Here is a 50,885-nt window from a genome sequence, read left to right as displayed (position 1 = left end):
AAGTTGTCAATACTGTACGTCAGCAGCTCGTCCTTGAGACGATATCAGTGGATTTTGTTTCGTACAGAGCGGGAAAGGGCTCCCAGTGTGTCGGTGCTGGGAGAGCGGAGATGCTCCAGGATACTGGAGTACATCGAGTCATGCTCGTAAGCAGCTCGGATCTCGTCGCGAAGTGGCATTACCGGGGAAACGCTCATCAGGTTGACTCCTGACGCCTCGCACCTGGCACACTCGTCTACATCGTCTTCATCCAGCGAGGCTTGTCGACCCAATGCGCCGCGTGGGTCGTAGTCGGGACGCCGAGACAAAGCGTCGGCGAGAATGTTGTTCTTGCCGGGCTTGTAATGGACAACGAAGTTGTACTCAGAGAAGAACGAAAGCCAGCGGGCCATCCGCTGGGAGAGATGAGGACTCTTCATCGCTGTCCTCAGCGATGCATGGTCGGTGTATACCGCGAAGGTATCCTCACCCACCAAGTACACTCTGAACTTGATCAGAGCGTAGCGCATCGCAAGAAGCTCCTTGTCGTGAACAGGGTAGTTGCGCTCCGCCGGCTTCATCTGCCTGGACTGGTAGCTTACGACACGCTCTCGACCTTCTTCATCGAATTGCATCAGCGCACAGCCGATGGCAAAATCGCTCGCGTCGCAGACGACGTGAAAAGGCTTCGACTCATCCGGGAGCGCGAGGATTGGGGCCTCGGCGAGACTCTTCTTCACCGCGTCGAAGGCGGCTTGATGTGCGGAAGTCCACGACCACGACACATCTTTCTCCAACAACGAAGAGAGCGGCTGGATCAATCCGGCGTAATTCTTCGTGTACTTGTGGAGATAATTTGCGGGACCCAGCCACTGACGCAGTTCAGTGGGATTCTGTGGCGTAGGCCACGCACATATCGACAACACTTTCTCGGGGTCGGCGCGGACGCCTTTCTTGCTCACAAAGCAGCCAAGCACCGGAATCTCCGGCGCGCAGAATATACACTTCTTCAAGTTGGCATACAGCTTGTTTTCGCGCATCACTTGGAAGACTTGCCTCAGATGCTCCAAGTGGACTTCAAGCGCGCTGAGGCCTCCCTCAGCGCGACTGTGTACGAAGATGTCATCGAAATAACTCGGTGCGAAATCGCGGAGCGGGCGCAGCACATGGGATATCATGCGATTGAACGTGGCGGGAGCATTCTTCAAGCCTCGTGGCATAACAAGCCACTCCCAGAGCATACCACTGGGAGTGCTTACCGCTGTGAGCGGTATGTCGCTCAGCCTCATGAGGATTTGGTAGAACCCATCGGTCAAGTCGATGGCACTGAAGACCTCACTACCCGACATTGCGTCGTCACCATGTCCTTTTGAAAAATCGGCGTCTGGGCAGGGATGGTAGCGTCGTTCAGCTTGTTGAAGGCATGGACGATGCGCCATCCGCCCGTGGCTTTCTTCACACAGAAGGTCGGACTGGAGTGCGGCGATGTGCTCTCACGCACATGACCCGCCTTGCGGCGGCTCTCGAAGAAGTCATCGATAGCTTGGACCTGATCTCGCGGGAGCGGCCACTGCCGCGTCACACAATACTTCGAGCCGGGCACGAGATCAATCTCGTGGCGAATTCCTCGGTCAGCTGGTAGCTCAGCTGGGATCTTATCCGGAAAGACATCTTCATATTCGCGGGCGGACTCGTAGACTGGATTGCCGGATTCGCGTAGCGCTTCCCAAGATTGCGCTGCGAAGCGCTCCTCGCTGGCCGACTTTGGCTCAGCGCTCTTTGGGCGCGAGGGAGCGTCGCCGTCACCGACTGCATTCACTTCGAGCGACGCCGAATCGGCGTCGGTGATCAGACAAACCTGTTCGATTTCATCGTCCTTGAGGCTGCTAAGGAAGTTCTTCCAGGAAAGACCTGGAAGTCGCGTGATCGATCCTGCCTCGCTAGGTGGGTTTGCAAGCTCGAGTGTTCGTCGGCGACCGGGAGTACCTTTCACGTACTCAAGCACGCAGACCGACTCCGTCGGTGAGCTGTCACTCGGCACGGGCTCTCGGCGAGGTTTCAGCCGGCTCCGCTTCGACTTCCACCGCCTCGAGTGCGAACTCGAGGATGATGACTCGCTCTCGCTGGACGAGAGGTCACCCCCCTCTAGCGGGAGCCCCTACTCGACCGCGGTAGTGTTCAGCGGGAGCGCCAACTGCTCGACCACCGGCTCAATTGACGGGAGCCCCTGCTCGACCGCCATCTCGTTCGTTTGCGGGAGCCCCTGCTCGACCGCCATCTCGTTCGTTTGCGGGAGCCCCTGCTCGACCGCGATCTCGTTCGTCTGCGGGAGCCCCTGCTCGACCGCCATCTCATTCGTCTGCGGGAGCCCCTGCTCGACCGCCATCTCGTTCGTCTGCGGGAGCCCCTGCTCGACCGCCAGTTGGTCTTCATCCCCGCGTCGCCGCGGTGACTCGTCAGTTAACAGCACTGCGCAAGCCGTGCAGAGAGGGCCATCGCTCACTCTGTGCACAGCGTGCGTCGTGGATGACCGGTTCACGGCGGTGACGTGAGGCCAATCCTTCTGGGCGACCAGGAGGTGCGTGAACACCTCGCTCACATCATAATCACTGCGACGCTTGACCGACCGGGCCAACCAGTCAATCTCTGGTTGATAGCGCGTCAAACACGGCATACCCAGGATGCAGTCAAGCGCGTAATTCATCTCAATGACGAGGAAGTCGTCGTTGCTTCGGAAACCGTCGAGCGTGTACGGAAGTGTAATCTCGCGCCGCACGACGCGGCGTGATTTCCCATCGGCCAACTTGACAGCGACCTCCCCTCTACCTTTGCGGACAGTGATGTCCGACGGGAGTGCCGACAAGCACGACGCGCGGAAGAAGTTGTTGGTCGCTCCTGAATCAAGGAGCGCTCGCAGTGGTCGCCGGGCACCGGCGACATGAAGACTGACAATGATCAATCTTGAATCGCTCGGCGTGGTGGTGGCATGAAAGTGTGCATGCAGCACAGGAGGGCTAGAAGGTTGGGTTGCCACCGGGGGACCCGGACCTCCATTCCAGCCAGTAGGGCGCCCCGCACCTACTGACCCTGATTGTTTTTTGGCTGGTCAGAACTCACGGGCTCGGCATCGACATGCGCAAGCACTGGAGCTGGCGCGCGGCACTCCTCCGCGCGATGCTCGACCTTCCGACAGCGGAAGCAGGTGAGAGAACGATTGTTCCGAGCACCGCTCCAACGCGCTACATGACGCTGACGATTGCTCGTCGCATCGATAGCGTCGATGTCCATGGGCTCAAGCGCAGAATCCCGAGCTGAAGCAGGAAGCGCGTGAGCGTATGACGCCGCAACCACGTAGTCCTCGCGTAGGGCGAGGGCGAATGCCTCTTCGAGCGTAGAGAGGTCCGATCTTGTGAGGCAGTAGCGCGTCATGCCTTCGCGCATACCGAACACGAATACATGAACCTGAAAGGCCATATCGATCGGCTTAGACACGATGCACGACGCGAGGTGTCGTGTCTTCTGGACGTAGTCGCGCATGGTCATCGTGCCTTGCCGAAGGGCGAAGAAGTCTGCCCGAATTCGGGATTCATCTTTCGGCGGCTCGAACGCGAGCCGAAGGTCACTCTGGAGGGTATCCAGAGTGAAAAAGACGTTGGGATCGACAACCAACTTGCCGAGAGCCCATTCTTTGGCTTTCCCAGACAGCCGCGAGAGGAGGAAATGGACCTTCGCGGAAGACGCCTCGATCAACCTCGAGGCGATGGCGATGTCGATCTCTCGAAACCAGTGATTCAGCGGAAGTCGATCTTCTCCGGCACCGGAGCAGGTGGACGTCTCTAGCTTCACGACGTCATTCGTGGAGATACGCGAGGGAGTTGACACTCGCGTTCCATGAATTCTTGTGCCGCAACGCGCTGCTCGTCGGGCGTCGCTAAACGCAGCAGCGACGTGACGACGGCTTCTCTGGACACCGCCGCGAGGCGGTGGAGAGCTTCCCACTCGATCCGAATGAGATGGAGAAAGGCAGCGTGGTCGAGGTCTTAGCTCATGTCGAACTTGGTCGTTGGAAGGACTACGAAGTGCTACCAGGTGTAACAGGCCAGATATTTACTCCGTTACTTGCTTACACTATAGTGTTGAGGAAGCTCGCAATAGGACGACTGAGTCTTAGGTTTAAGGAAAAATCAACTCTGATTTTATTTTAGGACCAAGGCCACAGCCCTGGCCACTCAAATACACGTCATAGTCCAATTGGCTAATAATGGGTCTGGCTCCCCATATATCAGCCAATGGCATGAAAGCATTTCAGCACACGCTAGTCGTGTGCTGATGCACCTACTTATGAAAAGAAATCTACCTACTTATGTAATGGAGGGGCCCATTACATAAGCGCTTATAAAAAATAATCTATGCATAATAACAAAATTGCTGGGAAGTTCATTATCAGTTAGGCAAATCCTCGGAAATCCAACTGACTCCTATCATTTAACTATGCTTGCAGACAATAAACGGACGAACAAATGCGTAAAAATCAATCCAATCATCTGCTGACTCAACAGGCTTACCGTCTTCCAAATCATAGATAAGCCGGTCCTTGCCTTGGGCTGTGAGAACAAAAGCATGCTCAACGTTTTGATGGTTGTAAGCAGCAACAACGTAGACACCATTCTTGAGCATGATTTTGTTGAGCACACAGACACCACGCCGACCAGGAACCGCGCAGTTATCCAGCGAAAGGGCTCTGTAAATGAAGCTACGGCCTGCATCACGTAGGCGACGCAAGAAGACGAGAGTAACCTTCCACGACGTCCCCTTCGTTAAGTCCTCCCCACGTGAAGTCCTCTGATGCTCAAAAAAGTCGTCAATATCCTTCTTTGTTACGATATCCGGACGACCGGATAATTCCTCTGCACATTTTAACGTGTGGGAAATGCAGAGTCCTTCCGTGCCCACACCGATTGCATTCTTACCAAACTCATCGGTTGGCCAGAATGGAGCGAAGGTCTTGACTTCAGAAGATTTTAAACCTGTCCACCAGCTCAATCTCTTTCCGGAAATTATCGGCAAGCAGCTGAGCACGGGGTATCCACGTCCTCTAATAGTACCGTCGTTTCTTGATGAAACGGCTAACCTACAGCACTTGGTATTTGAATTCCAGTAGCGTGTCACCACGCCTGTCATTAATTCGAGAGACCTGCCACGTCTCTTTGGTTGATACGTAGTTTGCGGTGACAGTCAAATTTAACTGCTCGTAATTCCTGCCATAGATACACCAGTACATCTCACAGTCGCGGTCACTTTCAGCGTTTGTCAATTTTATAGTATCAGTGTGACAAATGGAATCATCATTATATCCCCCACTTTAGTGATATCTGGTGGAGTGGTGGCCACGTGTGCTCGAGAAGCCTCCCCCTCCTCCAGCGTGGCGATGAGAACTGGCGCAAGCCGTAGTGCTGTCCGTCACGCCCGCTTCTTCTTCTCCCTCATAGAAGCGCCCTTTGCATATGGAAAGGGCTCTGTGTCCACCGAAACAGCCTCTGCCGATGCTAAAATAGCGATTGAATCTTCTGGTACAGCTTCAGAAGCTGTTCGCCCAGTCTCATAGATTGCTTCAGCCTCTGGAATGGCCTGCGAAGTTGTAGTGCACGATGCGAGCGTCGCAGTGTGCGAAGCAGCAGCTCGAGCAGCCGCGCGTGCCTTCTTTGAGCACGCAGTCGCTTTGCTGTTTTGTTTTTCTTCTTTCTCTTCTTCATGCGCGAGGGAGCCTGCTTCGTAGCAGCGGCAGGTACAGACGGCACGTGGAATCCATCCTTGAGTTCCTACCAGGCGTGTCGCTTATTGTCCTTCTTCCCTAGCAGCAAACTGCAGGGTAAAGTCGGATCGGCTTGTCTAAGCGACTTCCTTGGCGGCGTTTCAAGGACTGAGGAACTGAGGAAATATCCTTTAAAGAAAGTTTTACCTCTGTTATAAAAAAGAATTGTCAGTTTGATAAAATATGTTCAGAGACAGGGAGGCTGTTGAAGTAGCCTCTAAACAGTATGATTACCTTGAAAACATGGGATTTTACTGCTTGTTAAGTCGATATGTATCAATCAGTGGAAAATATCATTAAATCATTGGAAGAAGCACGATATCGACCAATGGGGTCATTGTAACATTCTTTATGTAATACACACAAACCGAAATCCCTATAAATTGGTGGGACAGAGAAGTACCTATTTTCTGTTTTAAAACATGTGAATAATATTAATATGTTGGTTTGTATTTATACTACTTAACCATCCAATCCATCCAATTGCGGTGTGTTCGGCGCTCAATCCAGAATTTTATCGTCCTACTCACAACTGGCGTAATTTCGGTCATACCACCGTACTCGCTCGCGTCAATTCTTTGTCATACCACATCATTTGTATTGTAGTTGAGCTGAGGTGCGGACAGCGGCTCGTCACCTGATTGATGCTACTGACGTCGTGCCTTTCAAAAAATCCACCCAGTTGGCAGTGAACCTCTTGTAATAGCTTTGGGGTTCTATGTATTGAGCTTGGATCCGAAACGTAAAACAATGTATCGACAATGCTCGCACCGCAAGAGAGTGGAGAAGCATATCGCGTCAGCTGACCTTCATAAAGAAAATTTTAATGAATGACAAGAGAAGGCCCAAGCTGGACAAGATGAGAAATCCGCCAAGCTTGAAAAGTTGGATACGGAATTTAAGGGTGAAGTCATACTGAAAAGTACGAGCTCGTACCAAAGCCTACGATTTGTTTATGTCTTCCAGCTTGCCGAGAGGTAGAGTACTCAGACAGATTTTCTGCAGGCCGATACTTGTAAATGTGCTTGTTGCGGCTCTTTCAAATGAAAAAAAGCTAGCATCAATATTGTCATCGACATAGTCGAGCCAGAAGTCTATGCAGTACCTGTTGTAGTAGCTGCGGAACCTAGAAAGGTGCTCCTTCCATCGCGACGGGCCACGTTTTCGAAGGGCTGTCGCGACAAACCGTAAGTCCTCATTCAACAGCTTAGCCACCCTGAGCCAGCCCCTCGCGATCACAGCTGCCGCCCTGACAACGTTGACATATGTTTGAAAAGGTGCAGGGAATCGTCTGGAACCCATCACATTAAGCATCGATGAGCCCAGTCTGTTACCAATGGAATTTCTTATATATTTGCACTTATGCAACAGGGTGAGCTACGCTTTGGAGCTGAAAGGGCATCAGTGGAGTGACGATGTTTTTCCAACACTACGTTTTGATTGCGAGTTCGTCCTTGGACAGATGATGCAGTTTATACACACCGGTTTTTCAATTGAAAAGGAATTTAGCAAAGAAAGTACAGTATTTTGTTTAAGGCTGTAATGTTGTTTACCTTTTACGACATGCGCCGTATTAACGAGGTGTTGACCCTCAAGTCAAAGGAAGTGCCGCCGCGCTGTTTCCGTCCGCGCGTCGCTTTATCGGATAAAGTCGTCGAGTATGAAACATTTGCTCGGGGGAATCAACGTCAACAAAAAAAACGTAATATAGGGCTAAACTTATTTCCATAAAAAAACTAAAAGGAACTACTGTACGAGTGTTGTTTCAGACAGAGTAAGCTCTACTTACATATTAGCAGCATTTTGACATGGAATGCAGAAATACAATAAAAGTGGCTATTTTGCCCGATCCGGCTACACATTGTATACCGCCGAGTTTGCATAAGACGGGCTTTGCCGACCGTCTTTGGCACTAGTGGTTCTCACAGATCTTTAAAGAATCATTCTACACAAAATGGCACGACCTCATTGGTTCAAATATTGCCAATCTTGCAGAATCAAAATTCGCCCTCGCATTTCGCATTTCGCGAGGTGCGTAATGGGAAGGTGGTTGCAGAATGGGTTTGATTGGTTGCTAGCAAAAATTTCGTCTGAAATAAATTTGTACAACTTTGGAATGATCTGTGAAGTATCACGTCTTTGTTACGCGGTAGGCCCGAACTATCATGGTTGCTGATTGGCCCCTCCCCTTATTTAGGAATGTCCTGCAAAAGCTCCGTGAGAACCACTACCATCTTGGGATTATTATCTAATCCCAGCCTCAGCACTTTGCCGAGTCTAGGCCTTAAAGGCTGGGGTAGGGCGTGCCGCGAACCGGCGACCTCCGAGCGCTGCTCAGCAAGTGAATGGAGGGGCGGGCCCACGACTATACATTTTATAATAAGTCCACAGGTGACCTATCTTTTCTTCCTTTTACAGTAACCGGGGTATGCATACGTCTCTTTGCGTGGCATACGCTCGGCGACAGGTAAGATCGACCACTGACGTTCGTGGCCGTCACTTGGGAGTGTGGGCCAATCCCAGCAACGACAGAGTGTATCTGTGTCTAAAAAGGGTACCACCACCAACGGAATACAAAGGACCATCCACACAGATAACATACCTTCGAATAAACAAAAAGGGTAGGCCCACCAATTAAAACTGCACGATCGCCGAAATATACCCTCAACATGCTGCAGTTTTGCGTTTATAATTGGTAACATTGGCCACCTACGCGTAGAAAGCAGATCAAGCAACCATTTATTAATTGGCAGCTAGACACGATGAGTACACAGGCAGACAGTGATTCCGATAGGTATTTTACTGCTGGAGGAAGGCGATTCTAATAGTAACGACAACAACGAGGCGGGACGGGTCCCTCCGTGGACATGTATTTGGCGCCCACAGAGGCTGATGTTTTGGCTGTGTTCCGTGCAAGTCTACCGTTACACTTTGTCGACAAAAGTAATCAAATTGGCTGTACAATGGACAATCTATTTAATATTGTCTATGCTTTACGTCGCTGTGGTCACTCGATGCGTTTCCTACTAGTCCCATGTCGCTCAAAACGCTGTAAATTTCAGCAAATGGGACTTGGCAATGACGAAACTGGACCACCCCTTCTCTGTTCTTGTCAATAAAAGTTCAGGATGTGCCTGTCGTCAAGTTTGTGCGAGGTCTTTCACATCATGAACATAAGCAATCCTTCAACTGCCTTTGAACGCAAGCTCACTCGTGAAATGAAGAGCTATTTTTTAGAAAGTCTAAGTGCCAGAGAAAACTACAGCAGCTAGGTCGTACACACTGATTTGCACTTAGAAGACGAGAACGAGATGACTGGTCCTGCCCTAAGAACACACAAGTTTCCGACTTTGTGAAGAATTGGCGTCGGAAAGCCCCAAGGATTCCATGGCACCACTAATCGATCTTTGCGGTGGTCGCCTATATGACCAGCTACACATCTAAACGTTATCAGACAAACCAATGATGATCTCTGTGATTCCCAACCGAACTCCAATCCCGACGAGACAGGGCGCGTTTCACATCTCAAGGATGGCTTAAAACCTGTCCACTTCTGCTGCAACTGATCCCACTGAGAGGTTTTATGCACCGTAAGACAATCTATACTGTTCATAAGTTGAAAAAGCTCCATCAAGCGCACCGATGCAGGTGCAGCCGCAACAAAGTCCATGTGACTGTTGAGTATAGCCAAACGAGCCCCATCCAGGTTCCTTAACAGCTCACTGGGATAAGCAAGTCCACCTGGATACTGTTTCTTTACCAATCTATGATATTGATCCAGTGAATTGCTTAACGCAGCATACCCACTAGGCGTCGAAATGCTTGTCAGCGCGCGAATCTGTGTGAATTTACCCACATTTGCAGATATGGTCGATAAGTTTACGAGCCGGGGACCCAGGCGGAAAGTTTTTTCCACTTTGTAGCAACACGCTCTTTTACAGCATCAGATTCCTCTTGAGTTGCGTAATGCATGTCGTACAGACCAGCAAACACACTCCTGTTCCCGTCCTGATTTGTTTCTCGCGAGTGCTTTCAAATATATTTAGTTACATGAAATCAGCACATTAGAGCTGTAGCGTGACGCCTAGGGATGACATGCTTAAGGATCGCTGGAAAGTACGTCGATGTGCAAAACAACCCCAGCTACAGGACAACTCTTCACATTGACAGTACCCACAATATGGCAAATAATGGGTATGTCGTGTTTGCATTCGGATATTCGGATCGCGGTGGGCACTACTACCCAATGGTGTGCTTTTGCACATCGCAAAAGCGCGCGATAGACGCTGCATGGTGCATTCGCTACATAAAGCGAGTATGTATCGATGTGTACGGAATCGAGTTTGCTCAAACGTTTGTGATGATGGACGCTGATAAAGCGCATTTCAATGCGTGTGTCACGGAATTGCCACTTTACAAAGTGATTCAGTCGCCTTTGAGACTCTCAGCAGCTGATAAAAAGATGACAGCCAACTCTATACGCCCTGTATATTCAAGGAGGACACCGGCAGATGGTTTGCCGGTTGGCGGGTGGGTGGTAGACAAAAGGCGTAAGTCTTGCTCCTGCGCATACTGCAGAAAGCACGCATGGTAAGGCCATGTTGTCGTTGCATGTATTTGCGGTGGCGTTGCCTGTCCAGGTGTTAGTATGAGAGCCCGTCGGTTCGTGCGTGTTAACCATGTTTATGAAGAAGCAAAAGATTCATCGGCATCGGAAGGAGATCCTTCTGATCACGATTTTGTGTATACATGTGCAGAGCACGTTCGTAACGCAGAGAAGCCTACTCAACAAGACGAAGGATGTGAGGAAACGCTCCTTTTATTCCTACCCATGGCCCAGCTGAATCTTCCGTATGGGAGGATGCAAATTCTGAGCAAGTCACTTATGGCAGCTCTGCTTTATCCACTGCTAGTGCAACTTCGACAGACACTATCATTCTGGAAGATGCAGAGGAAGTGAAGGGTGACCGGCAACGAGAAGTTCCAGTGACAATTAAATCGGACTCAAGTCAGGAAATCTTACCAGGCATTGGCGAGAACGAAGGAGGTGATCCCGGAACCAGCAAGCCATCAGCGCTCTAACAAAGCCGAATACTATCGAGCCGTCGGTCTTCAAGTCCCAGGAAGCTTACTAAATGAGCTGTTGAATCCTGTCAACAAAGCAGAAAACGCAGAAGATGCTGGCACTCGAGCCCTGGTAGGTACTCATCTAATGTACACTTATTCACAAATATCTTATTTTGTTTAATGGTTGAAAGATCTCGTCATCTTTATCGTTCGGTGGCGAGGCAGCATCATAATTACCATATATGTGCGATGTTACCAATGCTACTCTGGTTGTGGTTCCGGAGCCTGGTCGCGCGACGCGTCCAAAGATTGAGTTATTTGTTGCCCCTAATGACATATGTGGCCTTCGTTGTGGTACCCTCGTGATAAATATCCACCCTCCTGCTCTGTCGGTAACAAATGGACTTTCAGCCTTTATACACACCGCAACGATCCATCAAGCGCCTTAACGACTGGATTCCTCCTGTATTCGATATTGCTACTTTTGTGGCCAATCCGCGCTCACATAGGTTCGGCATTATTAAAAACAATGTAATTGCGCGTGCAACATATCTAAACAGCAATATCTAACGTTATAAATTGGCAGCCACCAACGTCGGTGGCTGTCTCCGAGTGCCAAACGCAATACAGTTCGCACCCCGTTTTCGCGGGGGTGGACCATATAGGATTTGCAAATAAGTCAGATTTAGCTTACAATCAATAGCTCATTTGGATTCAAGTATCATCCTTTATCAAAGGTCCAAACGGGGTGCAGTACTGGACTTGTATCATGTAAAATTAACGAAATTTTGACGTCGAACTTGACCGGAAAGTTGATGGTTCGAAACTCCGTCAACGTCTCGAATAATTAGACATACTGATTGGTTGAAATGCAGCTATGTCTTCCACATCGCGCATACGTCAGCTCCGACAGTAAACGGACCACACACATTCTCGCTCTGATTATGAGCGTACGCGTGGACATGGAACGCCGCCGAGCTCCGTTGTCTCCGCCTCGCTCGCCCGAGACGGACCCAGACCTAGACCTGCAGCTAGACCAAGACCTCGACGACGCCGAGTTCGATCGCCTTGTAGCCTCCCGCACGCCGCCCAAAGCCTCCAAACGCATGAGACTTCTGCAAAAACCACAGAAGGCGGCGGCGCTGCAAATGATGGCGAATGCGCGACGCAATTGCGCAACAGTCTTTCTCAAAGTGTGCAGTGCGTGGATACTCTTTGGTCTTTTGTGGATCCGCTGGCCAATTTACGACCGCGACGTGTTTCCATCCCTGGAAGCCAGAATCGGTGACAAACTGGACGTGGAGCCTTTCGTGGTTTCTGCTGCATTAGTGTTGCCATTCCTTTTGGCAGGGGCGATTTTCTATTGGAAGCACGACTCTGTCGGTTCATTGGCCAACTGGGGCCAGCAACTGAAGGTGGTGCAGTGGGTGAAGTCTCGGCCAAGCATCGGCAAACGTTTCGGGTTCGATGCAGTCGACGTGGTGCTAATCAGTGGTTTCCTGCTGCTGCAACTTAACCTCGTGGTGGGGAAATTGCTGATCGACAAGGAGAACGGCAAACTGGCAAAATCGGGCATTTTAGTCCGGACAGCTCGCGCCTTTGGCATGAACGGACTGTACGCGATGGTATTGTCTGTGGTTTTAGTGGCTAGACAATCATTTTTGCACAAGTTTTTCGGATTATCAGGCGAGCGGGCCGCGCGGTATCATGTTTTGTGCGGTCAGTTTGGGTTCATCATGCTGATGTTGCATGGCGTGTTGTACACTTTGGTATGGTACACTCAAGGCAAAGTGGAACAAATGTTGGTCCCGTGTTTGGCTGAGAGTTGTACGCCGAAACAACGCTACGGATCTACACGTAACTTTTTCGGTACAGTGGCAATGTTACCGCTATTGATTGTTGCAGCGTCATCGATGGAGTGGGTCCGTCGTCGGTTTTTCCGACGTTTCATTACGTTGCATTGCTTGAGTGCAGGTTTCGTTGTTTTTACGGCTTTACATTACTACGCCGCGTCGTTTTGGCTGGTACCGGCCACGATTTTGTATGGAATTTACCGTACCGTTTCAGCTTTTGGACGTGGGAAAGCAAACGTCATGTCGGCAACCGCAATGAGCAATAAAGTTTTCCAGTTGGAACTGCGACGATCTACTGCAACCGGATCGGACTTTTTACCGGGTCAGTATGTGTACATTAAAGTGGACACAATAGGGAAGGAGTGGCATCCGTTTACTATCAGCTCCAGTCCACTACAAAATCGTCACTCGTTCGTTCTGGACGCCAAAGTGCAAGGACCGTTCACGTCTCAAGTGTTGACTTTGATGAAGGCACATCAGCTTCAGACTGTCCACGTGGACGGATACTATGGATCGGAGATTGAGGTGGCTCCACACATGGTGTTCGTGGCAGGAGGGAGTGGCATGACGCCGTTCTTAAGTATTCTAGATCACTTGAAGGCTCTGGCCGATATGGAGGACCGTGACGAGATGACGGGGGATTCCGAGTTGCCACGCACACTGTGGATTATCTGGACGTGTCGCGACGTGGAGTTCCTGGAGGCACATGCAGAGCTACTCGATGCAATAAATCGTTGCTCGCAATGGAAATGTAAGATCTGGCTGCATCATACGCATTCTGGCGGAGAAAGTGGCTTTGACGAAGACGATGATACCCAAACCGAGCCCGATGATCTCTCGGAGGACTCGTCGCCTCGTGCTCAGCGCTTCTATCCACCCTCATTGGAGCGTCATGCCTTCTCTGGTCACAACTACATGCAGGGACTACCGTTGTTTATTGGCACGGCACTAGGCTGTGTACTGATGATGATGTGGGTTTGGAGGTTGGAAGATTTTACGGCCAAGTCATTTGTACGACGCACGCTGTTGCCGTGTGCGGGTGCGTTTGGTGCTGTGGCTGGCGCAAGCGCTGTGTTGTATTTGCTGAAGCGATGGAACGACCGTAAGAACGGCGATGGAGCTATGGGTGTCGCAATGGGAGAGATGGAAGTCGAGGGATTGGATGTTACCAGTCCTGCGGCACCTGCTACGCCACGTTCGATGCCCACGCCGGCACAATCTGTGCTCGGTCGAAACTTCCTCATAGAAAAGGAACGTCCGGATTTGAGCTCAAGACTGCGGGACGTGCATAGTGAGATTCGCGAGAGCTACGGCATGAAGGCGGATGTGGCATTACTTGTGAGTGGACCGGCGAATCTGCAAGCTGACACACTTCTGCTAGCGCATGAGCTTCACAAGCCTACTTTCAAAGTACTCCAGAAGTCCTTCGTTTTGTAATTTTTTTTTCTTTCGTGAATATAGTTTATTTTAGTCTAAAAACGACGGAAAGATATTTTTTTCAGCTCTTCTTTTCTGTACGCGTTAACACAACTACATGTACAGTAGAATACGTATTCATACTGCACTGGACTTCGGGGCAGCAAATTTGTGCACTGAGATAACTTTTCCACAAGATTTATTGTGTTGCTTCGTTCGGTTGGTGGTGACAGTGCCATAGACACAGGAGTATTGCAGCCTGCGCTGGCGGCAAAGCTACATCAACAAATGGAGCGTACGTACTGTCTGTGTGATGGCAGATTTTTTTCTGTAAGGTTTCGCAGCGAAGTCTAAAGAGTGGGAAACTTCAACACTAGTTCGGTAAGTGTTGAGCGAGTCTATCGCCCAAGCTTCATTATGTTTTTTTATTCTAACGTCATGGGAGGTGCCCCCCCCCTAAAAATTCGGCTCCCTCTTCGAAGCTCGTGTTATTAATAACTCTTTTTAAAAGACAAAATTTGTCATTTATTAAATCACAACTTCGCTGCAGAGTTTCAGCTACCGGTACCGGTATAAAATGTATCCTACTACATAATAACTCTTTTTAAAAGACAAATTTGTCATTTATTAAATCACAACTTCGCTGCAGAGTTTCAGCTACCGGTACCGGTATAACATGTACCCTACTACATAATAACTCTTTTTAAAAGACAAATTTGTCATTTATTAAATCACAACTTCGCTGCAGAGTTTCAGCTACCGGTACCGGTATAACCTGTATACTTCTACATGTAGTACACTGTACATGTACAGTAGCTTTACCAGAGGTCGCAAACGTAATTATCCGGCTAACCGTACCGTCCGAAAGCCCTGGTCATCGAGTTTCGGACAACCGTACGGACCGTTCGGACAGCCATGGCTCACGGAATTAGCGATCAGTTAGCCGAAAATTACGTGTAATTCAAGTAAAGAATGAAAAAAGGTGAAATACCGTTTTCTTATTCAATAATTCCGCTCAAAATAAGCTGACACGCAGCGAGCCGTCGCCAAAATTCTTAATAAAGAAAAACATGCAAAAAAATCTTTTCCTCTGGTGAGCATAACCAACCGATCCTAGAAGTCGGTTACCCGTACCCGTCCGTTTTTCAGAGAGGCAAACTTTCGGCCGTCCGTGGTTACGGGTAGACATTACCCGAACGGGTGCGGCTAACCATTTGCGACCTCTGTTGCAGCTTTTGTATCCTAGTAATACCGGTAATAGCTGCTTTTTCACGATTTTTGTGACCAATTAATACCGGTAATTGGACCTCGAGATTATTTCTTCAATTGCACGAGAATTGCCCATTTTTGTTATTTTATGTACCAAAAATCTTTTTTTTAGATTGATTGAGTTTTTAAAAAAATTAGAAGGGGAGTTGCAGAATATAATATGGCAGATCTCTTATTGTTTTACTTGCTTCTCTCCTCTTTCGAATGGAATGGTACTTAGCAGAATTGGCCACGTTGAATTGTGGCGCTACATGTACACGTATTGATAATGGCTCAAAGTTATTGCTCAAGTCAGCGCAATTCACTGCTGTTAATCAATAGTCAATTTGCATTTGAACCACAGGGTTCATGGGATGGGACATCACTTCAAATTTGTAAACTTGGCATGGAGACTGCTGTTGGTCCTATCCAAACGCAAAATCTCGAGTGTCGTCGAGCGCTCTTGAGCACTGTTACAGCAAGAGTCAGTCCGAATTCAGCCGAGCACACCTCACATCGCTATCAAGTTACAGCTCCATCAATACAATAATGAACTTCAAGACTTGCTTCGCTGTCCTCCTCGCTGCTGTCATCGCCACCGTCGCCACTGCTGAGGACCCTCTCTACTGCCAGGCGACGGGCTGCCCGAGCCTCTACCCTGAAGCTAACTTGGCCTTGAGCAGGGAATGCCGTAACCAGGGTAAAGTGGGCGATGATTTCCACACGTGCTGCACGGATAAGTGTGGCGAGAAATCCTCGTAGACTGCTTGAAGAATCGCAGCCTTCGAGTCGCGTCAAGTGATTTCGTCGGCGCCGTCACACGATAAATGAACCCAATCCAAGTATCCGTTTTATTTGTTACGTCAAGTTTTGATCTTTTTTTTCAAATTGCTGGCGTCTGACCCGCGCACTCGAGGTGACGAAGAAGTATGTGCTTCAATCAGCATTTGTAGAAGCCGTAGCTTAACGCAGTATGAGTATTCTTAACAGAGCTCGCAATCAACGCCCATCGAGTTATTACAGGTTTCGCCCATGACAACATGAATTCGGGCACCCGCCTTCACCAACTACTCCCTTACGCATTTCTGTTTTTTGCCTGTTTATAGATAATAGATCGATTTGTCTTCCGGAAGGGAGTATTAACGGCCGAAGTTGACATATCAACTGACTCAAAATGCCCTTTACCATGAATGCTTGAATCGCTTTTTCTCTGGTCACCAGCTACACTCAGCAAGAAGTTCGCGCTGTTTAATCATGGGAGCGTTGTACATTATTCGAATCGAGTACAGTCGATTGACCGGTAGGAAATCCGTGCTTGAAAGTGTTTTTAGTTGTAGTACTATTATTTCAGGTAATATCACAGTAGGAGTCATTTATTCAAATTAACCTTCGTTGCAGCTTAATTTGAATAAATGACTCCTACTGTATATTAATTTAAAATGTGTCGAATTTTAAACTATATCGAAAGTTTAATGGCAATAATTGCTATTTTACTTTTGGAATAGTGTAAGAGTAAAACAATTATAAACAAGTATCGTTTTACTTCAGCATAATTATACTGTAGCCTACTACGGGGACGGGAATATCCGAGTCAGTACCATAGGTGGCTACTTAGGTCGAGAGCTGCGAGCTTGGCGGCTGTGCCCGTGAGAAGTAAAAACTTACTACAGACTCCGCCCAGAAACTGAAAAGGGTGGACCTTCTAAGTTCCCAAAGGATATCAAGTACAGACAACGACGGGAACGGCGTTCCTACAACACAACTACAACGTCACGACAGCTATTGCTGCAACACAATGGGCTTGTAGCACCACAACGAGTGCCACAAGAAGCAACTCTAGAAGGGTCGATCGTAATCTATTCGTAATATATTTCAGAAACCTCGAAACTTACGATTCCACTTTGACAAAGTTTGTAATAGGCGAAGCCACATTCTGCGTCGATTCAATCGAAAAAAAGACTTGAGAGATAAATGAATCAAGACAACACAGATGCAGGCGCTTGTACCAGCACCGCTAGTGAAGATCTAACGCCCCTAGCGCCTCCATCCCCTCCTGCCACACATCATAGCTACTCTCGAGCACACAATTCGAGGTTGTGCAAAGAGCTATTGCGCTCTAAACTCCGGCAAATTCAACGCATGGAAGAGAAGTTGCAGATGTTGACTCAACACTCGGAGAAGCTAATACAAGCTTGGAATGAGCTCGCCTCAATGCTCGCCGAAGAGAAAGGTGATGCAACACGCCTGGCAGTTGCACTTGGGGCCGTCACTCTGGACAGAGGCTACACGATGTCATACAGTTTGATGCTGGAGGAGTGCTGCAATATAATGCTTGATAGGCACTAGTGAGTCAGAGTTAAAATTGAAGCACGTTAATCTATTCGTTATGATGCAAAACCAAACAGCTTTATTATATTGCGTTAGTGTTGCAAGCAGAACTTTATCCGTAGCATTCACTATTCGATCGAGTTTGTTGGATCGAGTTGTCACTTCAGGCTGCGAAAGAATCATCCAAAGATCTGAGTCTCATGGCAGCGTCATAATCACGTGTGACAACTGCAAAGCCTTGGACAGCAAACAGGTAGTCGAAAGGCTTACGCTCGCGTAGGGTAGTATTAGGCGCTTGTGCGTTCGTGTCGAACGGCCCAGAGGATGCATCTTGCGCTTAATGCAACGTAAAAGCAAAAGAAACAAAGCGAAGCAGACGCGATACACTACGTCACATGGCAACAGCTTACCCGACGTGTTCTGCCCGGGCGCGCTTGCAGGCTTGGTTACCATTGGTCCAGGAGAAGAGTACGTAGCTGCATCAGCAGCTAAAAGTGTCATCAGCGTGGTGTTGGTAACTCGATTTAGAAACTTAATACAAACGCGACTTACCAGGTGCGTCAGTTCTCAGCCAGCTCGCGCGTGGTGGCTTCGACGGTCTCCCCTTCTTCTTCGTCACGTCCTTCCCTCCCTTGGCACTCGTCGCTGAGCTTAAGGGGCGCGAGTTTGCCTGCGAACCCTTCTTCGCTGCTGTCATACTTGCTGGAGGCTGGCTTCTCGTGTCTCTGTATTCACAATACAAAAATTGGAGGCTGGAAATGACTTGGGGTGATCGTATTTAAGTGCGAAAACTGGATCTTGCGAATTTTCAATTTAGTCGGAAATTTTCACAGTTAAGAAAACGTAGATAAATTACGAAGCAACACAACAACCGATTGTGTTGCTCTCAACCTGATGTCGTGCCGTTGTAGCTGTGTTGTAGGAACGACTCCGGAAACTAACCACCACACAAAAAATCGACCCCCCCCTCCATTGGAGGCTCCACGTGGAAATTCGGACTCAAGTAAAAAAAAGGGCTGCTTTATTTAAGCGCAGGTGATACCGCGCAAGGGGTCGAATTTTTTTGTCTTGTTGGTCTTTCTTATTTTGTAATGAAAAAAAAATATTTACGGGGGGTTGACTTCCACCGTCGTTGTCTGTAAGCGTAGGCTTTGGATTCTTGCAGATTATTACATTATACCACCTATGTTCAGGCTGAAAAGGATGAAAGAAGAGTAACCGCGTTTGCAAGGGTATAAGATGTATGTGAGTATGTACTGTAGCAACCTGCAAGCTAATGCCATCACTTTTGGAATCAAATTTTAGGTTTTTATTATCACTCATTTTTGTGCTGGTGGGGCGTTTGCCGGTTAGTAAAATCGATTTAAGAATGATTTTCAGGAGAGATCATGAATGGGGCTGAGCTAACACTATCATTTTTGAATTTATAACACACCAATTAGAACTAAATAAAGCACTATTAGTCTTTTTTAAAGCTAATATTATTTTCATATTCAGTAAAATTTGATAAAAGACAATAAATGGTTTTGAATAAAAGTTCCAATATACATAAAATTAAGATTGGGACTACCGTTGTGGAAAGTTAATTTGGATATTAGCTGTGGAACCGCTATGCTAAAAATGACGCAAGTTTCACTGATAGGGTCCAAGCAATAGCCCTAAAGTAGCACAGGAAAAGTGCTACGGGCACAACGTACCGGGCTGTCTCAAGAGCCCGATACTACGGTCACGAAGTCCTGTACACGCTCCCTCCCCCTATCATTCAGAGCTGCAACCAATAGATATTATATGGAGGAGCGCTAAAGAACCAGTTTGCAATGGACCCGGCAACTTCTGCATCGGGGTTGGGCAGGAAAATTACGGCTGACTTGAATGCTATAACGAAGCACCAGGGGCTCGGAGCCTACAAGAAAATACGGAAGCAAGAAGTTGCGCATGCAGAGCAGTGTCTCCATCAAAGCTAGCACCGACGCCGACACTTGAAGAGCTATGAGATCTCGCTAGTGAGTTCACGGATGGTGTACTAATTACGGATGAGATTGTCGATCGGTTTGAGGAGTATGATATGGCCTTATAGTACATTTTTGAAAGGTAATTCGCTAATGGCTCACAATAAAATGAGCAGGCTGGGGTATTGTACCGTAATGATCTAGAGGAAAACACCTTGCAGGCACAGAGTCCCGATTGTTTCAGCGAGTTGCGGACCCTCGGTTTTCTTTGAAGTATACATGAGAGCTAAAACCGAGCCAGTCCTTAATGAAAAGAGTAAACGGGGTATTCTCAAACAAAACAACCTTGAAACGATTGGATAATTGAGCAAGAAGGTTTAGGTGGGCAAAATTTGTGCTCTTCTCGCCAGTATAATAGCTCTTCTCTCCCCACGACACGGGAAAAGTAGCGTAGTGCACGCTGTGAAAGCAGTCCCTTACACGGCAGCAACAAACGTACCTACTGATGAATGTCAATATCGAATAAATGAAGAGCTTTCTGAGAGAGGGGGGACATCCATTGCGGGCATCACGCGCGGCTCAAGCCGCGGAAATAGTGCGACTATAGCATATGGAAAGTATAGTCATCAGTGGTACAGCCGTTAGAGGCGCCTACGCGCTCACGCGGTAACAAACTGCGTGTTCACGTGTGATAAGGCTAAATAAAGCTATTTGGGGCGGATTGTGAAGCGAGACCGATTGTGGTGGTTGCACTGCGTGTACGCTACGGGTCGCTCGCAGTGAACTATTGGTGTTGGGGTTTTGCCTGTGGTAAAAACGTTAGTTAAGAGTATGAATAGCTTCTTGAACAATACACGTATCTGCGTTCGAGCTGTTTTTCCTTGTAGTCGACAATGAACACTGTGACACCGCGGTGGTAATGCTGCAGTCACTGGACCATTTTTTGCCTTTGTATCTGAAGCTGACGGTGCCGGATCCTCCACGACCTTGTGGTATGGCGCGCCGTCCATGTGGATTCTGCACGAGCCATACGTGGATTGATGCGCTTAATAAAGCTTCTAAAACCAGGTCTCAAACAGCTCTCCCGTATTTGTTTTCGTGGTAATCAGTGTCCGCAGAAGCTTTCAAATGCGACGCCTATGTTCGGATCGACATTGGCACCCATTCGGCGTTAAGCTGGCCCCGCTTCACAAACACTGCACCGGCACTGACGATGCAGTAGTGCTTACCCGCCCCGCTTGTTGCATACGCGACAACCGTACCTCAGCACATGGCAACATTGGCGTCAGTATTGCTCAAGAAAGGGTTTCTCGCATTGGCTCTCGCGACACGATCCTGCCGGACAATCCCTGCGGCTCACTATGTTCGCGTGTTGCGGGAAGGGAGTGGTGGGTGTCTTGGAGGCTGTAAAAACTACAATGACAAATCTAACGTAGACTACTTCGGCTGGGCGTCCTCGACGGCATAGACGCCTTAGCGGGATAGAATGAAGTGTGACGTGCCGACTGTTCGGTCTGATACTGCGACTCTTGTGCTCCGGAAAACCCTTCTTTAGCTGCAGCCAACAGATGACCATTTCCTTTAACTTCATCGTCGTCAGTGTTGGGGAAAAACAAGTCGTTTTTTTTGCATTTCGACGTTATCGACTCGATCACACGAGAGTTTACGCTCGTGTTGCCCCATTTAGTTGATCGGTTTGGTGACGTCGACTTGCATGTGATGTGGCACGACTCATGTGTTTGGCGAGGTGTGATATTGCTGCTGGTGTTTCGCGTATGTACGCTTGGTATGCGTCGGATGCCCAGCGTCCGTGCATGCGAATCGTGTCCGTATCGACGCCTGCTGAATGAAGCGCAGTTGCACCTCCCGTTCTGAGTGAGTGGGTTGATATCGTGTGCGCTGGTATACTGCATCGCTCGGCTGCTCGTCTCAGGGTTTTTGTCATGGACTCGGTGGATAAGACTTGGTGTCGGCTCGCTGTGCAGATCGGTGAGTTTGATGGCAGCTTGAGACTCGCTGCATTGCGTAATAGTAGAAGCGCTGCGAATACTGGGCAAATCGGTGCTTGACCACTTTTTAACAGAGTGCGCTGGGTTGAATAGCCGACTTGGTCAGTTTTACTCCCACGAAAAGTGATCTGCACCGATGTTGCTGTCCGGAATTTATTGGTGACCACTCCGTTGCTGTCATGTACGTGGATATCGCGGACTTGAAGACAGTACACGTGAAGTTTTCCACGTGATGAGAGATATTCGGATCCTCTCAGGCAAAAGAAGAAGCCCAGCACCGCAGCCCCACACAAGACGCGGTGCTGGGAGATTGACATGTTGGCCGCTTTGATGATAACGGTGAGCATGGCGGTTGAGACTGCGCCTCGTTGCTGTCGTGGAGGGCTGAGTCGGCGCATTCCTTGAATGACGAGCTCGTGTTGCGGAGCGAGGGACGGGCGATATCCGGCAACGAGCTGATGACACCATCGAATATGGCTGAGCTTAGCTCGTATGGTCTAAATACGGCGGGGTGTGTCGCTCGGGTTGGCTTGCCAGCATTCAATCGCGAACATAGTGAGCTGTAGGGATTGTCCGGCAGGATCACACCAAGGTGGCACCATCAACATGAATTATGTTACGGTAGCTCTCATCCAAATACACCTATGTTAGCTTTGGCATAGAGATATTTGTCATTTTTTTTCAATAAGCACGTCTAAATGCAGAATTTACCTAGTTGTCATGCCTTAAGTCACGTTTCTAACCTCGGATGTAGAAAACACCCTTACGTCTCAGTAGTTCGACCCAGAATTGTAGCACCTTTCAAAGTTCGTAGCTCGAAAAAGGTGATCTTGGATGTGGTTGGCTTTCGGAATAGATTACGGTCATTAATTATTCGACAACCACAGCCAATCTCTGTCTATAATTTACATTCGCGGTTAAAATTCTAAATACTAAAAATGAAACGTTTTTAGCTCCTTAAGTAAAAACGGTTTATTAAGAGTATGTATAACCCAGTTACTATTTCGGCTATCTAAATAATAAACGTTTTACATAAAACAATTAGAGTGCTAAGTAAAATAAATATTGTAAAACTTGCTGAGGTATGCATGCTTGCATGAATCACACTATTGTGTTAATCTTCACAAATAAAAGACATTAAGAGCCCAAGTAAGTAATAATATTAACAGATTTTATTTATTAAATTAGCTGTCCGTTGATGCTACTTTTATCAAAAGCTCACGGTTAAGCTACGTGACACTATTCAATTGGTGTAAGTATTATTGTAATGTTATATTCAATAAGTTATTAGTCTTCTAAGTAAAACCAATTTTATGAAAGTACAGAAGTTTATGCCAGGTCGTAGATGTCCACCGGTGTCAGTAGCATACGTGTGGTGTCCAGATGCACTATATGGGTGCACGCGTGAAGCCTGCGTGCCTTTATAGGTAGCGCTGCAAGCGGTTAGGCCGATGCAATGCATTTTTATTATCGTTTGCAATGAGTGGTGATTACCGTGACCGATTTACAGTACATAGGACAGGTGCTTAGCAGCGACATGTAAATTGCTTTAAGTCAGACAGGCGTTTTCACCCAATCGATATACTTGGCTGTCATTGCAGAAACGTTTGTTTTTGTCCTACCAAAAGCGCAAGCAACGGTCCGCTCGTGCAACAGATCCAGTCAGTATCGAATGTAGTCAATAAATGCGCAGATTTGCGTGAGTTTTATTAACCCTATTCATAAGTAAAGGTGAAGCCGAGTCACAAAGATACGCGCAGTCGAAAGGATGGGAGTAAATATTACTACACCTTTGCCAGGTCAAGATGATGCTACTCCACTTCAAAACGGATTTTTTTAAAATAGAAAATAATTGATAAGGAAAAAGTAACACTAAAAAGGAAATTCAAAGTGGCGAAAACGCAGAGCAAAATGGTCCTCTCTGGTTGAACTGCAGCTAGGTGCCGTACTCCATGTCCTCCATGCGCTCCGCTGCAGCAGCGGCATGTTGGCAATGCAGTGTCATCCTGTGACACTGCATTGCCAACATGCACCTAACAAGGTGTTGGATATTCTGTCCAAAACGAGTCCAACTTTGTCCAAATTATCCAAAAAAAATTGCTGTTTTGGTGATAAATTACCATAATTATCCAAAATCTGTCCAAAACAGATGCGTTATTTTATTAATTACGGATCTAAATATTACATTTTTGCTAGTAAAAGTAAGGCTGTTGGCGTGTAGTGCGTTCTCGAGCTAGGGCATTACTTCATTCAGGCATTTCCCAAATGCTGCACGAAGGGAAGGAGTACGTGTTTAGGACAACGAACAAAGTCACTGGCACCATCTACTACAACTGCCGTCATTTCCGGCAAGGCTGCCTTGCAAAGCTGATATCAAAAAGAGAACACGTACGCGCCCGCGGTGAGCACAACTGCGAGAATTTACTGCCGAAACAAGTCGTGGATGTGCGGTGTGAAATGCGTCAGCAGCTCCAGCGAGCGGCTCTAGAATCAGCGTCTGAAGCTCCATCAATGGGGTGGGAGCGTGTCCGCTCAGCATTGAACAACTTACACAAAGGAAGCACGCTGAACGCCATCCCAAAGCTGCAAGGTGTCAACATTGTCAAAAATACCCGCAAGGGTATGGGTTGCGATATGCTACACTCGCTCGACAAGACCGAGGCGCGCTGGCTCAGCGACTCGGACAAACGCTCCTTTGTGAGGTTTAACACTGGGCTCTCTGTCAAGAATAAGGAGCGCCGTATCGTAGGATTTGGGCACCCAGATCTAGTCCTCAATAACCCGCTCGAAAAGTACAACCGCGACTTCGGCGAGAAATTTGGGCGTGGAGCTCATCCAAGCATTACTGGCGTTCATGGAGACAGCTAAAGCCGAGGCACTAGGCTACGTGAGCCGCATCCATGACATCAAGAAATTCAAACAACGCCTCGCCACGCTGAAGCTGTCGTCACTCAAGTCCCAGACGACTACATGAACTTCATGTAAACAGTTTGAACAGCTTTTGGACAGTTTGAATAGCTTTTGGACAGTTTGGACAATCCTGGAAAAATATACAAAACAATCTTTTCGATTATCCGTCATTTATCAATTGGACAATTTGGACATTGTTGGACTCGTTTTGGACAGAATATCTCCTAAGGTGCAAGTCGATACATCCGATGCGGCGCCTCGCCGCGAGCCTTAGAATCTCCATCCGAGCAGCCGCAATCATCCCGCGAGGACGCTTCACAACCAGCTCTTCGCGGGACAAGGCAAGGTCGGGCTTATTCTTGGCCTTGAGAACACTGAAACACCCTGTAGCACCAGTTCAAAAGTCGGTTAGTAGGGCATTTAAAACTATTGTAATACAGTATACTACGTACCTTCAATGGGGTTACACAGTGAAGAGTATGGACCAGCCGGTGAATAATTAAGTCGGCTCGTTCAGCGACGCGTGCTTCCGTTGGTAATGGACAGGGGAACGACAGCGATTTTCTTGCCCTGGAAGTGCTCTGGAAAGATTGGCGATAACTTGACTTTATCGTAGATTTCCTCTGCGAAAGCAGCGTTAACATCTATGCGGATGCTGTCTCTTTGCAACTTATAATACACCAGCCCTTAATCTGTTGAAAGGGCGCACTGTACCTGCAGGTTGGCGCCCCTGGACGGCGGTAAGACGATCATCGCCCGCTCGCCCCCTTTGGCACGCCCTTGGCTACGTTTGCAATACACGTTATAATTTGTCTCATCGTTATATACGGTGAGGTTTCTTGCATTCATGTGTTCCCGTAGCTCTTTGGCAAACTCCATTCGCTTAGTTTTGTTAACTTCGCTGTTGCAAGTCATCGGCTCCACGCGGACCTGTTTCAATAAAAAAATCTAAAATAGAAATTGTTATTTATTTTACCATTGCAATATACCTGTTTAATGGCGTACAATTTGCCAATCAGCTTATTGCTGATTGTCGAGGTGCTCCGATCCACGCCGAAGTCGAATCGCACCATGTCTCACATTGTACTGAGAGTGTAGGTGAAGTTTTCTTCGAGGTACTCCTCGAGTGCCGCCTCGATCTCCAGAGTGCATTTGAAGTTGGACGGACGGGCTCCTCCGCGTGAGAGTAGCTCCACCCGTTCTGCTTCCACAATTTGACGTGCTGTGGTGGTGGGGATGTCGTTGTGGGCGGCCACAAGCATCCACTCACCACCAGCGCGGTAGCTATCGAGGACACGAGCTCTGGCAAATCGCTTGGCAACTGTTTTGTTTTAGCCCATCGACGCCGCCTTCGCTGCGCTCGGCAGCCAGTAGAGCGCACGAATTAGTGTGAGGATCATTAGCCCTAGCCTGTTACGCACGGAAGGATGCAGACCACACTCCACGTCGAAGCAGCAAACTCTCTAGAGTTTACCGCATTGCTGTAGCGACGTATTTCGGCCCCTAGTATCCTGTTACTTACCCGGCTGTGCAGAACCCGGCCAAGTTGGTATGGGCGTTTTCGATTTTCCAGATCTCAAGGTTTTACATTTCAGCGTTTAATTTAAAATTTCGTTCTCAAGCTTCATCGAGTGCAGTTTGTCTTAGGAGCCAGTGTTGAGCGCAATCAGGGCCCTGTTTGCCTGACGATACAGCAGCCCGGCTTGCAGCCAATCTCGGCGCGGTCTCCTGGCGCATGTAGCCCCAGCGAATAACAAAGTGAGGCGCGTGATCTGGAGGCGGGAAGGTAGCAAGCAGACAACAGCACTGGCCCAGCGGTTCGCGACGGCAACAAGAAGCAGCAGCACTGAGCTAGCGGTAAGCGGCAGCAGCCCGCTTTACAACCAAGAGAGAACAGCTACATGCAAACACGTTAGCCGTGTATGAGCAAGGTCTGCTGGATGAAGCTACAACTGCTAAAAGGAAACCTGGCGCTAAGCCAGAACTGCTCCGATTTGGCGACTGCTTCGATATTCTTAAAGTGTGGGCAAAATTCATGTGCGATAAGTCACAGACTAGAAAGGAACTTCAGTATTCTCTTAATACTACTACAAAAACGAAGAAAATATGATAAAATTGAGGCCAACTTATAATTACTTAATTTAGTGTACTAAATTAAGTAAATATAAGTTGGCCTTTATAATTCAGATGAAGTAAGCGCTGACAATGAAGAGCAAGAGGAGGCAGACTACACGATGGACAGAACCAGTGACGATGTGTGTTGAAGCTGACGATGTGCTACGGCCACCTGCATCGAGTGCAGCTCAATCTTCTGCACACAGTAGACCGAGCTCAGGCGAAAAAAGGTAATGAAGCAATGCAATTTGTGGTGCAGGTCGACAATGCAATGATGCACTCGCAAAGAGAACTTGCAAAAGTATCATCTGCGCAAGAGAATTTAATGCAGCAACATCTTGAAGCTGCTTTAAAGAAGGTAGCAATATTCTTTTGGAGGCACAACAACAATAGCAAACGGAGGAGGGATGTGCACTTCCACGGAAGAAAGATGAGTCAGCTGAACATCCGTCTGTCAACGCTCGGATAGCTGCGTCCACTTTTAAAACTGGATACACACCGTACAATCCTTTTTTTTTAAGACGAATGTGTTGGTCTTCTCGATTTAGTCAGAAACAAGGTTTTGTGCATTTGAAAGAGACGACGGAAATTCTCGTATGTGTAAGTAGGTTTATCCCACAAATACTTCTTCCTGAACTCATAGAAGGCTGCAACGCGATCACGGTCTCTTGCGTTAGTGCAAAATAAAAAGTGAAAGGACAAAGTGAATGGGCTGCCAGATGCATAAATGACACAATTGCCCATATAATATCGTACTGGCGAAATGAAAATTTCATCTATTGATAAACCGACTTCGCTCAAGTTGCTGTAACTTCATCGACATTGAGCTCACAGGACTTACTCGAGAATGTTTGACTGTCCGGTATTGTACACTGCTTGTTGCAAGCGCTCAGGCTTCGCTATGGTCCTTCAAACACCTCAAGAAAAGATACGCATTGTGAAATCGAGCAAGTATTTTCTTGCTGGATTTCAACAGCGACTGGGCCTCTTGGGCCGGGCCGTGCACCAGCGTGTAGCTGCGTTGTTTGGCGGTACTTAAGAGTATTTAAGTGCGTGTAGTGACTGTCTGGAACAACACGGCGACAAAGCGTTTGTGCTCCCCCGGCGAAGCGTGGCTGCCCACCCAGGTCTAGCGTTAAAAATTGCTGCGAATGCATGTGCTGCTCGCTGTCGAAATGCAATCAGCGTGTCCACTGGGGAAGGGACAGCTGTAGATACGAGCTCTCCAGATTCGAGCTTTCATCGCTATCGCTCAAGTCCTCGTCCGTGAGGTCAATTAAATTGTGAGCCTTATCCTTTTCATCATCTGTGTCAATCATGACCGCATCGTCCTCCTCCTGGTCACTTTCATCGGCGGAACTGTCACTACTAGAGTCGCTGCTGTTTCCATCTTCATCATCGTTTTCTTTCTTCTTCTTCTGGTCATCATCTCCTCCTTTATCGTCTTCTCCTTTGTCACCTCCACCATTAGCAGGTGGCGGCAGAGCCGTAGTACCGAGAAACGATAGTCTACAAAACTATGATAGAGTGGGGGCCGCGTGAGACTATGGTATGGTAAGTGTTTTGAGCACACGATGTCACGACGTACTCGGTTGGACAACGCAATCTAAAACTAGAAGATATTAAGCGAAAACACGCAATACCCCCACAGTACTTAAAGCTGCGGCCATATCATCTCCAACAGATTATGCAACCCTGCCGCGTAACAGCAACGAGCGGCTAGTTCTAAACATCAACTACAGTAGCGTGTCTGTCCGTCCGTCACACCGAAACGATCAGATTTTTAGCAATCAAATTGGCTGCCGTTTGAAGCGAATGCGGCCCCCATCTGCTAAAACTAAACATGCATGGAGGCGGCCCAAGATAACACTTGGTTCAACCTAGCGGCCGAAGAACCCCCAACCACAGCTTACCAACTAGCTATGCAAGTAGTGCAGCGAGCCCATGGCGAGCGGAATGAAAGCGTAACAGGTAGCTAACATACTTGCGTTACCGCCGCGAAGCGGAGGCGATTGGCTTGCTATTAATCAAAATACAGTACAATCAGCAAAGATTGTTTAAATAATCGTCTGGTCGGCGTGTATTTCCAGTGTGCAGGGCTCAGGGCTGCGGAAAAATGAACTGATGCCGCAATAATTTCAATACATTCCTTTGAATAATCTACTGAGCCGTTTCACGGAGTTAGCTACCGGTATCGACTTTCTCTTGTGAGCAATAAAGAATTATCGACTCATCCTTACATCCTAAAGTATCAAGGCTAGCACGGTGTCTGTCCGTCCGTCACACGAAACGCTCAGGTTTTTGAGCTTTATCACTGGCTGCCGAGCGGAGCGAAGGCGGCTTCGATTGGTTAAAACTGAATTATGTAGCTTACATTAGTAAATTCAAGTGGCTCACAAAGCACATATGGAGATTTGCACAAGGCGGCATCGTTTAAATACTACGCACGAAGTTTTAATTTGTACTATTTTAATATGGAATGCTGCTATTAATATTTGAGTGCTTCTTATTCTCAAATGAAATAGCCCCTAAAGAACTACAAGGTGCTTAGCGTACACGTAGGAATGCGTGTTTTCGATGCCATACTATTAATATACGTAGTACTATATAATATCAATGACTAAAAGAATAACTACAACTGTTTTTGTTGTAGATATATTAAGAATATTCTGAATGTGAGGTGACCGACTGAGCTGCCAAACAGAAGTACATGTACAACATAAGCTGGCCGTAAGAGCAACGCTGTGCTAATAAACGTTGTCGCTTGAGCCACTAAGATAGATAGGTTTAGATTGAGCAAAAAAAACTTATATGTGCTGATGACAATTACTACTGTAAGCGATATCCGATAAGGTATCCGAAGGCGGCATCGTTTTATATTACGAAGTATTTACTTTTTTAATAATGCATATTGCTATAATATTTAAGCCGTGCTAAACAGAGAGAGCTACTTAATCTCAAATGAAATAGCCCCTAAAGACGCTTCCTATGCTGCAAGGTGCTTAGCGTGCACGTATGAATGCGTGTTTTGGAGGCCGTACTATAATATACGTATACTATGCTTAATAGTTTATGCAATGTACATGTACTGTACAATGACTTTACCGGTAATAGCTACAACTATTTTGTTGTAGATGTATTATCTAATTATCTGAGAGTGAGGTAACTACTAAGCTGCCAAATCGTAGTACATTACAACAGAAGAGCTGGCCGTAACAGCTGGCCGTAAGAACAACGCTGCTAATAAACGTTGTCACTTGATTCACAAAGATAGAAAGTTTTAGATTGAATAAAACGAGCTCACGTGTGATACTGCTGTAAGCCTAAGAATTGTTTAGACAGCAAAATCCGATACAACTTAACTGGAGGACGTGTCACCGACATAGGCGAAGGATAAAGTTTTAAATGGAGCGGATAGACAACAGCACAACATGAGAGCTGGTTAATTAGACACCATAACAAAACGTTAAATTTAGGGTAAAGTTAATAGTTAAACCATTTTGGCATCTTAATTAGCCTATCAAATAAAAAAAACGCTGCCGCAAGCGTCTTGCGACGCATTATCCTAATGTTTTAATCATAACTGACACGTTCGACTGTCCGATGACTTCTGAATCAGCACAAAATGAAGGCTGCATGCATTAAAATATTACAATTCGAAAAATTTATAGCTTTCAGTGAGTTTTGTGTGAGAAGTTAGCAATTTTTATTTACTTATGTTGAAGTAACCATCTCCGATGTGATGCTGACTATCTAGGGGAATATAATTGTGCTATATCATATAGAGATTTCTTATATAACTGGACTGGTTGGTGGAGAATAACTCCCCTCCAGGACACCAGACTATCTAAATCACCACTTCCTCTTTTACGAACTCTACCACACAAGCGTCTTCTCCTTCTACATTCAAGACTTCCTCTTCACTATGGCCGCCTAATCCTCTCTACCTTTGTCCTCATTCAGTTCTGTACTGCCCTAACAACTCTGCGCAAATCATTCCTTCAACAGGTTATCAGCCCAACGCTTCGCCAGGGTACTGACGAGCTGAAAGCGGCAAGACGATGCGCCTCCAAGCCCCAAGGCTCATGAAGGAGATCGGAGAGAAAATCGCCCGACGGACACCAACTCGCGTGAGGCCACGTTGCCAACTTGGCTCCAGCCACTGTGCTGTAGCACAGCATGCGTAGTTATTCGCCATGCTAGGAGGTCATGAAACCCCCGCGCCAGCCATGGAGCTGTAGCGCCGCACGAGACACATACATTCCGTGCCACACCGGCCATTGCCGAGTTGTGAGGCCATGATGCCAGACCAGCCATAGCGCTGTACTATTGCTGCTGGTTGCAAAGCCGTACTAGAAGGCCACAGTGCCTTGTGCTCTACGTACATGTACGCGTACGCGTACACGTACACGTACACGTACACGTACACGTACACGTACACGTACACGTACATGCATTTGATGATGTACAAGTACATGTAGTACATATTTAAGGCGAAGAACTAAATACCGCCCTCACGCACCAGCAGCATTGCTGTAGTGTCACGCCATACTGGGAGGCCAAATGCCCCACTTGCGAGCTATAAAGCTGTGCTTAAAATATTCCAGCTACAAGCTTTGTATTTACTACTAGTATATGTGTACTTAATGAGATACCATTTTAAATATGTACATCTCGAGCTACAAGGCCGAATGACACAGCTAAAACCTCGCTTAATGCAAAGCTGCAGCAGTCTACTAAATGCAGATCTACGGCTTGTTGAGAACAGGTAATCCACTACATTTTGGACCTGTAAAATAAAAATATACCTTAAAAAAACAAGAAAGAGATAAAATGAAAATGGGCAATTGTCCATACAAACATGTGTCTGGTATTTAACCAAGTTAAGAAATACGCCCAGAAATGTATGAAACTGGGAGGCAACAACGCCGAAACAATTCATTCAATTCGCCAAACTTAAAAAAATTATTGCGGCAAAAGTTTCAGACATTTCCAGCATAAAGAAAAAATCTTCAATACTTTATGACTTTAAGACAAGCCTACACAAGCCTCTGTCTACAGAAAGCAACTATGGTTTTACTGCATTAGTTTCATTTTCAATGGAATCGATAGTTTACAAACCTATTGCTTGCACTTGCGAAGTATAAACAAAATAAAAATCTTCGAAATGAGCAACAACTCCATGAGCCTCTAGGGAGAAAAATTGCCCCAACGATGAGAGCCTGCAAACAAGATGCGTACACTACCGATGACACTGTTAGATGTTTTTATGCTTTGAAAGCTGTAGCCTTTCTTTAAAAATATTTGAAAACTATAAACTCTCCACACAAAAGTAAAAGCAATCAAATAATGACAAAAAACAAATACGAAATTTCAAAGTGTGAAGAAATATCCACAAACTAAAGAGCACAAAACTGGCAGTTTAATGAACAAAAGTTTAACACAACTTTCACAAAATATCTAAATATCAACACGGTGAACAGGTGTATCCTCAAAGGTTTCCTGAGTAGCCAACAATACAGCGAACAGGTTTTGACACCTCAAAATGAAAGGTTTTCCTGAGTAGCTTTCTTCAAAACGCGTGCAACAAAAGCGCTAACAACGACATCCTACTATAATGAACAGGTTTAATCCTCTACGGTTTTCCTGAGTAGCCAAAATAACAATTAAACAAGAAATCTGTACAACCCCTGCCAAAACTGGTAACAAAACGACAAATCTGACAATAGAAGTCAAAGAAAAAAGAATGTCAATATCAAAACAAGATCTACCTCTTGTAAATGTTCATGTACGCACAGGACTGTTATTAACAGCCACCTGTGGTGCACCTGACAGATAGAGCATCATACACATTCCTCGATGTGGGAGGCTGTTGAAGTAACCATCTCCGATGTGATGCTGACTATCTAGGGGAATATAATTGTGCTATATCATATAGAGATTTCTTATATAACTGGACTGGTTGGTGGAGAATAACTCCCCTCCAGGACACCAGACTATCTAAATCACCACTTCCTCTTTTACGAACTCTACCACACAAGCGTCTTCTCCTTCTACATTCAAGACTTCCTCTTCACTATGGCCGCCTAATCCTCTCTACCTTTGTCCTCATTCAGTTCTGTACTGCCCTAACAACTCTGCGCAAATCATTCCTTCAACAACTTACAAGCTCAAATAGGCAGTACAAGAGAGTAAGAAGTGCAATCTGGATAGATCATTACTGTCCTTTGCATTGATGCGGGCTAAGTTTCACAGCGCCTCAGAACGGCCCATGATATCGAGCACGACGCCAAGCTAAATATATTCAATATCGTTTGTAGACATGCTATTTGAAGTGCAGGTGATTCTTGAGTTGGGCACATACTCGCCGTTAATGCCAGCACGACACGGCAAGCATGTGCCCGAGTCAACACGGACTGTATGATGCTCTCAACGTAAACCTATCAAACTTCATGAAAATAGCGATGACTGACGAATGTCACGCCAGTACTTATGTAGTAGCCAACAATAATAAAGAGACTGTGTCAAGATCACCAGAATATTAATTTTTAAGCATAATAAGTGTGATGCTAGGGGCTCAGCATTTTGTAGAAATAATTGCACGCGCTCAGCATTTTGTAGCGACTGGTCTAAATTAAACCCATAATTATGAAATTAATGAAGTACATAGGGGCTCATATTTTTTGAAATAATTATCCCGCCGAAGCGAAGCGGAGGCGGCAAGGCCAAAGCAAGTAGAGCTAAACTTAAACTACCGCCGCTACGCGGCGGCGCTTGGCTAGTATTTTCAATTACACTGCTCGTGATCAGTTAAAATACTGAAACAATACTCTATTATTGCTTGAGTTTCGCGGATCAATACATGAAGCGTTTTGTGAATACTTAAGATATTTTTTTATTATTATTATTTACGATATTTAATGTCGTCAGGCACAGATCCTACAGTATGATACTGTCAGTACATGTATCTGACAGCGCGTAGTAGCCTCTCCTTTTCACTATGTCGCGCCCCATAGTGAAAAGTCTATTGGAGTCAAAATCCAGCTGATCCCATTGCGGCGATGCAGTAATAGTTACAGTAGTCACAGGAAGACTGCAGGCTGCACCCTGCAGCTACCAGGTGTTTTGAACGAAGGTTGCCTCTAAAGTCAAATGTCGTGGGAAATTCCTAGCGAAGCGAACTTTGGTGGGGGTTTCTTGTCATAATAGCGCGACGGTAAAGGTCTCTGTTGTGACTCCAGTAAATGGCGCGTCGCACGTGAGCATACGAAGAACTGGTAAGTTTTGAGATACATATGCCGCATACGTAGCTTTTGCTGCTGAGATTTGTAAAGCGCAGCTATCCTTCGTTGTCATCTCGGCTGTCCGCTCGAGGTGGCGTCGTCGGTCGCAACCACAATGTGGTATCCAGGATGTAATACTCTTACTGTACCACTCAGCGGTTCTTCAGTTGTCATCTTTTAGAACCAGGCCTGGGCCAAAAATGATGAATACAGTATTACTTCTTGCGCTTTTGGCAATACATGTACTTAGCAACTAAATTGCCTAGCAAGATTCCTGCCAGGAAGCCCGTCATTCGGCGCAAGATCTGCCAGCAGACTCTTCTACTGTAGACTTTTGAATACCGGTACAGTAGAGTCGCCACTGCGCTTCAGGCTGCAGTGCAGCGCGACTGCAATCCTACCGAGATATCCTCGCCGATTTGAAAGTGCTGCAATCAGTTTTAGCTGAGCCTACATCAGCATTGCTATCGGCCATGAGGCCTTCTCTTCATCAAGCGTCTCCAACCGCACTGCCAATACAGTTTCCTTGCGCTTCCAAGGAGGCTAAAGATGAATATATTTTCGCTCCAGCCTACTCTTCCCGTCAATGCCAAAATCGCCTGGGCGCGGGTTCGTGATTGGCTCGTCGGGCGGTTATGCACGAGGAAAGACCAGACGGCAGGGAGGGAGAGACTGGGAGAGTCAGCGAGCGACTCCACGATCACCGTCAGTGCGCCCGCGTCGCCCCCCAGTACGCGAAACAGCCCAAGACGATCATGGCGGAGGACTCAGGAATGCTAGACAATGGCGCCATGGTCTGGGTGCCCCACGACGAGCAGGTGTGGAAGAAAGCTGTGGTCGTGCGTCGCCTGGACGATGGCGTCTCGGCCGAGGTGCGTCTGCAGCCCAGCGACGACGGCGAATGGGATAAGGACGACGGCCTCGAGCAAGTCGTCAACATCCGCGACATCGCGCGAATGGCTGGCGAAGTCTCGGACGAAGCCATGCCCATCTGCAACGTGTTCGAGGCCGACGGAGCCGACGACATGTGCACACTGAACCATCTCCACGAACCGGCCGTGCTCAAGAACTTGGAGCTCCGTTTCGCTAAGAAAATGCCTTACACATACACTGGCGCTATCTGTATCGCCGTGAACCCGTACCAATGGCTGGATCTGTACGGCAAGGAATTGTACCTGCAGTATCTGGAGCAGCCTCGTGACTCGCTGTCTCCTCACCCGTTCGCCCTGTCCGCCACGGCGTATATGGACATGAAGAGGACGCAAGTGGACCAGAGTATTCTGGTGAGTGGCGAGTCTGGCGCTGGTAAGACGGAGACGGTCAAGATTATGATGAACCACTTGGCCTCCATCTCTGGCGGCGGCAACCACGGTACGAAGGTCATCGACCAAGTACTCAAGTCAAACCCCCTTCTTGAGTCATTCGGTAACGCCAAGACCAAGAGAAATGACAATTCCAGTAGATTTGGTAAATTCGCCCAGCTTCAATTCGACAACATGGGTTCACTCGTGGGCTGTCTGTGTGAAACCTACTTGTTGGAGAAAAGTCGCGTGGTGGGCCAGACAGAGGGCGAGCGCAACTACCACGTGTTCCACCAGATCTTCTGTCTGCCCGAAGACCGCAAGAAGGAGCTCAAGCTCACGGGAGATGTCACCAACTACAAGTACGTGGCGGAAGGCGCAGACACCGAACTCACCGGCATCGACGACGTCCAATGTCTCAAGGAGACGCAGGACGCTCTGGACACGATCGGCATCTCCAAGGACGAACAGAACGCCATCTTTGAGATCGTCGCGGCCATTCTGAACCTCGGAGAGGTCGAGTTCGAGCAGAACGGCAGCGACAACGAGAAGAGCCACGTCAAGAACGACGACATTGCGGACAACGTCGCTGCCTTGCTGGGTACGGAGAGCGCTGCACTGCACTCGACGCTGCTGGTGCGCTCCATTACCGCTGGCTCCGAGTCGTACTCCATCCCTTTGAACGCCGAGCAGGCCTCAGACCTGCGTGATGCGCTGGCGAAGGGCATGTACACGCAGCTGTTCGACTGGCTGGTGCACCGTATCAACAAGGCGATCTGCTCCACCGACAACGTCAAGACCCACATTGGACTGCTGGATATCTTTGGCTTCGAGAGCTTCGACCAGAATGGCTTCGAGCAGCTGTGCATTAACTACGCCAACGAGAAGCTGCAGCAGAAGTTCAACAGCGACGTGTTCAAGGACGTGCAGCAAGAGTACGTGGATGAAGGGATCCCCCTCACACTCGTGACTTTTGAGGACAATCAGCCCATTTTGGACCTCATTGAGGGCCGGATGGGCATCGTGAGTATGCTAAATGAGGAAGTGCTGCGGCCTCAAGCCACGGACAACACGTTCGTGAGTAAAGTACTGGATGCCTGCAGTAGCCACCCGAGTATCGAGAAGAACAGGATCAACCCGCTCGAGTTCACGATCCACCACTACGCTGGCGACGTGACGTACAACGGTACTGGGTTCCTGGAGAAGAACAAGGATACGCTACCCACAGACATGGTGCAGTTGCTGTCGAGTAGCTCGAACGGAGTCATCTCGGGCATCTTTACGCCCACGCAGAAGAGCAAACGCAACAGTCGAGGCAAGAACGGCAAAGAGGGCCGTCAGAAAGGCTTCCTGGTGGGGAACACCATCGCCGGAGCCTTCCGTAAACAGCTGTCTGAGCTCATGGAGACCATCAACAAGACGTCGTCCCAGTACGTGCGCTGTATCAAGCCGAATGCCAACAAGAGCGCGGTGGAGTTCAACCGAGTGATGATCGTGGAGCAGCTTCGCTGTGCCGGAGTGATTGCTGCTATTCGCATTAGTCGAGCGGCGTTCCCGAACCGCCTGCCACTCGTTGAGTTCCAGCAGCGATTCCAGATCATCTGCCCGTCCGCTCTACGCGAGGCTGAGCCCTCTGAGATGGTTGCTGGTCTGCTGAAGGAGCTGATCCCAGACATGGCTACAACGATGCAGAACTCCAAGTTTGCGGTGGGTAAGACCAAGGTTTACTTCAGTTCGGGTCTGTTGCAGCGACTCGAGGACCGTCGGAACGTGATCCTCAAAGACCACGCCATTCTCATCCAGAAGACCTTGCACGGCTATGTGCATCGTAAGCGCTTCCTTCGTCAACGTGCTGCGGTGGTCAAGATGCAGACGGTCATTAGAGGTGGACTACAGGCCATGCGCTACCGGACTCTGCGTGGTGGCGTTATTAAGCTGCAGGCTCGAGAGCGTGGACGTAAGCAGCGCTACCTGTTCGCTCTGCTGCTTGCGCGTGTGAGGAAGGAACGGCAATTGGAACACGAACGACTCCGTAAGATTGCGCAAGAAGAAGAAGCGGAGCGTATTCGTCAAAAGTCGATGCAGGAGGAACGTGAACACAGCGATCCGCAGCCGGTAGGTTGCTTTATGCTTTGTATTTGTGTGATTTTATTTCGAGTTACTAAGGATTTCTTGTGACAGGAGCCTGTGGAAGATGACTGGAGTGACGAGAGCGACAAAGAAGAGGAGCTTGAGGACAACCCGACTGGTCCCGTGTCTCCACGTACGCTACGCGCTCTTACCGAAGCGGCGTCGAAGGTGGCGGAGGCCGAGTCTGCCGCTCGTGACGCGAAACACGCTGCTGAGTCTGCGTTGGAGCTGAACCGGGAGCTGGTGGCGCAGAACGACCGTCTACGCTCGACGCTGTCGTCCAACGTGGCGGAATACGCCGACGCTGAGCTTCTGCGTGAGAACGAGCGTCTCAAGCAGCAGGTGCTGCAGCTCCAGACGAAGCTCGTGCGCTCCCAGGAAGTGTCGCTCATTTCTGCCAAGGTGGTGGACAGTCGCATCACGTACCGTGAAGGCCGTCAGTTTGTCGAGTACAAGCTGCAGATCGAGACCAACACGCGCGGAACTCTGTACGTGTGGCACCGCTACAGCACGTTCCGCAACTTGGCTGCTACGCTGCAGACCAAGAACGGATACAAGCGCAAGGAGATCCCGGAGCTGCCGAACAAGCAGCTTTTTGGCAACTTCTCGGAGAAGATCATCCAGGACCGCGTGGCGAAGCTGAATCAGTTTTTGGAGGCCGCGACCAATGCCGAGTATCTCCAGTGGGGCATTCGTGTGGACCAGGACACGTGCGTGTACAAGCGTCGGGTGAAGAACGCGCGGGAGAGCATCTCGACTGCCAGCACGCACTCGTCGTCCCCGCGTTCGTCCTCTCGATTGTCGATGAAGTCGTTCAGCTTCCGTCGCGGCAGTACAGCTGGCAACTAAAAAGGTGGACTGTGTATCGATTGGACTATCAAGAGCGCGTCTATTCGCTCCGAGGTTGGCGAGGTTTCTGGCCGATGGACGACCCGAGTAGCGAGTCAAAGGAACGGAATGCGACTGCGATCGCGTATGATACTTGCTGCGTGGCAGTGAGAGACAATTCAGAGGGCTGATAAAGCTACCCCCAAGGAAAGAAAAGAGTGGAACAGCAAACAAGGCACATTAGATGGAAGTTCTGCGTAATGCATTTGTATCCCCTTAAAGCTGCGTCCTCGCATCCAGTCATGTTTGATACAAATTTCGAAAGTGCGTGCGACTCAACTCGAAGTTGGAGTCACCTACGTATCCATTGATTCGGGGGTTCATTTTCAAAAAGGGATACTTATTTTAGCATTTGAGATACGATCCAAGGGGCTTCAGTGGCAGGCCGCGACAATAACAATGAAGGATAGCTTCTAATATAAGCTTAGCCAAGACTTGTAGTAATTGGGCTACTTACAGTACATCACCTGTGTTTCTTCGTTGTTAGAGGATTGGGTCGGTTGCAGTAGTCCTTGTTGTGGATTTCGCGTGAAAACTCGGAGAGGGTCTAAACTGAGCGACAGGGATTGCCAAACCGACATCTGGAATAGCAGCATGAGTTAAAGTCGCCACCCTTGGAACTGCAGCAGCTACTGACTCGGATGTTCCCGTCCCCATAAATGTATCCGCAAGCTTCGTCCTGACACATTTTCTGCTGTTGTTGAGCACTCGTTGGCGTGAAAGTGGCGATAACGGTGGCGACCAGAATAGCGAGGCAAGTTTTGTTTATCGTTTGTTGCTGGATCGGTTCGTTCACAAGTGTTCTTGGCAAAAGCAAAAGTGATCGAGTGGTGGCCCACCACTATAATCGACTACGTGAAACATTCAAATCTAAGTACATGTATACCAGGCTAAGTCAACCACGGAAACGTGATACATCATTTTGTCAACCAGGGAAACGTGAATGCTACACTACGCATCTTGAAAATAATGATCTTCCTGTCTATTGCTATGTCGGTTCTCAATTCTCAACTACCAGTAATTCGTTCTTGGGTGGTGGTGACATCTTGCTCTTTATTTCCTTTCATCTTCATTGTTAAGGGCTGTAAAGTATTGGTAAACGAAAAGTGGTATAACGTTACCTGTGGTATCATTAGGGGTTCTCAATTGTGCAGCAAGTAAGATTTTTTTTTCGTGCAGCAAGTAGAATTTTTTTCCGGTCATCTGATTGGCCAAGCACATTTTTCCCGTTCTGCATCAAAATCGATGCAGGACGGCTTGCAGCAAGAAGATTTTTTTTTGCTGGCACCGGCCGAAGATCGTACCCCATCCGAAAAAAACGCGACGTGTGTCCTACTGTGCTCTGGTGAGCATGACTGCTCCTAAACAGCAGTCCGCGACACCGGCAAGCCCGGTGGAAGAGGTGATCACCACGGACGAAAGCCAGTCACTAGTGCGTTGATGGCGTACGACGACTTCCTGCTGTAGTAATCCTCGCCATTGTGCCGCGGTTTCGTTGCTAGAGGCAGCAGGGTGCCATCAGTGATACCAACGCAATTTACAAAGCCGTAGTTAGCTTTCATCCGATTAGCGATTTCGCGACACTCGACCGCATTCGGCCACGTAATCGTCGACTCCTCAAGTTTCAAAATTGAACTGACAGCTCTGTCGAGATAGTTGTAGAACCCACCTTCCGCAAACCCCAGAAATTTACCAATATCAAGGGCAGTATTGGCATTCCCATATGCTCCTAGGAACTTAATCAAAACCATTAAGTGGAGACACGCTCCGCCTTTAAATGGCTTTCCGCCCTTTGTCTTAATGACGGGGTCATCCTTCACAAGTGCTACAAGACGGAAAACTCGGGGCGTTGGAGACGAAAGTGCTTGAGAAACTCACTGTCGCTGGTATGTTGGTGGTTGTGTAGAATCTTTGGCCATTTCGTTTTGCGACGCCGATAATGAGAAGCCCGGGCACCGTATCTGGCTGCTTGTGCACGCAGGTATTCAATTTCCCAGTACTCGTCCACCTCGTCCTCTCCCGAGTCCTCGTCGCTAAGTATCTCCCTGTTGATAGCAGCGGCTTCCCGCTGGGCGATAATTTCTCGTAGCTCTCGCAGCTTACGCTGCTTAGCTGACAACTTTGGCATGCTGGATCTGCTTCTGCGAAGATCTTGGAGTCGGCGCCAAGTAAAAGTCTACTTGCTGCAGCACTGACAAAAACCTGCAACGGGGCCCTCAATTACGAAGTGTTTGATTGGCTGAAAAGGTGTTGCATGAAACGCCGGCCAACCAAAAAAAAATCTACTTGCTGCACAATTGATAACCCCTATTATCCCGTCGCTTTGAGCTGTCATTTTTTTATTGTTTGGTTACCCGTTCGCCACACTAGGTTTTACTACTTTTAATCCACGCATCTTGTAGTGTTGTCACTACAAGATGCGTGGATTAAAAGTATACGCCACCTTAATCAACTTTGTGAAGCACACAGAAATTGTAGCAATTTAGTGCCCACCCAGATTTCCTCCACCTTCAACGCTCCACACATCGTGTATTATTAATAATAGTGACAACATGTACCTAGTGCGGCGACGATGGGTTTAACCAAATACAAAACAGTAATCCAAAACGACGTGATAGCAGATCACTGGTGTGCGTGCAACGCAGGGAATAAACATTATAAGCGAAAATACTTTGAAAGAGTGATCACACATACAGTGCTGGCCAAAAATATGTGGCCATCACTATTTCTCAAATATTTGCGTCAATTATCTGCGAATTGCCGTAAAACCGCGTAGAAAGGCTATTTAGACAAAACGCTACCGAGGCGTACCATTTTTTCTCCCAGACGATTCCTCGTTGCGGAGTTCCAGAAGTGACCATCACTCTGACCCTGGACAAAAGTACGTAGCAGCGTGAACTTAACGCGCTTTGGGGGATTGTATTAGCGGAGAGTAGCTATTTAGTGCTTTGTTTTCTTACCTTTGTCTTCGATGACATCTCCAACGCGATCAGGCATTGATTTTACTAAATTTTGAAGCCGTGACATGTCCAAGTTCTCCCATGCCTTCAGGATGGTATCTTTGAGCTCATTCAACGTCATGTACTGCTTGCCACCACTGTAAACGTCTCGCGCAAGGTAGCCCCAGACGTTCTCTATTGAATTGAGGTCCGGGAAATGCGCCGGCCAGTCCATTACCTCAATTTTTGGAGCTCTCAAGGAAAGCTATCGTGCTTTTGGATGCGTGTAGGCTTGCATTGTCGTGCTGAAAGATGTAGCCCCGTCATGGAGCGCTTCTCCAAATGGAATCAAGTAGTTAGCTAGCGTTTCCTGGTAGTGGAATGAGTTTTGGCGGCCTATAAGGAAAGCCAAATCGGTTTTTCCTCGAGAGGACCCCCCCCCCCCAGATCATGACAGAGCCCCCACCGTTTTGACGACTGAAGTAGGTCTCCTTCTCGCAGCGTAGGTCATGCCAATAGTACTGTAGGCCGTCTGGACCATCGAGATTGAACTTCTTCTCATCAGAGAATACAACACGGTCCCAATCAGTCCGTAGTTTAATCATACTCCTAGCCCAGTTTCGTCGGGCCAACTTATATGTACAAGTGACGTATAACGTTAATATGTATTAATATCACTTTTTCAAATTATCGCTTACTTCGAGACTCGACACAATGCCTCATATACGGCGATTAAGATACACATGTACTGCGTTTGCACTTTATTTGGAGCCATTTTTAACTCAAAAAGTTTTTGTTGAGTTTATCATTTCGTTTTGAAGTGCGAGAGTGGCTACGTATACAGTAATTAAAAAGTGCAATAGAGTGGTATATATGTATCCATTCATAATCCCAAGAGCACTTATCTTTAACCAAAGACGATCACTCTGGATAACGCAAATTTGTGGTAAAAAATCTTCCCCTACAATTTCAGAAATCAGCAGGCTGCTAACCGCTTTCGGAGCTCCAGCCAAGAGAATGTCGCGGCGACCATCCAGCGTCTCAAGCCTGTCCGATGAGAATGAGGGTATGAGGGGGTGTCGTGTGTGGGTGCTAAGTAGCCCCAGTAGTTCCAGTAGTCCCACCAGCTCAAGCATCGACAGCGATGAAGACACGGATAGCCCAGAACATACACGTAAGAAGAAAAGGAAAAGGGGGTTGCGCAGGAAACGATGGACAGGGGGTCGGCACTCCCGTAAAAAGCGACAGAAGAAAAGATTAAGTAGACGGACGCCTCGCTCAAGCTTCGACGATCAGAGGTCTCCGCCAACTTTCAATAGCAGTGGTCACTCTGGCAACGCGGAAATCAACCCAGGTGGCATTAGCAGCATCGATGCTGATCACGCGGATAGCGGGAATGATGGCTGCGATATCGTCGCTCTCGATGAGCCCGTGCACGCACCAGAGCTCGACCGGAAGGTGCTCGAGAGTTGGGACGTTCTGGAGGGGTATCTGAAGACGTATAACTGGCGGACGTATCAGGTATGTGGGCTAAGCCTGAACTGTGCGACAGTCTGAGATTGTGCATGAAACTGAAATGGTTGTGTCGAGCTGGACTGTGTGAACGATCGCGCTTGATTGCTTGTGCTACTCAGATTTATTTCGTCCGAACAAATACACCTGCTCACAAGCGCAGCGAACGAACCAAGAAAAACATGTCTGCATGCTCGGAAATTCCTGAAGAAGTGCAATTCAATAACAAAACTTACGTTTGCACCCACCACGGTAACCCCCGCCAGAGTCGAGGACAAGGTAAGCGTTCCCACCAATTATCGAGGAAAATTGGCTGCAAAGCATAGGTACTTTGATCAATTAACAACTTTTAAAATACGATACTTATCGTTTGCAACTTCTTTGTTTATTTTAATCTAGATAAATGCTTGTGTTCAAGAAACCGGCGATTGGGAGGCTCGTATAACGAAGCAGATAACTGGATACAACCACGTCGTCAGTCGAGAAGCCTTCCAAACCTACCATGAAGCTAGACAAGTTTCTGATGAAGACGTTTTGGCGACCGTTCAAACTCTCCATCGAGCTGGAGCCAAAAGGAAAAGGATACTTCAATACATAATGGAGAACACGACAGTGGTGCCTCAAATGAAGGATGTACACAATCGCGTCGCTCGGCTCCAAAGAAAAAGTTATGTATATCCTGAGATCGAACAACGAGTATGCGCTATTTTGGAGGACTTCGCATCACAGGATAATAACCTAACAAGAGTCTACATGAATGCAGAAAACGGGGTACGTTATATCTGTGGCTATTCGCTTTTCATGATGGAAGTTCTAATTTTACACGTTGTTGTCTCACCAAAATACTGCGGAGTGTATCTCCATTCAGTCCACACACACGAGGACAATGTCCGCAAACTTTCCAGAGGTCATCCTAGTAGATGCCACCCACTATACCAACAATTCCAACTATAAGCTCTTCAGCTTCATGGTGCATGACACCATAGGAAAAGGACAACACGTGCAGGTTTGTTCTCTTCACTTTGCCAGGTTTATAATCTTAAACGGTATCATGAATGGGACTGGTCGACCGTCTAACGCTGTGCATTTAATATGGAATGCGTACGTTAGAGCATTGTCTTATCGCGAACGAGCAGAAGGAGACGCTCCGTATTGCATGCCGATAATTTAAAGAAGGCTGTCCGAGTTTTGACTCCATCGCAGTGATTATGATCGATAAAGACGTTACCGAGCTGTCGGTGCTGAAGGAAGAATTCCCGAGCGCTCGGATCTTGCTTTGCCACTTTCATGTGGTGAGGTGCTTGGAGGGTGAGGTGGCAAAAGAACAGTACAACATGGACGTTTGGACGAAGAAGGGAATGAAACGTTTGATTCAATTACTGGTGAGCGCACCCACCGAATCGGTGTACGACAACGTGATAGCTGCCATTAAGGTGGTTCTTCGCTCTGAAGAAAAGAAAAAGCTTTGGTTCAGTTATTTCGACGCGAATTGGACAAACTGCAAAGAACGTTGGAGTTCAATATGCCGCGGTAATGTGCCGCACATGGGCAACCACACGAACAATCGGTGAGTGTGATGTGATAATTTGTCTATGAAATACAGCTAACCGGTGCTTTGCTTTTTGCTGTTCCAGACTCGAATCAGGCTGGTAAAAACTAAAGCGTTTGGTTAATCGCTCTACCACTTTGGACGATAGTGCGGTTTCAATTTTATTTTGGCAGACCGTCAGCGAGACGATGTGGTCCCGGAACATCAACCGCATCGGTGTTTACATTAACTCGGAGTACGCCTGAGAAATGAACCTGCTGTTGAATACCGTGTCGCGCCATGCTGTGGATCTGGTGAAGCAGCAATACGATCTCGCGCTCATGTCGTCAACATCGTACAGATACTACCCGCGGGGCCGTACGTGATGATGCAGTACACACCAAGCAAGGACCCTTCAAGCACGGACGAAGACTTGCCAGATGAGTACATGATAAATTCGGATAACTGGACATGTTCGTTTATCTTTGGAGTTACTCGCCTGCTGTCATGCCGACATATCGTCTTCTACCAAAAGGCGATTGGTTGTGACCATCTAGTGCCCGAAGGTATCATCCATCCGCGCTGGCTGGTCAAGGACTACCGAAAGATGAAGCAGATACCCGTTCCGGATGATGCATGGATCCTTACGAAGAGATACAAATGCCAACTTTACCGGCCGCGCGGCGAAATCTCCCAACGAAAAATTTAAAGAACTGTTTGCGGTGGGTAAGCATATAGCTGGCGTGGGATGCGAATGGGGCACATCAATCTAATGGCGGCGGAGCAGAAGTTTCTCCAATGCGTGAAAGCTGGTCATTGCTCCGAAGTAATTATGCCTGGTGAAAGAAGTCGGAGCATGCCAGATCGAGACGAAACGCTAGAACAACGGACGGTAAATTTTACTCGTGACGTGCCATCTGAATCAACTCCTTCAGGAGCGGGAATCTCAACTGAGTCTGGAGTGTCAACTGAGCCTGGCGCTTTAGAAGAGACTGATGTACAACCTGTTCTTGTGTTACAATCTCAGACTGGCTGCTGTCAAGATGATTGTCTCTCGACTGAACTCGCTGAACGTGTCGATGGTGAAGGAAATTCACACTTGTCGCCGAGCAGCATAGCACTCTACTCTCTTATGGATGAGCTGGATTCTTCTAGCCTTCACCAGGGTCATTCAAGCAGCATCGGGACGGTCTCGGATGCCGCCGTACAGTCTGAGAATGTCCCGGACACTTTGTACCAGTCTGAGAATGTGCAGATTTTTTAAATTGGACCAAGAGATAGTCGTGACAGTTCGAGCACCCATTTGAGCGAAAATGAGATGCGTTCATCGGTACGACCGTAATGGACGATAGACAAAAAGGGAAACAGGGCTGGGTGTGGCAAGGGGACCCACAGTCTACGAAGAATGGCGAAGACCCAGGCTTTGTGTCAAACGCCTTGTTTTGTTGCTGCTGTTGCCGCTGGAAATGCACCCTCGCTTGCTGTATTACTGGATGCAATTAGGGAAGGTGCTACCTACAGCACGCACCAAGTTTACGCGCGTTGCCAGTTTCTCCAGCAAACCAAGCGAGCCAAAATTACCGTCTTTGAGAAGAGGAAAAAGCAGCCCACTTCAACAGACTCCGTTATGACTGTGTTACCCATAGGAAGACTAGCCTCCTGCGACACACAAGTTGCTCACTTACAGAATCGATGGTTCAGCGATTATGAAAGTCGGATATCTCAACACGATGTCACGGTTATGACTGGAAGGGCGGTGTATGAAATCGATACGCTAAGAGCTATGCGAAAGTGGCACGAAATCATTTCTCATTATGACGGAATTGAAGCAGCCATCAAATGGGTTGAAGCGCATGATACATCTGCATGGGAGCCATTTGGAGCTGAGTGGAAAGAAGACATCGTAGAGCACGCGACAATGATACAGCGTTTAAAAGAAATTGAAGTGCTAAGCAGTTTCTACTGGTCGACCTCGCTATGCGGTAAAACCGAGGTTGAAGGGCCTTGCATAGATCTCGTCGTGGGAAGGATTGCTCAACGGTCGAGACCCCAAGCTATCATTTTACGCTTCGGTCAGATGTCCTACGATTCCCTGTCTTTGATTCAGATATGATAAGAGCGGATACCGTATGGGAGCAGCTGAAAGCTGCTGAATCTAACATAGATTTGGATGCAGAAAAGTTATTCTTTTTCGCTGTGATCAATTACGACCTGAACCATTAGTGTGCCTTAGCTGTCAACTTCTGCACAGGCGATGTAAGAGTGTATGATCCCCAGCAAGCCGGAGACAGGTTTAAGAAGATGAGGAGGTATCTAAAGGCTGAAGTGTTTCCTCTGTTGCCGAAACTCAAGTCCCCCAAACGCTACAGATTTCAAAGGGCCGAGGGGATTCCACAGCTTGACAACTACAGCTGCGGAATATTCGTCCTCATGTTTTTGGAGATTGTGTTCACGGTGGTGAGCTGGACGGAGTTGAAGGAAAGATTGGACCCGTGATGCAGTTCTTTCGCTACAGATACCTTTGCCAAATCGTAGCAACTATGTAAGCCAAATGCATTTTGAATATTTGATTCTGATCCTGCGATTCGTATGTCGTGTACGAGAAATTCCTCATGGCAATGTAGTTACGCATCCTCTCTCTCCATTAAGTTCTATAAGAAATAAGTATAAAGCCCAAGTAGAAAATAAATGAGATCTTTATTTGCTAAAACTGTAAGTGATCATCAAAGAAATACAATCACTTCTTACAGCTGAACTTGTTCTGCGCCAGCGCTGGTCTGGTTTTGGCAGGAAACCTGATGAAGCTCGACTGTTAGCTGGTGAGGCTTTCCAAGCGGATGCCTCATAGACAAGGCGAAACTGTGGCAACCGTCCCGGACTGTGGACGGTGGACACAACCTCGCACTGAGACTGTGTACGTAGCCTCTGTCATGCATGCGCTCAACGGATACTTCTACCTGGGCTTGTCGAAACCGCAACTCGCGACGATCTACAACAAGCACGTCAACACCATTTCTAGCAGGATCCAGCGCTTTGAGTCCGACACGGACTATCAGCGACGCTCTACAAAGCAGAACGGTCAATTCACGGAAGAGCAGCGAGCGTGGCTGCTGGACTTTTATACGCGGCACCCTGTTGCGTTTCTTGATGAAGCAAAGGCTGTTTATGAGCTCAAATTCACGCGTTTTTTTCTATTACAACGGTGTGGAGAACACTGCGGCATAATGGGCTGATATGGATAAATATAATCAGTTATCCGACCTCACTTAATTTTTATATGGGGCATGGGGGCTCATTATCGACCAATTAGCAATTTGTTATTAGCTCGACCCAATCGAAATTCTTCAATCTTTTATTTTAAGCCAATCAGAATGTGGAAGATGTGGTAGGTCCTCTACGCCAGCCATTCTGACGTATCGGGTCGGAGGAGGACTAAAAATATGTGTATCCGTCTACAAACACCAAGTGAAAGACATATCACTTGCATATTTGCAGCCCATCCGTCTTATCCGACCAGAATGGGCTTCGACGAGCTAAAACCTGGCAACACCAAGCGTGTCAAGGAAACAGCCATCAAGGTATTTAAGACGTTCGTAAAGAGCGAAGATGTTGAGTTTGACTATGTTAAGCAATGCATTGAACAGGATGGTACAGGTAATTGTTTGGTGTCTGTGTTAGATAAGTATGGCATGTATCTTGCATTTAACGAGGGCAAGAAGGGCAAACCACTTGCCCGGAACACCTCCATGCAGTACTACCGACAGAGTAAGATGTGGCTTTTTGAGCTCTTCCCCGTGCAACGGCACATTGTCGAAGCAAAGTTGCTTAGCATGGGGAAGACGCTCGAGCGCTTTTGCATGAAGCGAGACGGAAAGGCGGTTAACAAAGCACCACCATGCTCAAAGAATGACTTTAGAAAACTGATGCTGTATTTGTATGAGAGTGTATGTTCCCCTAGCGACTACCAAGATGCTGCCTTACTGTGTCTGATGTGGCACCTGTTCGGCCGTGCTTCCGATCTGTCGCTTGTGCACAAGCCAAACCTGTCCGTCGATGCGGCTGACGTGTTCTTCGCACGCTTCATCCGAATGAAAACTTCCGAAGAGCAGGGGCTCTCGCTCTTCCCGGAAACCGACTTCGTCACGTGCCCGCTTCACGCGATTGCCATGGCCCTGGTCACGCAGTCCGCACCGACACCGGCCTTGATCGACAACTTGGCGGAGATCCCGATCGAGGCCGCTGTTAACCTGTCGCCGGCGACGCCACTGCTTGAGGCCCTGAACCACCCAAGTGAATTTGCCGCGCTTGACGCCACCGCTACGCGCGCCAATTGTTCGACGAAGCCCGCCGCAGCTGTGCCGACGATCTACACCCACGTCAATTGCCTGCTTGATCGCGTAACCTCTGCCGCTGGGGTGACTGAGCCACTGACATCCCATTCCTTTCGGCGCGGTGGGGCGCAGCACGTCAACGGCTGTGATGGACTCACGGAGCGCTGGATCTTCGACCGCGGCGCCTGGAACATGTCAACGACAAACAAAGGGTTTAATTACATCTTCAACACGAGCAGACAGGACCGCATGATAGGCAAGGCGCTCAGTGGTTTTGCCACGGGCGCGGACGTGGAGCTGCTGGACCTGGACGCGTTTGACGCCGAGACGCGGCTGAAGATTGCAGGTGTACAGCGGCTTCTGTTCGCAACATGCTACACAATGAACAGCTCCAAGTACAACATCAGTCCCAAAGTGGCGGATGTTCTCACAGCGTACCTCGTGCTGCACTACCCGCTGCTGAAAACGCTTCGCTCCGGTGGGCTTGCGGTCAGGCGCTTGGAGACGGCTGTTGTCCACGCAGGGGCTGCGATTGCAGAACTTCTGGCATGGTCGTCACACCTCGCCACCTACAAGAAACCTGCGCCAGCACCGCGCAACGAACCACCTACTCCAATGCACATGGAAACAAGCAACGAATCCAAGATCACCAACGGAGTGTGATTAACCAATTAATGCTGCCCATCAAGCGCCAAGATGAGCGCATGGATGTCATAGAGGCTAAGCAAGAAGGGGGTACAACACAAGACACGAACAAGAAGCGTAAGCAAGAGCCAAGCCAAGTACAAGAGAAAACCAAGCACAGACGGACATCAGTGACTCACCTTCACGCAACATGGTTTGCGTGGTACGCACAGGAGCCCTTCGGACTGGCTGATGCGCCCAAACGCCAGCGCTCGAACGCGAAACAGCTCGTGGCCTTCATGAAGCTGTTCGTAGCTGACGACTTAAAGCTGGACCCAAGCGCTGTCAATTACCGTGACCAAGTCCTCGCGCTCGGCAAGCAAGCTGAAGCAGCGGTGCTGGCATTTCTCGGCAGGCTTGAGATCAAGTCGCGCGGTTCCCCGGCAGTTCGCAAGCACCTCCACGACCTATATCAGGGAGGCGCCCTCAACGACAAGATCACGCGTCTGCAGCAGCTGCGCAGTGCTGCAGCCGTCCAAGATCCCGATCGCCAGGATGGCCTTGAGCTTGTAGCTAGTACGTAGACACTCGCACAGAACAAAACGACGAAGATAAGAGCGCAATACACGTGCATGTTATCAAACTATTAGTCATCGAAACCGTGGCACCAACAACGCGCACAAGACCCGCTAGAACCCTACAAAGCACGCAGCAGCATTGGCACGCCGTACACGATTCATGGCTGCAGCACGTGGCACGCTTCCACCTCTGGGATGACGGCGGCTGGATTGAACCAGCTACCTAAGGGCAAGCCCTGCGCTCTTCCGGTGAGCTACGTCGTCGGGAGGGGGGGAGGTGGAAGCGGCTACCTGCAGGGTCAAATTCGCGACGAGTCGGGCTGGGAGGTCTGGGCGGGTTCGGCCTGAAAAAAGACGACTGGCAATGCCCCCTCTACGTCAGCCGAACCGAAGAGCTACTGTGGCCTTCTTTAGCTATCTGTGGCTGCTGGCCAACAGCTAGCCACGTGTCTATCTATTTATGCGTGGGCATGTTTAATTGGTAGATATTTCTACCAATAGGCATACACAGCAGCGACTGGTCGTGAGCATGCTCTTAATAATGGACTCCGCCACAAAAATCATGGACTCATTACTGAATTTACCTGCCCGAGAGCACATGGCTCCGGCCCAATTTGATCGTTTTTTACCTTTTCTTGACTTTCTCAGCCCACAGAGCGTTTCAGACAGTTTCCTTGCGCCTATAGACTAGGCTTAAAATTGACCTTCTGACATTTCGCATATTTTCTCATCCCCCCTAATCATTTAACAATTACCGTGTTTGTCAGTCAAAAGTTTTAGCACGCTGTACAATTTTATGCATGGTGTACCATTTTCTTGGGACCGGTCGGAGAGGTCCTTCAGTCGAATAAATTATGGTATGGAAGGTACTTGAGCGACGGGCGATGAGCATCAAGACGATCGACAGCGTACGCTTCACGTTAGAGTTAAGCTCGATGAAGTGGTGCCAAATGAATATTCAATTTCTCGATGAAGTCAGCTTCGACAACAGGGGCATGCTACGCTCGCGTGGGTACTGCTTGAAAAGAAAAAAGCTTGCGTTTCGTGGAGAGCTCAAACGGAAAGCACGAGTATCGCTGCTTTGC

At 48.1% G+C, this 50,885-nt stretch overlaps 4 protein-coding genes across 4 annotated transcripts; 3 read left to right on the top strand and 1 right to left on the bottom strand.

Annotated features, from left to right (window-relative positions):
- Nucleotides 1–11,820: 11,820 nt before the first annotated feature.
- PITG_01324 (uncharacterized protein) lies at nucleotides 11,821–14,148 on the top strand (the record flags this gene model as incomplete). Its single annotated transcript, XM_002907950.1, has 1 exon — nucleotides 11,821–14,148. The coding sequence occupies one exon, from the start codon at nucleotides 11,821–11,823 to the stop codon at nucleotides 14,146–14,148; it is 2,328 nt and encodes a 775-aa protein (XP_002907996.1).
- Nucleotides 14,149–15,924: 1,776 nt separating this feature from the next.
- Nucleotides 15,925–16,137, top strand: PITG_22677 (PcF and SCR74-like cys-rich secreted peptide, putative; the record flags this gene model as incomplete). The annotated part of the gene is made up of 1 exon (XM_002907949.1): nucleotides 15,925–16,137. One exon carries the CDS (start codon nucleotides 15,925–15,927, stop codon nucleotides 16,135–16,137), a length of 213 nt encoding a protein of 70 aa, XP_002907995.1.
- A 4,942-nt stretch (nucleotides 16,138–21,079) lies between these two features.
- PITG_01323 (uncharacterized protein) lies at nucleotides 21,080–22,008 on the bottom strand (the record flags this gene model as incomplete). Its single annotated transcript, XM_002907948.1, has 2 exons — nucleotides 21,080–21,724; nucleotides 21,796–22,008. 2 exons carry the CDS (start codon nucleotides 22,006–22,008, stop codon nucleotides 21,080–21,082), a joined length of 858 nt encoding a protein of 285 aa, XP_002907994.1.
- A 12,716-nt stretch (nucleotides 22,009–34,724) lies between these two features.
- Nucleotides 34,725–38,428, top strand: PITG_01322 (myosin-like protein; the record flags this gene model as incomplete). The annotated part of the gene is made up of 2 exons (XM_002907947.1): nucleotides 34,725–37,385; nucleotides 37,452–38,428. The coding sequence occupies 2 exons, from the start codon at nucleotides 34,725–34,727 to the stop codon at nucleotides 38,247–38,249; spliced, it is 3,459 nt and encodes a 1,152-aa protein (XP_002907993.1).
- Nucleotides 38,429–50,885: the final 12,457 nt, after the last annotated feature.

Source organism: Phytophthora infestans, genomic scaffold (assembly GCF_000142945.1).
Source record: "Phytophthora infestans T30-4 supercont1.2 genomic scaffold, whole genome shotgun sequence".
Lineage (NCBI taxonomy): Eukaryota > Oomycota > Peronosporomycetes > Peronosporales > Peronosporaceae > Phytophthora > Phytophthora infestans.
Note: the sequence above shows the minus strand (reverse complement) of the source record. Positions and strands in the feature narration are given on the sequence as shown.